The 72,089-nt window shown below is 37.9% G+C and overlaps 1 protein-coding gene across 1 annotated transcript; it reads right to left on the reverse strand.

Annotated features, from left to right (window-relative positions):
• Window positions 1–31,775: 31,775 nt before the first annotated feature.
• Window positions 31,776–33,713, reverse strand: LOC133777404 (uncharacterized). Its single transcript, XM_062216971.1, has one exon. It carries the CDS (start codon window positions 33,505–33,507, stop codon window positions 32,017–32,019), a length of 1,491 nt encoding a protein of 496 aa, XP_062072955.1. The 5' UTR covers window positions 33,508–33,713; the 3' UTR covers window positions 31,776–32,016.
• Window positions 33,714–72,089: the final 38,376 nt, after the last annotated feature.

A 72,089-nucleotide genomic window follows, 5' to 3' on the forward strand; every position in this document is an offset into this window, starting at 1 on the left:
TAGATTAAAGAGTTTGATTAATAATCTGGTTTATTAGAGCTTCGTATTATAGATCCATGGTCCCCAACTCACCTCTGTCCTACAATGTCAAGGGTAAGGATGTCATAAGGAAGATTTGTAGAGAGAAGGAATTAATTTTCTGGGGCCAGAAAATAATTATGGGCAATTGATTAATTGTGAATTAATTGATTATTTAACTATATAGTTTTTATTTTGAAAAACTATATATTAAAATAAATATTAATAATATTTTGGTTAATATAAAGAGAGATTAATAATTATCTTACTATAAGATATTTAATTATTTCATTTAAAGTTGATATTTTAAGATAAAGTTAATTTTGAATTAATTGATATTTATTTTGGGATAAATATATTATCGTAAATATTAATTAAACAAACAATGAGAAATAGGGAAATCCCTAATGTGGCTCACGACACACTATAGTGAATGTGTGGTGCCACCCAGAAATAGAAAATATCCCTAGGATTTGAATTTGAATTTCAAACTTATTTTTTTATTTAATTATTCTTTTATCAATATGATTTAAAATTAAATTAGTTTATTATCTTTATAAATCTGGAAGAAGCAATACTTTAGTTAAAAAAAAAGTTCTTAAATTATTTTGATTGTCACACTTTCTCTAAAAAGAAAAGAAACGATAGAATTTCCTAAACCTGAAATTCTAGAAATTTCTATAGCCTCTCTCTTCTCAAACCTCTATAGATCTCATGTGCTTAGTACATCTAGAGAATTCTAAATCAACCTTTGAATCCTACGTGCCCACACACATCCTTGTGTGTTTAAGGATTGATCTGGAAGATCAAGGTGTGAGATTTTAGAATAAGGATAGGAAGATCGTTGATTTATACAAAAAGATTCAAGGACACTTGATAGGCTTCAAGATGTAATCTCTTATCTATTTGTATGTGATTTAATATAAATATATATGTATGATCCTAGCTAGTATTAATAATTTTTTAAAAGATACCATTCTGCTGCGTATTCTAATTTTCACATTTAATAGAAACATTTTTTACCCTTGCCTTTGCTCTTGCCAATTTATTTTCCCTTGTTATGAGGATTGGCCACCACATTAGCATTTGAAGTCTCTCCATTAGACTCATCCTCGTTCTTATCTGTAGAACGAGAATCCTCCTCAATCCACAAGTGTTTGAGAATCTCCTCCAATGAAATCTTCTCATTCTTGTGGAGGATTTTCTTTCTATAGCCCCTCCAATATGGATGCAAATTGGCTATTATGGCACCAACAAGGAATTGTTCTGATAAAAAAATATTGAGGATAGATAGCTTATTCACAATTATTTGCAACTGCTATATTTGGGGAAGAAGGGGCTTCATGTCATTAAACTTAAATTTCATGTATTGAGTAATAAGTAATTTCTTTGTACCTTATTCTTTCACTTTGTAATTTTTCTCTAAAGCTTCCCATATCTCATCGGCGGTCTTAGTGTTGGTGTAGAGATCATATAACCGTTCCGATAGCGCGTTGAGAATGTGACCCCTACAAATCAATTAGTCTTCTTCGTGTTTCTTCCTTTGTTTGATGACTTCTTGAGTGTCATATTCTTTAGCAGGTTCTATAGCCTTTAAGTCTTTATCTAAGACATATAACACATTGAGAATGGTTAGCAAGAACCTAATCTTACCTTGCCAATGAAAAAAGTTAGTCCCATCGAATCTATCCAATCTCACAATGTCTTGACTCATTTATTTCAAAGTCGAAATGAAGAAGAATCTTCCATGATGATGTATCTCAGAAAATAGATAATTAGAATGTTGGGGGAGAGTGAGATTGTTGGGGTTTTATGCCCTAATTAAAACTCAATTTCTTTGTAATCACATTTATTATCAATAAAAGAATAGGAATCATTTATTGACTTGGTCAATCACTTTGCTCACATATTTTATTTTCATGATTATTTGTTTAATATAAAATTCTATTAAATCCCGAGCATATAGTTCATCATATTTATAGTGACATAATCATAGTGGAATATAAATATGATTATATGTTCAAAATAAGTTAGTCCTAAGATTAGTCAGTGCACAGGATTTACACTGACTTGCCAATATACGATATGATCTACTTACACATTGTGGTTCTATGTTCTTTCCAAAACATTAGCAAAGTAGATAAGATCGGATGTATTTGTTACATCGGACAGGACCGATATTGACAGTTGATAAGAGAAGTAAACATACCGTTGTTATCTATTCCAGTCATATCATATAGTTGACCATAGGTCAATTCAATCTCAATTCTGAGTGGTTAGTATTCTAACTGATTGTATCATTTCAGTTTTTTGACTTGTTCGTTACCAGCTTACCCTACGGACTAACCCATACTTACATCTTGGGAACTCGATAGTATAATTGAGTGGGAGTGTTAATCATAGATATGAACATCTATAGCTTCTGATGAAAAAGTGAAATGATGGTTTCCTTTTAGTTTGGTTCAAGGTATTAAATGATAGAGATCTCATTTCAGCAATTAATATTAGTTTACTGAAATATCATTTACAAGGAACTAAGTGTTTTAAGGATAAAATACAATGAGGGGTAAAACAGTATTTTAGTACTATCTCATTGTAAACTGTCTATAGAGGATTGAGTGACAATTATGGTTGTAACAATGGATAATTAATAGCGTATCTATATTTGTTATAGAGTGTTCTATGAATTCAAGAGTGCAATTCCGAGTCTATAGTGGAGTCACAAGGAATTAATAAGTTAGTATATTTATTTGTTAGATTTATGATAACTTACTGGAGCTTGATTTCATAGGCCCATGGTCCCCATTGTACCTTGGATAAAATCATCTAGATAGTCTAAATTAATTGATTTAATTATCAATTAGAATTATCAATGTTGACTGAGTCAATTTTTGATAGTTTCATAGAGTTATGTAATTTAGAGAAGAAAAGAGAAATTAGGGAAAATTTATTAATTAAGATAAATTGATATCTAAATTAATAAATAAGTTTAAATGAAGGTTCAAATTATAAATAATTAATTTGATAAATGATTTAAATAATTATTTAATTAATTAAATCAATAGAAAATAATACAGGCCTTGATTTTAAGTCCAATGGGCTTATAAACAAATGGGAAATTTCACGGGCCTAAAGCCCATGATAATTCCGACCTCGGGCTTCAAGTTGGCTATTATTTTATTTATTTTTTAATTAAATTAAATGGTCTAATTGAGTCTATAAAAGAAGTGCTTAGAGAGAAGTCAAAACACAAGTTCATAAGTTCAGAAGTCAGATTTTCTGATAGGTTTTAGATTCTCTCTAAACACAAGTCATTTTCTAAGCCCCTTTAACACTACAACAAAAACCCATTTCCATAACACAAAAATTTAACACTTTTAAAAAAGTATTATAATAGGTAAATAAGTGTATAGGTATAGGCGGGGTGTAACGTCCTACGTTTTTGGGTACCTTTAAACGACTCGGGTCGGGATTTTTCCCCCGGGTTAAGAATATTATTTTAAATAATATTATATTTTGTTTGTAAGTATTCCATGAGTTATTGCAAGCCAAAATCTGAATTTTGTGATTTTAAAAGTCAAGATAAGACTTTCGGTCCTCGACCAACACAAAAACCCTGATCGGGTAAAAATCTCGGAAAATAAAATGAAAAATCATGGCAATTATATTTTGGGCATAAATTACATTCATAAAAGTTAAAGTTTGGTCAAAAATAATAAACCTAAAAGAAAATGGAAATTTTAAGGCATTTTGTGTTAAATGCCTAATTTTGCCGAAATGGGGAATTTTATTCCATGAATGGACCTTAGGTTAAATTTTATTATGTGATTAATTAAATTAAATATGAGAGACATTTAATTTAATTAATTAATGTTAAGTTTGGTGATTAAAACTTAATAAGAGTGAAAAAGGTGTCAAAAGCCAATTTGGACTTTTCTTCTTATGAAACCTTTATTAACCTTTATAAAAAAAAAATTAATGATCACATATATGGCAAAGGGTGGCCGGCCATGAGATATTTTAGAGTGGTTTGAACCCAATTTTATAAAGTTTAACTCCCATTTAATTAAGAAGTCAAGTGGGCAAGTGGGTAGAAAAGCACTCAAGTGTTTTGTGATATTTTGAAGAGTTGTGTGAGCCATTCTAACCCCCAAATCCGACCACTCTCCCTCCCTCATTCACTCTCATCTGATTTTTGAAGACTCTCTCATATGTTCTCTCAATATTCAACCTCAAGAACACCAAGGAAAACTTGGAGGCTAAGTCTTGGTCTAGGAAGTATTTTCCCTAAGGTAAAGCTTCACTAATCTAGGCTTTTGTAAAGTTTTAAGCATAAGTTTCAAATAGCTAATTAACTATGTTGTTGGGGGAAGTTGGTTAGGGTTTTTGAAAGGTTTTGGAGGAGCCAAAGCTAATAGGAAGGTCAAACCTTAAGCAAGAACACCAAAGAGGTAAAAAGTTTACTTTTGATGATTTTGTTGTAGGGTTTTTAGTTTTAAGCATTATTTTGTATATTTAATGCTTAAAGTTTCTTGTTGGTGATGTAATAAGGTTATGGTAGTTGTTTAATAATTTTTATGATGCATGTGTATTGATTTTTGAAAATGGGAACCAAAACCCCCAAGGGTTTTGTAGGATACCCTAAAACAAAACATGTTTTAAGCTGTGACTTCCAAGGGGTCAAGCAGCCACTGTATATTGGTTTTGTAAAATTAAATTGTACTGTGATGTTGTTGAGATTGAGTACATAAAATTGAGCTTTTGAAACACTAAAAAATGTTTAGAAATGAGTAAGTTATGCTATTTCAAAGTTTAGGTAAAAAACTGTTTTTTCGTATTCTTATTTTCGGAACCAAGTTTGGACAGCCACTGTATAGGGCAAATGAACCCAGTTTTTTTCTAAAATTTTGTGGACATATTGTTGGCATAACCTATTATTCCACTGTAAAATTTGGTAAGAAAATATTGAACGGTTTAAAGTTATGAACTGTCAAAGTTTGGAAAAAATAAGGACTTGAAAATAATGTCATTTTTACCTCATTGTTGGAAAATGATTTCACCAATCAAAAATGCTCATTTTGACCTAAGATTTTACAAAGACCTAAATGGCATAACAAAAATGGAATGTTGAAATTTTGGTAACAATTGGGTAAGTAAATTTCAAGTTATGAACTAACGAAGTATGTAGTTAAAAATGTGAAAAATAGGCTTTTCACACTTAGTGTAAAAATGAGATTTTGGAACATAAGGTAAAAAGTAAAATTTTGCTTATTTCAAGATATAAATTGGTAAGTCTTGAAATCATATTTTCACTAAAATTACCCCTTTGAGTTTAAATGAATTATTTTTATTAAAGAGTTTTTATTCTTTCTAAAAACAAGAGATTTAATTTATTAATAGTTAATAAATTAAAAGAGGGGTTTAAAACCCTATATTTTGAGAAAATAATTAAATGAATTATTTTTCTAGTAAGTAAAAATTGATTAATTGCTTTTGGAAAATTAATTAGTCAAGATGAGAAATTTATAACGGTTTTCCTAATTAAGACAAATTAGGCAATTTTCTTAAATCGGTTTTTAGATATTAAAACCTTAAGAAAACTAAAAGGAAAATTTAAAGAGTTTATTTTCTTTAAGAATAATTAAGGAATTTATTTGTATTTTCTGGATATAATACCGGCTAAAATCTTACATATTTTAACCGACTAGTCGAAAGTGCGGGTTAATAGCGATACCTTGAAAGAATAAGATTTTTAGCGGGTTGTGGGGAAATACCATTGTGATACCCGAGCCTAGGTATCGAGACCTTAGGATAGGTCTCCCCGAGACTTAGGGTTTAGTCTCGAATATTTTGTATGACTTTCCTTAATAGGTTTAAAACCAAATAAGGATTATAAATCCTTACAAATGACTTTTATTAAAATGACCAAACTGCCCAAAATAATAATAATGAATTATGAGTGCCATAATTAATCCGAGTATACTGTATGGATAACTACAGTATTGGCTAAGCATAACTGGACTGAACGTTGGAGGGTGAAAACCTGCTGAGCGCTAAGGACTCCAAGTAAGTCAACTTATATTGTATGGCTGCAACATGAAATGATTATTGTCTTGTATGTTAGAATAGGGATACATGCATATATATAGGCTGTCATAGAAAGTTGCTTAGAGACGTTAGTCTAGTGAGTGCTGATTTAGAAAATATGAACGGTAGAAGTCCGTCATATCCTAGACGGTTGATCCCCGTCACACTGCTTGATTTTATTTATGTCCAGTTCATTACCGCGACGAGTGGCCATGAGATGAGGATAAGCTGGTTAAACCTAGGGGCGCCAAGATAAATGGGACCTAGGGGCCCTCATGCTTACTTAATCATTGGACGGTTAGAATCCGAGCAAGTGCTCTGATAAGTTATTCCCGGATAGCAGCCGTGAATATTGACCATTCAGTGAGAGTGCCTAGAGATACTAGGGGTTGCCAAGATTGAGTGAGGCTGAACACCCTAGGGGCAACTGCTCACCAGCACCACTGATTAACATAGAAGTCTCCGTAAAACCGTGTAAATTGGATTACACTCTTGGATAAGTAGCGATGCCCTAGGTAACACGATATTTACCCTTGATGAGAATATTTATTGGCTAGATCTTAGTGTGGAGACTCGGTTCTCTTTTACAGATTAGCAATTATGTTGGAGGGCGCGTTACGCATGAATTGTTGGAAATTGTCGAGCGTTGGTCTCTAATTATGTTGTGATATAATATATCTGCTTGCTCTGGGATTTTCTGAGTGCAGGGATATAATTGTTGATAAGATATAGTTGTGATATAATTTATCTGCTTGTTCTGGGATTTTTCTGTGTGTAGGATTTTTATCTAGTTATGAATTAATTTATCCTTGGTTATCAGGCATGACCATAAGTTTTCCAGGACGCTTTAGCATTCTTGAAATTGATTGTGTAGGGTCCAGATGGGTCCGGAACCCTAATTCTCTATATGCTTTGTTTGAAAGTTGATCTTACTAAGCGTTTTCGCTTACCTAGTTGTTTCATGTTGTAGGTAAGTGCAAGGGCAAGGCAGAGCAGTGAGCGCTGGAGTCTTCCTTGCAAATGTACATGTGGACCGACCTTTTGGGAAGCCGTTTTATTTTTGGAAATGTTGTGTAATTTTCCTAAGCAAGGCTCACTCTACTCTTTATAAAATATGTTTGTAACTAAATGTTAAGTATGGCCATACGACTTTTTAAAAAAGTTTTTTTTTTTATACGGGATTTTGAGACATTTTGTTAAATGAAAACATTTATATTTCCGCATTATCGAGTCTTGAAAACCCGGGTCGTTACACGGGGGACTTAATATTTTGCCGCCTAATTTTTCCCCAGCACCCCCAAAAATTTCACACGGTCCCAATTGAAAAAAAAAAGAAAAAAACCCACACACAGTCCCCGATTCCCCTCTCTCTCTCTTCGTTTACCCTCTCTCTCTCTCTCTCTTCGTTTCTCGACCACATCTGCCCAGGAGGAGAACGATTAAGCTTCGGTTCTTCTCTGCCCATGAAAGGTTCTTTTTTCCTCTCTTCGTGTAAATGTGTATGAATACCTCTGCCCATGAACTTGTTCACTTTCTTTCAGTTTTTCATAAATTTTAGGTAGCATAATATCTATGTTTTTTTTTTAATTCCATTTGCAACTTAGAAGTCATCCTGCTTTCTTTGAATTGTTAGCCCAATATTCACAGAGCGGTTATAGGTAATATGTCCTTGCTATTTTTGACTCAGTGTTCAAACTGTGTTTTATAATGAGTCGGTGATAAGTTCAGTGCATTCATTTACTAGGATTCTAATAGTTTCAATTATACAAGTAATTTTGTGAAAATTCCCTTACAAAGGTCTTGGATGTGGTTGGAGCAGTGCCACTTGGCCCAAGTTGGGTCAGCACCATAAGAGAGAATAAGCTGTTTTCATACCTTGTCTTGCTTCTAACCCCTGTATATTTCTCAAGCATTGTCATGGTCTTGCAATTTTTTGAGTCTAGCTTGCATATACATGTTCGTTATTTTTGTGCATTTGATTTTCTTTTATATATAAGATGCTTATACGCTTAATCATTTCCTTGTATCAGTGAAGGGAAATATATGATATGCCTATGCATTTTAAGGAATATAAGAAACCAAACTATATATATCTAAGCTCATATATAGAGAGTTGGAGTGGTTAAATAAAAATGACTTTTCATTTTATTTAAGCTCAGTTATTGAGAGTTATATTATATTGTTAGAGTCAAAGGTCATACATTCAATAAGTAATTTATTTTTTCATATATATTGTCAATCATTTTGCATCATTATCTCTTTCTTTCTTTGGTTTGAAACCATTTTAGTCATACAAAACTTTCCTATGACTGAATCTCCAATTGGTTTGAAATACAATTATGAGACTGAATTGTAAACACCCACAAATGTTTCAGCATGTAACATTATTTATATGGAGCAGAATTTCAATATTCAAGGAATAAAATGAAGAGCAACAAGAGAAAAACCTTTATCCCAAATAGCAAATAACAGATGCTTTTAAACTTAAAGCATGTTTTTCAATACAATGAGCAACTATATTACTTGATCTAGGCGTGAGTGACAGACCCAAGCAAGAGCTTTCTTCCAAATCTTTTTTAATATCCTGAACTAAATTACCCAGGCCATCATTTATCTTTTTTGAACCATTTAGCAATCTCACAGCCACCAAACAGTCCGAAACGATGGAAATATTACTGATCATATATCTTTTAGTAGCTTTTATTCCTTCCCAAATAGCATGTAACTCAGCAGCAAGAGGTGATAAAGGTCTATTCATGAAAGAACAAAAAGAACATCTTACCTCTCCCTGCCAGTCTCTAATGGTTCCACCTGAGCTACAACAGCTCTTAGATGATCAACCGCAACATCCACAATTACCACTGTGTGGCCCACCCTCGGTGGCTTCCATTTGATGTTGTCGAGTACCGGTTCCTTTTTTTTCCTGTTATCTTCCAAGTTGTTGTGAATCTTGTGGTTGCTTAATAGCTTTTGGGTCCACTCCATCACCTCTGAGCTTTTTGGAGAGAGTAAAGTTGCCATGTTATTGTTACAAACAACTCAAAATTCATGTATTGAGAGCTTTTTATAAAGATTTGAGAGAAACATGATGATGTCTGGGTTAGCCGCTTCCTTTAGAGTACCAAACAACCCACTTTCTTTCCAAGCCTCCTACGTAGCCTTGCATTCCCTTAACACATGAGTGATATTCTCATCCATTCCATGCTTTCTGTACCTCCAACAATTTGGGATAGAGTTCCATAAGGTTGGTATAGGCTTTCCTGTAACCATCTCACACTCTGCCCCCACACACATATTCTTTTACTTCACCTCCACACTTGTGTGCGAGTTTGTGTTTGTGTGTGCCTTAACTAAGTTTCTGGAATAGACTTGCATAGAGAGACCCCTCAGTCTCATGGTTTGGCTTGTTGTTTCTATTCTTAGTTTTTCTTCTGTGCTTGCTTTTCTGCTGGTGTTTTGTTCTCTGTTCATGTACCGGCCACTTTACTTTGTCTTTATAGTTGTTGATTCTCTTTGGTTCCCTCTGGTTTGAGTAAATGGTGATTGTAAGAGTCAACTAGTGAATAAAAAAGGCTAAAACTTTATATAATGAAGAAAACCTCTAGTGTTTGGGTGACTTTTCCATAAAAGGCCACAACAAAGTTGTCAGGGTTGGGTAATCAAACTCCCTTGCAAGATGTGTTTAGTCTGTTGTTTTGTTATTTATATTTTTGGTGGTGGCTACGGACACGAACCACACCCTTAGGCTTTGCATGATATTGGTTTTAGTAGCTATGTTCTATTTTTGTTGCTCTTTTTCTCAGTTTCTTATTGATATATGGTTAAAATTGAAGACTTGTACTTACATAATTAATCAAATAGCTTCTTTATTTATTTTCCAAAACAGCCCTGCATTTGCAGCAACTTGCAATCATGGAGCAAAGTTGAACCGTTTTTATGCCCCTTCCAACAAAAAATAATTATCATTTATGTACTATTGTATTTTAATTCATTTATTTGATTAGTAATAGCCAAAACTATTATTATTTTATTCATATATTGCATTAGTATCAGAAAATATTAAAAGTGAGGTAATTAAAATATTATTTTACATATATATGTCTAACAGTTGTAGTTATAAACGATTACAACTTTGTGTAATACATAGGGGTTTAATATATATTTTTATATGTAGTATTGAATGGCATGTACAAATTAAAGTAAATATATATATTGAAATGACACCATATTGGATGAAATAATGACATTGGAGACCATATTTTGTGTATGAAGGGTGGTGATAGTTCTTTAAAAAAAACAGAGCTTTATTTTTCAAATTTTATACTTTATTTATGTTTGTTGAACTAAGTTCTATTCTTATCTTCCAAAGCTTAATATTATATATATATATTAACTTGTTGTTTCTTTCAATGATGGACAAGAACATTAATCTTAGCAAGAGTGATCCTAATCCAATTGCTTTTATTCTTTACTAGAACTTTAATAATTTCATTATGGTTAATATATAGAACCACATGACTCATATATATAAAGACAGACTTAATATATATGGAATCAAGTATATATTATACCAAAATTTGATGTTGTGGTCACTTAAACATCTGAAATGATTTAATATTCTTAACACCATCATGGCTTTTACGGGTGCATGTGTTGGCAATTAAGTCATTTTTGCTAACAATTATTTGTATATATATATATCCATCTTTTTTTAGTGTTTGATCTTTTTGTTGATTTGTTGTTTCTGTTATAATTATATATGAACTTGTGAATTATTGCTTTACCATTTAAGGATTAAAAAAAATGTCTTATGTTTGTGTATTAGTTGCTTACATTTCTCTATTTAGATGATAAAGATAATGTAATTAATATTAAGTTCTTAGCTTCTTGGGAAAATGAATAGATTTATACTACTTTAAAGCTTTGAATGATATATGTAAAGATGATTGAGCAAGAGATTTGCAAAGAAAAAGATTAAGGGCTAAAAAGGATAAAACTTTAGAAGGTAAGCTAAGCATTTTTTTTCTTTCAATTTGCTCTTCCAAAACCCCTCATTCATGAGTGGGTTGGTCTGTGCAGAGACAATATTATATTTTTTGTTTTTTGGTCACTATATTTTGGTTCATTAAATGATATCCACCTCACGTCATGGTGCTCACTAGCTTTAGATTTGTGGCAGCTGGTGATTCTATAAACTTATAACATAGTATGTAGTACTAGTTTGATTTGTGAGTGTAATGCCCCGATTTCTCCGATGTGGTTTAATGGCGGGATTAGTAGGCCGGGAGGGCCATACTTGCTTAATTAAGCCATTAATTGATATTATACATGTATATGTGAATTATATTATAGTATGATGTTAAATGCATGCATGTGGGTCCACATGTTTAGTTACAGGGGTGTGACGGTAATTTGGCCCGTTGAGGGTATAATTGTATAATTGTATGCATGTCGATGATATGTGTTGAGACCACATTATAATGTGGGTTGATTCGAGCTATTCGGCATGAGACGATCTTTGAATATTGATTAGCGGTTTAGTCACAACAGGTTTTAGATCGGGGCTTGGGTTGAGTCTCAGGGTGATTTTTAATGATTAGAGCGTTACCGGGTATTAAAGGGTAACGGGATGTGAATTACTGGTATTTGAGATTATTGAGAATAGCGGGAATTGGAGAGCGTTAATTATGATTAACGAGATAGGAGGAAAGTACCAAATATGCCCTTGTGAGCCTTTAGAAACCCTTAAATGACCTAGGGGTATAATGGTCTTTTTACCCCTAGGATAGATATAAACTGAGTTCAGCAGTAAGTTGATGAGAAAAATAGAACAAGTTCTTGAGCTTCTCGTACCTTCTCCTTCTTCCACTTTCTTTGTGATTTTTGGTGATCTTGTTGAGGATTCAAGCTTGGGAAGTAGACCTTGGGAGCTTGGGAGTGTGTTCCATCATTGAAGAGCATCATAAGCTGAGCTTTGGGTAAGTTTCTAACCATAGATTTCTCTGGTTTGCCCTGTTTTGGTTTGGTTTTGCAGCTGAGATTTCTAGGGTGAATTCTTGGTTTTGTTGGGAGTTTTGGCTAGGGTTCCCATGCTTGTGATGTTTGGGGTATGTTAGGTTAGTTTTTGGGTTCATTTCGCATCAAGAATGGGATTTGGAAGCTTGGGAATCAGGTTAGAATCGAAGGAGTTGAAGAAGGTCGGTTCAGGGCAGTGCTGGTCTGGAGGTAGCACTACAGCGCCCACCCTAGGGCGCTACAGCGCTCCTCAGGAGGGTTTTTGGCATGTTGGTGGTTCTGAGTATAGTGCTGGGGCGCTAGGGGTTGAGCGCTGTAGCGCTACCCTGTTCCTTCTAAGTCCCGTTTTGAGTGTTTTTAAGAGTTTTTGACTTAGGGTTTCAATCCTTAAGGCCCGGGATCGAATCTACTCACCGTGTGGGCATCTTTCGAGGTCCCGAGAGTGGTGCTTAGGTTAAGACCCTATTTATGTGGATTCTCATTAATGGAGGTTATCATTGGTTGTGATTAGGTAACCGCTAAGGAACTAAAAGATCGATCGTTCTCAGGGGTCGTCCTTATTATATTTCTCGCTCGAACCTGAGGTAAGAAAACTGCACCCTGTGTATATATGACATGCATGATCGTTATTGAGGCATGTTGGTTGATAAATGTGGACATGGATTGCATATTAAATGCTAGTGAATGTTGATTACCTGTATATGGCACTGATTAGTCAGGGGCGCTGACCTAAGAGTCAGAAATGGCATAGCGTCATGAACATCGAGCCAAATAAAGATTAGATCTAATCGATATCAGCGTTGAATAACTCATATGGGGTATTACAGCTGGACCGACCCTAAGGTCGATGAACTTATAAGCGCTTGTCTGGTCTAAGAGCAGTTATTAAGAGCCAGGGCATATGGCCCCGGTGACTGTTTGTCACATGGCTAGGGAATGCTGTTCAAGGGTTATGACTCTATGGTCATGAGGAAGGTTATGTTGGTGACTATTCACCATACACCTATCCTATTCAAACTTATGAAAGGTTCTCATATCAGTTAAGCCTGGTGATCCTATCGTCACATGGCTAAAGGGTACTATCCCCATATTAGTGACTTTTGCGACTGTCACCTATTTGTTTGGACTGTTGGTCCTGAATGGTTATTACGATCATTGTTGATATTATATCATGTTTTAATATGCTTTTCTTGCTGGGCCTTGGCTCATGGGTGCTATGTGGTGCAGGTAAAGGGAAAGAAAAGCTCACCCAGCCTTGAGTGGAGAGCTTAGGTGGTGATGTGTACATATGCGGCCGCTTGACCACCACGGCCAAGGCGTTCTCAGAGGAACTAGGGGGTTTGCCCTATTTTTGCCGCTTAGGTCGGCGAGATTGTAAATTTGAAACAGTAATGACCATTTTGTACTGAGAACAACTTGTAAATGTTTTGATTAGCTTTGCAGAGCAGTTTGTAATGAAAATATCCATTCCCTTTTATTAGTTTTCTACCTTAACCTGTTAATTACACCTAGAGCACGTTTTTTACCAAAGGACTCGGGTAGCGGGTCAAATTTCTGGTCCACCGTTCACCGTAACTGTTCTGGGGTAACCAGGGCGTTATAGTGAGATTTTAGCTAATTTGGCTTTTTACATGTTCAAATGATTTCCTTGAAAAAATCTATTTTATAAGTTCTAGTCATTAGTTTTCCTTCTTAATTTCTGATTTCTTTTTTTTACTTATTTTTTGATGTTGGGATCTATTATTGGGCATTATTGTTAGTGTTTATTTACTCTCTTCCTTCTATGATTTGTATGGAAAAATTCATTTCCAATTTGTTTTATGCTCAAATAAATTCAAAATTTATTCTTTTTCATGTCATTAAAAGTTTTACATCACTGATCAATTCTATCAACACTCATAGAGCAAAAATTGTTAGACTTCCTAGGACTAAAATGAAGAGTAAAGATTTAGCTTTTATTGAGAAGTTAGTCCTATTGTAATGTCACTGTTTGAGGGTGATATTTTTGAGCTTGAGTTGTAATTGGTTGTTGTGGTTCAATATATTCTCTTTTCATCAAAAAAAAAAAAAAGTTTTACATCACTGTCTTTTTCTTTATAATTTCATTTTAGCCAAATAAGAAGATTTAACTCAATCTCTATTTCGTTTCTATATCTAATGTTATTCTAATAAATTTTTGCTATATATTTTCCTTGCCTATTTAATTTTATTTATTAATTTTATTTAATGCTGAGTTTTTTTTTCTCTTTAGTTGAAACTTTTCTAGTTGGCTACCATCAAAAGAAGAGGCAAGATACTTGGTGTGCAAGTAATTTTTTACGGGAGACTCTTATTTTTGTTTGCAAGAGGTATTTCTTTTACCTTGGTTTTATATTATTGAAATATTAGAGGAGTTTGAATATCTTAAATATTCATCCATAGTGAAGTAGGTTCTGAGATTATTATTGTGTGCTGTGGTGATAACGGAAGGTTGAGAACTTGTGTGTCTTAGTGAAGTAGGATCTGAGAAATTTGTGTGTTGTGGCGAGATAAGGAAGAAAACATGTGTGTTGTTTGTCTATATGCTTATTAAGGTAGCTTTCATTTCCAATCGATTTTATATATGTAGGTTACTTAATGTCGAAGAACAGTCAATAATTGAAAATACATGTTCTTGTTTGTTTATTTTTCTGTGTTCACTGTAATAGTAGTTTCCAACTTTAAAGATAGATTAAGTCCTTGTCAAAGAGAAACCAAACCAATCCCTCAATATGAATTAACGTAGTAGAGTATTGTAGTAATAGTAGTTCAATAGCATGGATGAAATCTAACTACAATCTACTTCTAAATTTCGTAGTAAATGAAAAGGCAGTTGGGTGACATTTATAATAATGGAGATGGATAAAAGTTGGATCCATCTTAACAAGTTAGTAAACAAAATCATATATTTTATTTTGGGTATAAGTTTAAGTTTCAGTGCTTGATTATTGAAGTATGCTCTAAAATTGTAGAGCAGCGGTGGAATATGAGCAAAAAGCTAGGGAGTTTGTTAAGACAGCCATGACAAATCTCGAATTTCCAGCCAAGATTCTTTGTCCATGCAACAAATGTCACAATCTAAGACATCAACTTTCAGACGAAGTTGTCGAACACTTAGTTTTGTGGGGCATGGACCAATCTTACAAAACATGGTTTCATCATGGGGAATATCTAGTTCAAAGCAGCATGACAAACACAAGTTTTGAATATGATTTATTTCGGGCAGCGGGAGTATTTTCAAGTAACACCAATGATTTTGGTGATGATAACAATGATGCTGATTTTCATAGTCTATTAGCAGATGCTGAATCTCCATTGTATGAAGGTTGTTCAAAGTATACAAAAATTTCGTCTATCGTTGGGCTGTATAATCTAAAAACAAAGCATGGAATCTCAAATGTTGGCTTTAGTGAGATGTTGGAGATGATCAAAGAAATGTTGCCGAAAGATAATCTCCTACTGACATCAATGTATGTAGTTAAAATGTTTCTAAAGATGTTTGATCTGAGCTAAAAGCATATCCATGCTTGTGTCAACGATTGTTGTTTGTATACAAAAGAGAATGCTAATGCCCAAGTATGTCCCACTAGTTAATATCCAAGATGGAAGCAAAATGAACAGACAAAAGAGATTCTATAAGGGCAGCCTGCAAAATTGTTGAGATATTTTCCTATTATACCAAGGTTTCAAAGGATGTTTAGAAAAGAAGAGACGGCTTTAAGCTTAAAATGGCATTCAACCAATAAAAGAACAGATGGGAAAATGCGGCACCTGGTAGATTCAGAGGCTTGGGATGCAGTTTATGAGAGATGGCCAGATTTTCAACTTGAACCTAACAACCTTTGATTAGGACTTGCTACTGATGGGATCAATCCTTACAAAAATATGAGTTCTACGTATAGTTGTTGGCCTATAATGCTCGTTTTATTTAATCTGCCACCTGCGTTGTGCATGAAGGATGAATTTACCTTTCTATCTATGTTGATTCCTGGACCTAAACAACCCGGGAATGACATAGATGTTTACTTAGAGCCCTTAATAGATGAGTTACTAGAATTATGGAATGGTGTTTATATATATGATATTTCTACAAAGAAGTTTTTTAATTTAAGGGCCATGTTGCTATGGACCATAAATGATTTTCCAGCTTATGGAAACTTAGCTAGATGTGCGACTAAAGGGAAGTATGATTGTCCTGTTTGTGGCGAGAACTCAAATGTTTTTTGGTTGAAGCATAACAAAAAGATGTCCTTTTGCAATCATATTCGATTTCTACAACAAGAACACCGTTATAGAAAGAAGAAATATACAACAGCTAGGGCAAGGGAAAGAGCACCACAATGTCCAATTATATTGACAGGTGTTGAAGTAGCTGAGCAGTTAAGCAAAGTGACTAATGACTTTGGAAAGGGAAAAAAGAGGAGTCGTGATATAGACACAGAACAAATCTGGAAGAAGCAGTCTATTTTTTTTAGGCCGCCTTATTGGGAAATATTAGTTGTTCGTCATAACCTTGATGTTATGCATGTTGAAAAGAATGTTTGTGAAAGCATACTTAACACATTGCTCGATTGGAAAGGAAAATCTAAAGATCACTACAACTCGAGATTAGATTTGATATAGATGGGCATTATGCCTTATCTTCATCCATATGAAGAAAATGGTGTTACTCATCTTTCTGCTACAGCTTACACTCTATCAAAATCTGATAAGAAGTTGCTTTGTGAGAGGCTATTTGACTTGAAATTGCCTTATGGATATAGCTCTAACATTAGAAACTGTGTAGATGTGAAGAAACAGAAGCTGACAGGACTTAAGTCTCATGATTGTCACGTGATTATGCAACAACTATTGGCTATTGCTATAAAGGGTTTAATTGAAGAAGGTTGTAGAGAGACAATTCTTCGGCTCTCTAAGTTTTTCCATGGATTGTGTCAGTGTGTGGTTGATAAGGAGGAAATTATGAAATTGGAAGTAGAAGCCTTTGAAAATCTTTATAAACTAGAAGAATATTTCCCTCCTTCTTTCTTTGATCCAATGATTCACTTGGTTGTTCATTTAGCACGAGAAGTTAGACTTTGTGGTCCAGTGCAATTTCGATGGATGTATCATTTTGAGAGATATAAGAAAGTATTGAAAGGATTTGTAGCAAATTATGCACGGCCAGAAGTATGTATTGCAAATCGCTATCTTACTGTTGAATGTGTACGCTTTTGTGAAACCTTTTTAAAGAAAAATCATAATCAAGATAGTACATTACTAGAAGAAAATCCACTATCAGCAGCAGAGTGCTTTGAGCTTGACCGATTGATCTTGGCAGTAGCGCATTGGTATGTGTTGTTTAACTCAGATATTGTAGAACCATTTCTCAATGTCCATATGGATGAGCTGAAAGAAAGACACTGAAATCTGAATAACAATCAAACTTTGTTGTGGAATCGACATTCTGAAGGGTTCCCATTATGGTTTTATGAAAAGGTTGTATTCTATTGCCAAGATAAAAGTTTAAATTTTGTTTTAGTGTACAAATTTCTTACAAAAATATTTTTATTTTCAGATTTCTAACTTGAACAAAGTAGATGACATGTTAGCTCAATTGGCTGAAGGTCCAAGTCGCGGTGTCACTTCCTATAAAGGGTACATGATTAATGGAATTCGATTCCATAAAAAAAAGAGCTGAAAAAACAACTCAAAATAGCGGTGTATACTTGGAAGCACATGATAGTGGGCAATTGAATGATAAAGAAGAGTATTTTTGTGTTATCAAGGATATAATTATGCTTGATTATCGTACTTTTAAGGTGCCATTGTTTTGGTGCGATTGGGCGAATATTCAAATGGGTGTTAAGAAGTCGGAGTTCTATACACTTGTAAATTTTAATATAGGACAAGCTCAATCCATTAGGGATCCATTTGTATTAGCTTCACAAGTGAAAAAAGCTTTTTATGCAAGGGAGAATGAGTCAAGTAATTGGTATATAGCTTTAAAGGATTCAAATAGAGGGTGTTTTGGACTTGAATCCAATGAAGAAAATTGAGTTTTATGTTGTTTCTTATGTACTTTGAATGAAACAAATCTGCTTACACTTTTTGTATGTAATTTTGGTGTATTATTACTCTTTTTTTTAATGAAACAAATCTGGTTTTATTACTCTCTATGGTGTACGTTATGATTTTATTTTACTTTGAATGAAACAATTCTGGTTTTATGGTTTTGGTGTATGTTTATTACTCTTTGGTGATCTGTATTTCTGATTTATATTCTTATGTTATCTTTCTTTTTATATTGCAGCAATTTCAACTTGAAAATGAGTACATTATGAAGATCTCCAAAAAAAACACCTTCGTCTAGGTGCTTTATGCAATTTTGTGGCCAAAAAGTGAAAAGCATCATTGAAGACTCAAGCTGATTGGGACGATATGTTACTTGGAAGCCCTGTTTTAAAGAAAAAGAGTTCTCTTCGTAGGTTTTCTACATCTGTTAGAGTTGTAATTGACTCACCACTAACTCTTAGTACTAGAGCAGCAACTCGTCGTATGGTCTATAATACAGAGTCAGATCCAAATGATGATGTGGAAGACATGGAGATGTCACTTGGAAGTTCAAAAACTAGAAGATCTCTTCATTATGAAGTAGATAAGGTAGTTGATAGTGTTTGTGAAAAAGGGGTAAGGGAGGAACATGAAGAGATAGCTGATGAGGAAAGGGTTGGTGCAGAATTTGAAGAAGGGGTCGTTGCAAAATGTGAAGAAGTGGCTGTTGCAGAATGTGAAGAAGTGGCTGAGGTAGAACTTGAACAACCTCTTAGAAAATCTATTAGATTACAAAAAACAACTGATGAGGCAAATCAAACTGAGATTGAAGAAATACCTCAAGATGTAGATGCGAATGTAATGAACTTAGCCAAGAAGACAAGGGGAAAAACTCTATTGGCAAATCTTACCAAGAGGAACAATGACTTGAGGATAATAAATTGGAATGAAAAAGGGCAACCAGTTGGTACTAACTCAGTGCAATTTTCTTCTTTTGTGGGCGCTCTTGTGCGAGAGGTTGTTCCTTACACTATTTCAGATTGGAGGAAAGTTTCACCACTCATGAGAGATGTTCTTTGGGCATCTGTTCAGGTAGAATTACAAGTTTTATGACTGTATTTTTTTTATATATATTCAGCTCTACACTTAAACATATAATATACTAGTCTATATTCTATTGTAGGCACAATATGACTTACATGATGATTGGCAAAAAAAGATGTGCTTTGAAATGATGGCAGAACTATGGAGATCTGGGAAATCTAGACTTGTAAAGGATATTATCAATGCAAAAAATGAGAGTGAACGGCTAGCCTTAAAGCCGAATTGCATAAAAAGTGATGTAGAATGGAGAGCATTTGTTGCCCAAAAAATTAGTAAAGAACATTTGGTAAGAAATATGATGTAAGAAGTGATGTTGCTGTCTTTTTTATCTCTGTTGGTGTTAAATTAAATATTGTTATGCCTCTTTTACTTATTTATTAAATAGGATATAAGGGCCAAATACCAAGAGAGAAGAAAGAAAGTTGTTCCACACACCTTAAGTCGAAGAGGATATGCTCGAAAAATCGATGATATGGTAATAATTAAGTTTTATACTGTTTGTATTTTTGCTTCCATTATTGTAGTCTCTATTTTATAATCTCTATTGTTGTATTTTGTAGAAAAAAGAAAATGAGGATGTTAAAATATCTAGAATCGATGCTTTTCGGAGAGCCCATACCAAGAAGAATGGTGAACCTGTCAACCCAACGGCATTTGATATTTTTGTGAGTATTAGTCATTTAATTTTTGTGATTTTATATTTATTTTCTATAATGCATACATTAGTTATAGTAATTTATATGCAGGGTTCATTGAATGAGATTCTCCTTGAAGACCCAAAATCTGGAACTGCACACAACGGTGATGAGGATGCCTTGACAAAATTGTTTGGTAACCCAAAATCTGGTCGTTTAATCGAACACGGAAGAGGCATAACAAGGTCGAAGCTAACTGTTGTTAATATGTGTAATAGCAAGATCTCCAAGTTAGAAGAAGAGCAACAGAATATGAAGCTCAAAATGACTGAAATGATGAATCTACTTAAAGAACACTTGGTGGTAATTCTATCTTACACTTATAAACCTTAGTTTTCTTTTCTTCCAATGAAACTTATCTTGGTTTTATATTTAGGTTGGTGGTAAAGTGACACCAAGCGAAGGACAGTCTTGCAATGTACCGCAGTCAAACAATATTCATTCCCCTAAGGTAAATTATCAAAGTTGTTGTTGTTTTAATGATTCATTTTAGAAGAACAAATACAAAAACTAATATATTGTCTTTAAAATCAATTTGATAGAGTATTGCACTAGAAAAAAGACATAACTTTACAGAAGCGAAGAATGCTTGCTACTTGCTTGACTGAGCAGATGTAATTGTTGCTGAAGGTCGTTGGGATTCTAGTGATCCAAAGCTAACTGTACATGGAAAGCCTCTTGGACCAGACTTTATGCGAGTATGGGTTTATGCTGATATTGTACCAGAATCTTACTTATTTTGTCCTAATAATGCGATGCTTACAATATAAGAAGCAGTTGGTTCCACAGTTGCATGGCTTTCTAAAAAAGTTATTCCAAGAGGTACATTTTCATACTCAAAAAAGAACCAATGTCTTATAATTTAGTGTTTGGTTTCTTTGTTTGCTTTGGTGTAGTTGTGAATTCATTATTTTGTATGTGGTGTCCTCTCTTGGACATAATTTCCATAGAATTTTTCTTGAAGTAATTTGTGATGCTTGATAATAACAATAAAATATTTCTTTGTTTATTTTGCAGATGTGACAAGTGAAATAGAAAATGATACTTAATTTTGAAGGCTTTGTGTTGGGCAGCTGTAGAATATTTTGTGCTGAAAGTAGTAACTTTTCAATATGTTGAATATTTAAGACTACTTGAATACTTAAAGAACATTTTGCTGTTGATGACAGTGTTGAATGTTTTAAACTAATTTGTGGATTGTTAATACAATGTTGAATGTTTTTACTTTTTGTTATTTGAAAATCAAGTTCATTTGATGATGCCAGTATATATTAGAAAGCTAATTTTAATTATATAAAAAAAATTAAAATGTAATAGAATAAATTAGTGTTATATAAATGAATATATAATGAGAATTTAAACTTATCTAAATATTAAAATAATACAAAAAATGTGTTATAATATCTATTACAATAACACTTTTTATAAGTAAAGAATTTTCTTATGCATGCTTCATTATATAACACAAAAAATGTGTTATACTAAAGTGTAGTATAACACAAATTTATAAGTATTGAAATGTGTTATATAATAGACAATAAATAATATAATTAAACACTTATCTATTTATTAAAATAACACAGCAAGTGTGTTATCGTTGATAGTATAATAACACATATGTATAACAATGATAAAGTGTTATGTAAAGTACCCTGACCTACGATAACATAGTCGGTCTTAACACGTAGAAAAGTGTTATGGTATGTTTTGATAACACATTTTTGGTGTTATTAAAAGCATTTTTTCTTGTAGTGTTTGTTATTTTCTCTTCTTCTCTCTGCATCTATCTCATGTGTTGAGAATTTCCCACTCTAGTCTAGGTGATTCTAAGGATACTTTGGAAGACTGTGAAGAAAATAGAAGATCGGTTCAATTTCTTGATAATACTCTGCGACAAAAAAGATACAAGGGTTAGAGAAACTAAATGAAGGACTCATTCATTCCGCTACGTATACTGTAAGTATTCTTATCGTTCTTTCTCTTTGAATTCAATTTTAGAAACATGTTCTAGGTTATCTCATATTAATTTGTTTAATATTAGATCTACATGAAAATAAATAAAGATCCTATATAAAGTTTTCCCAACAACTGGCCTCAGAGCCAAGTTAATCTTTATTTTCATGCATGAACATGTTTAAAATTGGATTATTTGATGTGTTTGAATAATTGGATGGTTTTTCATGTTTTTATGAAGCATGTTGATTTCATGTGAATATTAGCAATTTTTAGGTTATTTTGTAGTGTATTCTATGCTATTAATTTTTATATATGCTTTATTTTGTGTAAAACATGTTAAAAATTAATTAGAAAATGGTTTGGGTTTGAAAAATTTCTCAAAAAAAAAATTTTGGAAAAATTTTCTTCTGGCTGCCACACGCGCACGTCCCTCGGCGGATGCCTGGGCACGTCCCTCGGCGGACGCCTCGGGCGTCACTCGATCGCGCGCGCCCACCTCGTGCGCACCCCACACGCCTGCGCGCGCGTGCACTCCCAGCTGCAGCCACCGTGAACAGTATCTGTCACGGGTACTCTTCATCCCAATTTTTTTTTAAAATTTTTTTTAAATTAAAGAAATTAAAATTATGAAAATAAATTATTTACAATCAAAAATAAAAAATATCAGATTTGTTTTTGTATTTAAAATTTATTTTTTAAATAATATATTTTTGTTAGTTGAGATTTAAATAATTAGATATTTTCTACAAAGATTGAAATTCAAATTTAAAATAGACTAAAAACTTAATTTTAAATATTTTAATATATTAAAATATTAGAATTAAGATATCAGATATTTAAGATATTTTCTTTTAAATTCTTGATATTTTTATTAAATCTATTTATTCTATAGTTTTTAATATTTAAATTATTTAAAATTTGAAATTGGTTAGTTAGATATTTTCATGGATATTTGAATTTGTTTAACTGTTTTAAGATATTTTAGGGTTATTATAACTATTAATTTGTTATTTTATTTTTATAAAAAATGATTAAAATATTTTCTTATAGTTGTAACAACACAAGATATTTTTGAAAAACAGTTATGATATTGATTTTAAAATTTAAAATTGGTTAAATTTTGAAAAATATCATTTTTTTCAGCCAATTAATAAAAAAAAATTAAATGGGATTTGAATTAACTTTGGTTAATTGTTAATAAATCCTATTTAAATTAAATTAATATTTTTCAAATTAACCTAAACCAAGTTGATTATTGATAAATTTCATTTAAATTGATTTATTTTTTGTTAAAATTTAATTAATTTGAATTTTTTCATAAATTCTAGATAATTAATTGTGGTATTTTTGCATAAATTCATAGAATTACTCATATAGTAACATGATTAGGTCCATCCAATTATAACATGTCTGTCTGCATATAGTGGCCCATATGTGTTGTTAGATATATGGTTTTTTCCAAATAAAATATTCATAAAATGATAGGTTTTATTTGGGCCCATTAGAAAATGTAAAGTTTAAGTTCCTCTCTTGTGGATGATTCCACTTGTGAAGGTTTATTTGCTTTGTATGACTATAGTGGGTCTAATCAATTAATAACAATTAATAAAACGAAGGTTTAAATTCCTATCATTTGGACCTTGTGTGAAAGATTGGGGGCCTCTGTAGTGAGAACGACATACTGGACCCAGCCCTCCTCCATACAAGCACAATTGTTAAGGCCCATTTAGTTGAGTTAGACTTAATTGTATAGGTTCATTATATTAGTTAAACCTAAATATTGATTAGCAACAAATTAATTCTAAATTAATTGAATTTGTTTCAATGTGACACTTTAGAATTAATAGGAAATTAGAATGAATAGGAAATTATAGGACTTTGGTTTTAGAAATTCCAATCTTACAATTTTTTGGAGAACCAGTCATTAATTTTCGAAAAATATAAAAATACTATTTTTTTAAATTTTATAATGGGCTTATTTTAATAATTATATTCGATCTCCACCGTTGGTTTAACAAAGTCAATAACATAATGGTGCCTCCTCGAGGCGCTTTGATTCGTCCCCGTACGGAAGATGTTCATTAGTTATTTTAACAAGGTTATATTTCAAAAGATAGATAATTATAGGTCAAATTCTACTAGACTCACCCCTACGGTGACTACTAGGACTAAATCTATGATTATTGAAACCGTGGGTCTAGCTCATAAAATAAGAGATTTTGTTTTCTTATTTTGATCGAATAGTAGGTTGTTAATAGTTGTGTCCGTTATTAAATGAGTTTACAACTCTATTTAACTAGTGGTATTTTTGACTCTCGCCAACCGAGACAAGGATATCATAGATTAGTTAAAAACCTAAAGAAATAGAGATATGATATTTTGGTATTTTTTTCTCATATCTTACATATTTTTGGTATATGTTGTGCTCTTTCTTGAAATTTGTGTGAATAGAAGTTTTATTGAGCAAATGTGATTGATTTCTATTTTATTGATAATTGGAAGTTTTAAGTTAAGTAGTGTATGTGTCTACTCCCATCCTTTCTCAACTTTTGATGGAGAAACTCACTGGAGAAAACTTCATTAATTGGAAGTAGAATATCAACATAGAGTTAATTGGTGACAACTCCGAGTTCGTCATGATTGAGGAATCCCCAAAACGAGCATCGTGTCCGCACGTTCGTGATGCCACCATCAATGCTCGTGATGGCACCGTCTCCACACATACATGATGACACCGTGAATGCTCGAATGGCACTGTGTCCGCACGTTCGTGATAAACTCAACTATGGTCTGACGCAACTCATGAACGAGCTTTAGATTTTTGAGCCTATCATGGGTGGACCTAGTAAAGGAGGAGAAAATAGACTACTATAGCTGCTGTTGATCCAGCTAAGGCTAAAGCAAACCAAGCTTCATCTTCGAAAGCTAGAAACAAGAGGAAAGGTGGACAAAAAAACAACCCCAAGCTTGCAAGGCTGGAAAGACGAATGCACAACCAAATGCACAGACGCCTAAGGAGATAAATAAGAAAAACAAGAAAGGTAAAGATAAGTGCTTTCACTGCAAACAGAAGGGGCATTGGAAACGAGATTGTCCCAAGTTTCTAGCAGTGAAAAACAAAGGTAATGATTATAGTTCATTTATCTTAGAAACTTGTGTTTTAGAGAATGATAAATCTGTTTGGATTATTGATTCTGGATCTACCAACTATGTTTGCAACTCTTTACAGCTTCTTGAATCGTGGGAGGAAGTGAACGAAGGCGGCTTAAAGCTTAGAGTTGGGAACAGAGCGTTCGTTAAGGTCCAAGCTAGAGGAACACCTCGTCTGAAGTTCAGAAATAAATACTTAATTTTAAAAGATGTATTTTTTATTCCGGATTTTAGTAGAAATTTAATTTCAATTTCCATGTTGCAATTATAAGAGTTTGTTATGACTTTCACAAGTTCTAATATATCTACTTCCTTCAATGGATCACAATTGGTATTGCATTTTTGGAAAACGAGCTTTATATTCTGCGACCTAACGAACCCCTTGCTCTTAACAATGATTTATTCAAATTAGCTAAACCTAGGACCAATATATGTCAAAAGACCGATAACGATAATATGACGTATTTATGGCACTTGAGACTAGGTCACTTTGGCTATGATAGGATTTGAAGACTTACAAAGGATGGGCCTTTGAGAGAACTCACCTTAGGTGAATTACCTGTCTGTGAATCTTGTCTAGAAGGCAAACTGACCAAGCGTCCATTCTCTGCAAAGGGTGATAGGGCCAATGAACCACTTAGACTTGGACTTGGACTTGTTCATTCAGATGTTTGTGGACCTTTGAATGTACAAGCCAGGGGTGGTTTTGAGTATTTTGTCACTTTCATTGACGATTACTCTAGATACTCATGTCTTTACCTAATGCATAGGAAATCAGAAACATTTTCAAAGTTTCAGGAATTCCTAGCAATGGCTCAGAACCAATTAGGTAAAACATTAAAGATCTTGCGATCTGATAGGAGTGGAGAATATTTGGATATGCAGTTCCAAGATCATTTAACTGAACTTGGGATTTTATCACAACTTACTGCCCCAGGTACTCCGCAACAAAATGGTGTAGCGGAACGCTAGAACAAAACTTTATTGGAAATGGTTATATGCATGCATAGTTACTCAACTCTACCAACTTCATTCTGGGGACAACCAATTGAAACTGCGAATGACATTCTCAATGTCGCGTTGTCTAAATCAATCCCCAAAACACCATTAGAACGCTGGAATGGCCGTAAACCTAGTTTATGCCATTATAGATTCTGGGGGTGTCCCGCTCACGTCTTGAGGAAAAAGGAGGGAAAGCTAGAACCGCAAACTGAATTTTGCATGTTTGTTGGCTATCCTAAAGGTAATGGGGGTGGACTTTTCTAATCATTTAGAAAAGAAAGGGTTTACTTCTACGAATGCTACTTTTCTGGAAAATGACTATGTCCAAAACTTCAAACCTCGCAGCAAAGTAGTTTTAGAGGAGATGGTTAAAGAATTGACTCCAACCAATGTTCCATCATCATCAACGCATGTTGAAGATGAAATTTCCACTCTTCATGTCCAACCAAAGCAAGTCAATTTAAATGAAGAAAGTACCACTGTTCCTGAGCAAAAAGTCATGGAGCCTCGTCGTAGTGGGAGGGTTTCTAGGAACCCAGTTCACTATGGTTTGGATGGTGAAACCAATATGCTCGAAGCCATGAAACAGGAAATGATGTACTCAAATTTCGTTTGGGATCTTGTGGAAGCACCTAGTGACTTTAAGGCCATTGGGTGCAAGTAAATCTTCGAGAAGGAACGAGGTGTTGATGGAAATATCGAGACTTATAAAGCTCGATTAGTGGCAAAGGGTTATACCCAAAGAGAAGGCGTGGACTATGAGGAAACTTTTAGTCTAGTAGCCATGCTCAAGTCCATTCGCATCCTCCTATCCATAGCAGTTGCTCTCGACTATGAGATCTGGAAAATGGACGTCAAGACAACTTTTCTTAATGGAAAGTTTGACGAAGTCATTTATATGGATCAGCCATAAGGATTTAAAGTAGCTGGACAAGAAGGAAAAGTTTGCAAGCTGAATAGGTCCATTTATGGACTTAAATAAGCTTCTCGTTCCTGGAATCTTAGGTTTGATGAAATAATCAAAACCTATGGCTTTGAACAAAATATTGATGAGCCCTGTGTTTACCAACTGAAGGCAGATCAAATAGTGGTATTCTTGGTTCTTTATGTAGATGATATCTTACTCATTGGAAATAATGTTAAGAAATTATCAAATGTGAAGAATTGGCTTAGCACTCAATTCCAGATGAAGGATTTGGATGAAGCAAGTTATGTTCTAGGTATCCAGATCATCAGGGATAGAAAGAGCACAATTTTAGCTCTATCTCAAGCAGTTTATATAGATAAAGTGCTTGAACGTTTATCAATGACAACTTCCAAGAAAGGGCGTCTACCATCCTGCCATGGAATTCATCTTTCAAAGAAGCAGTCTCCCCAGACTCCTGAAGAGGAAGATGCAATGAGAAACGTTCCTTACGTATCTGCAGTTGGAAGTCTAATGTATGCCATGTTGTGTACTAGACCAGATATCTGCTATCCAGTGGGAGTAGTGAGCAGGTATCACTCAAACCCAGGACCGGAACATTGGATAGCAGTTAAGAATATCCTGAAGTATTTAAGGCGGACTAGGGTTTATATGTTAGTCTACAAGGGTGGTGTTCTGAACCCTGTAGGATACACCAATTCAGATTTTCATACTGATGTCGATGACAGGAAGTCTACTTTTGGATTGGTGTTTACTCTTGGGGGTGGAGCTGTGATTTGGAGAAGCATAAAGTAGTCTGCGATCTCAGATTCCACCATGGAGGCTGAGTACATAACCGCATCAGAAGCAGCTAAGAAAATAGTCTAGCTAAAAAAGTTTTATTCGAATATAGGTGTTATTTCAGAAATGGATAAACTTCTTGTGTTGTTTTTTGACAATACAGGAGCAATAGACAACTCGAAAGAACCTCGAAGTCACAAGAGAAGTAAGCATATAGAAAGGAAGTATCACATTATTCGAGAATATGTGGCCAGGGGAGATGTGAAGGTTATGAAGATTCAATCTGAAGACAATCGTGCGGATCCGTTTACAAAGACACTACCAGAAGCTACATTTGATAAGCATATCAAGGAAATGAGATTAGTATAATTAAGGCATTAGTTTCAATTAGTGCAAGTGGGAGTTTGTTGGGGTTTTATGCCCTAATTAAAACTCAATTTCTTTGTAATCTCATTTATTATTAATAAAAGAATAGAAATCATTTTTTGACTTGGTCAATCACTTTCCTCACATATTTTATTTTCATAATTATCTGTTTAATATAAACTTCTATTAAATTTCGAGCATATAGCTAATCATATTTATAGTGACGTAATCACATTGGAATATAAAAATATGATTATATGTTCAAAATAAGTTAGTCCTAAGATTAGTCAGTGCACAGGATTTACATTGACTTGCCAATCTACGATATGATCTACTTACACATTGTGATGTTATGTTCTTTCCAAAACATTAGCAAAGTAGCTAAGATCGGATGTATTTGTTACATCGGATAGGACCAATATTGACAGTTGATAAGATAAGTAAACATACTGTTATTATCTATTTCAGTCATATCATATAGTTGACCAGAGGTCAATTCAATCTCAATTCTGAGTGGTTAGTATTCTAACTGATTGTATTATTTGAGTTCTTTGACTTGTTCGTTACCAGCTCACCCTACAGACTAGCCCATACTTACATCTTGGGAACTCGGTAGTATAATTGAGTGAGAGTGTTAATCATAGATATGAACATCTATAGCTTCTAATGAAGAAGTGAAACGATGGTTTCCTTTTAGTTTGGTTCAAGGTGCTAAATGATAGAGATCTCATTTCAGTAATTAATATTAGTTTACTGAAATATCATGTACAAGGAACTAAGTGTTTTAAGGATAAAATATAATGAGGGGTAAAACGGTATTTTAGTCCTATCTCATTGTAGACCGTCTATAGAGGATTGAGTGACAATTATGGTTGTAACAATGGATAATTAATAGCATATCTATATTTGTTATAGAATGTTCTATGAATTCAAGAGTGCAATTCTGAGTCTATAGTGGAGTCACGAGGAATTAATAAGTTAGTAAATTTATTTGTTAGATTTATGATAACTTATTGGGGCTTGATTTCATAGGCCCGTGTTCCCCATTGTACCTTGGATAAAATCATCTAGATAGTCTCAATTAATTGATTTAATTATCAATTAGAATTATCAAAGTTGACCAGGTCAATTTTGGATAGTTTCACAGAGTTATGTAATTTAGAGAAGAAAAGAGAACTTAGGGCAGATTTATTAATTAAGAAAAATTGGCATCTAAATTAATAAATAAGTTTAAATGAAGGTTAAAATTATAAATAATTAATTTGATAAAGGATTTAAATAATTATTTAATTAATTAAATCAATAGAAAATAATACAGGCCTTGATTTTAAGTCCAATGGGATTATAATCAAATGAGAAATTTCACGGGCCTAAAGCCCATAATAATTTCAACATAGGGCTTCAAATTGGCTATTATTTTATTGATTTTTTAATTAAATTAAATGGTCTAATTGAGTCTATAAAAGGAGTGCTTAGAGAGAAGTCAAAACACAAGTTCATAAGTTCAGAAGTTAGATTTTCTGATAGGTTTTAGATTCTCTCTAAACACAAGTCATTTTCTAAGCTTCTTTGTTATTTTCTCTTCTTCTCTCTGCATCTATCTCATGTGTTGAGAATTGCCCACTCTAGCCTAGGTGATTCTAAGGATACTTTGGAGAGTGTGAAGAAAATAGAAGATCAGTTTAGTTTCTTGATAATACTCTACGACAAAAAGGATACAAGGGTTAGAGAAACTAAAGGAATGATTCATTCATTCCATTGCGTATACTGTAAGTATTCTTGTCGTTGTTTCTCTTTGAATTCAATTTTAAAAACATGTTCTAGGTTATCTCATATTAATTTGTTTAATATTAGATCTACATGAAAATAAATAAAGATCATGTGTAAAGTTTCCCAACACAGATTACACCACCAAAAAATTATGAATCTACACAAAAATATTCTTGACAGAGACAAACAAAGGATTGAGTTAGATGATGTAAACCCTAGATATACTTTTTTCTTAATTATTTCTTTTGGTTGCTTTTCTTTGGTAATAAAATTTGATCAGCAAAGATAGGATATAATTTTTTATATATTATCACATAGTGATAATTTTTTCTTAATTAGTTTTAATCACGAAAAGCCTTAGACCCGTTCAGAGAGGCTCAGTCAGTAAAGACTCTAAAATATGCTTCTCCGAATTATCCAGGACGGTTTGTGCCTGCGTGGATAGTTTGGATTTGTTGTGTACCTATAATTTGATCTATTACTCAGTTTATTGTTTCGTTAATAGAGATTTCAATAAGTGTCTTCTTATATGTTCTCGTAAGTGGGCAGACTTAATTTTAGTATGCGCATTTATGAGAACCATAGGGAGGGTTGCATAAATTTTTACATAAACAAAACAATTTTAAGAGTGTAGATTAAATTATATGTATACTACATATCTAGATGGGATATATTTTTTACCCTTTTAGAATTGGAGTCTCAAGCCCCTCCTCAACGTTCATCAGAACATATAGAAAATTTGGAGAATAAGCTAAAGAATTTGACTAACCAATTCAATTTCTTGTCTCAATTTCTTCCACCTTTATTTTTTCCACCAAACATTCAGATGTCGCATATGCCTCATAACGATAATACTTATGGAGCTTCGTCTTCTCAACCTCTAGCTTTAGCCTATCCTTCCATGTACGGGGCAACACCGTCTCAACCTTTGGCATCTCCGTACATGTACGGAGCAACACCATCACCTTATCCGTGGTCGATTCCACCGTTGTCGCAACCGCTGTATCCCTACGTGTATGGAGCAAGATCGTCCATATTACCTCCCCAATATCCCTGGCTGATGCCGCCGCCGTAGTCGTCGCAACCACAACACGAGATAATACAGAAGACGAGGCAACTGATTTAGGAGACTAGATTTATATTATTGTTAGTTATTGTTATATTATATTAACAATATGGATATTTGTTATCTTAATGAACTAATTTGAATATTTAATATAATATTTTTATTTTGAATATATATGTTTTCAATAATTTAAATTTTAATTGATTATTTTTTAATTATTAAAATAATTTATTATATTTTTAATAAATAAAATTGTATTAGGGGCTGTTGCTCCTAATAATCAAGTATCAAAAGCCGCGATACATTAACCAAAAGTTATACCAAATGTGAAAAATTAAGGGGACATCTGTATATTCTCTCTAACACATTGATGACTTTAAAATGGCAAACACCATTTTTTTCTACTGCTGTGAAAAGACCGGTTCAGATGTGTCATCAAGGTGAATGTGGATAGTGCTGTTATTCGGGGCAATGCCTAGAAATGAAAATGGCGTTGTGTTGGTTTCTCAATCAATTTCGATAGAGGTAATCACAGCCCATTAGTTGCAGTGGATTGCTTTTCGCTCCAAGAGATTCTAATAAGGTAGACGGCTCATAAATTGGAAGAATATGCTTTTAAACGAAAGCATTTGCTAGATGGACTGGGGTCATTCTCTCTGCTGCATTTCCTGCATATTGTGCAGTTTTGCCATGTTCTTAATCTGCTTGTTTTTGAACTGGTGTCTGTTTTTTTTTTTTTTTCTGTTGTGGTTTGTTTGTTCCAGTTTTCCCATTAAAAAAAACATAAAAATTGTGAATCATTCTTATAATTAGTGATAATTAATATATTACATACAAATAGAAACGACAATCTCACATGGAGAAGCACTTATGGCGAGTCAAACGAATCAATTAATAATCTATAAACATGTAGAGAAAATAATTTAAAATAATAAAAAAAAAAAACTGACCCCAAACATAAAGTTATTCCTTTCCCTTTTTCGTTGTTTAAATAAAAAATAATTTGAAAATGGTTGTATGACCTGTACCTATTAATTGTAGGAACAAAATGTATTATTTTTAATGCAAAGAAACAACCTTTCATAAGCTGAGGCCATTTTTCTAGCGGTGAACATGGAAGACGCGTATTCACGGCACGCCTTCCCTCGTTGGGCCAATCTGAGTGAACCTTCTGCAACGACCCTTTCCATTGCTTCCAACAGAGATTCCGTATTCGGAGCAAACATGTACCCAAACTCATCATCAACTACAATACTCCCTTTTATACTCGGAAACCTTGAAGCCATTACTGGTTTACCACTCATCATAGACTCCATCAGCGTAAGATCAAGCCCCTGCGGCCTAAGGGTCGGGTTCACAAATATGTCTATAGCGTTATAGAAAGCCCCAAGTTCAGAAGGATTCATGGACCCCAAAACTATGACATTACTTCCCATGTCCTTGTATCTACTCTGCCATGGTCCTGAACCAGCCACAATCAGGTACACATTTGGGTGTTTTGTCATGAGGCTGGAGAAAGCTTCGTATAGTAGAGGGTGACCTTTGTCCTTAACCAATCTTCCGGCTATGCCGAAAACTATGCTAGCATTTTTTGGAACACCGATTTTGGATCTTAATTCATGGCCTAATTTCAAATCAACAGCAAAATCGTCTTCATCGACACCGTTAAGAATAACGTGGACCCTTTCAATTGGGATTTGGTACATGTCTCTTAGCATTTCGCCACAGCTGTCGCTTATAGCAACATGGTGAGCGTAGTTCTTAAAGAATCTTATTTCGTTTAGTACCTTTGGGATGATCCCTTGCACGCTTCGGTTGAAAGCTGGAGACATTGGCTCGTTGGGGTGCCGTGTCAAATCTTGGACGATATCCGATTGCAAGCTCTCGAGCGCTATGCCGTGCCATGACACCGCTAGATTGTCAAGATTTCTGGCTAACCAATGGGGAAGAGCTACACTCTCCGAGTGGACAACGTCGAACGGTTGGCGCTGGTTTTCTTCCAGGAACTGTTCCCACGCTTTATTGTATCGCCATCGGCCAAGATTACCCTCGTGGAAATGGATATAAGGAGATGAACCAGGACTACTATTAATTCGGTTCTCTATCCCAACCGGACCCGTCTTTGAATCGTGCCCGCCATCTTGTGGGGAGGTGAAGACGTGGACTTGGTGGCCGCGACGAGATAGAGCTGTGTGTAGCGTGTAAGCGTGGCGCTCCATGCCGCCGGGGGCTGTGCCCGTTGGCCATTTACGGGAGAAGACGGCGATTTTAAGAGCTATAGGAGGGGTGTTTTGTTTGTTAAAGGGGAGGCGATTCCAAGCGAACCGCGCGTTGAGGAGGCTGCCGGACCAGGGCTTGGCGTGGTGAGAGGCGGCGAAGGTGGTGCAGATGGAGGTGGTGGTGGAAGTGTGGAGGAGAAAGAGAGCTGGGATAGTGAAGAGAACAACGAAGAATAGAGTGGTGCAGAGATTGAAATGGGAAGAGGAAGAGATGGGCTTTTTTGGTTTGGTGTTGAAAGCCATATTGGGAAAGTGTGTACGTATTGGGGAGAGCAGAGAATGTAGAAAAATGTGTTGTTCTTTGTTATATTTGGTTTCACATATTGCTGAAAAGTATTGAAAAGCGAAGTGGGAAGGAGGTGAGGCACGCACTGAAGAAAGTGCGTTAGACTGGAATTTTGTTCTCAGTGCGTTTTTCACGCCCCATAGCTTCGAGGGAAAGATATACAATTCATGTGGCATAATATTTTATAATATAAATTTATATTTTTCTAATATGTAAAGTAAGTAGAGTGGTTTTGCACGTGAAGCATAGCAGGTTAAATGAACTGTTTTGAATAAAAATATATAAAATATTCATTGATGATTTTATGCTTTTATTATTATTCTTAAGATATTATATTTTGCTATTATTATTATAAATTTTAAACGAATTTTGTTCGTGATTAACAAACGAAGAATTCTATCAATAAACTCCTATTTAACTTTCTTAGTTAATTTTTACTCTAAAAAACACATGGCCAAGTTTTTTTTTTTCTAATTTGTTTTAAGGCAATGTTAGTTGTTGTTACGACATTTTTTGTAAATTTTGGAAAAAATTCTAAATAGTTTTTACGGTATTAAAAATAAAGTTCATGATATTCTCATTTTTCATTCTTGATATTCTAATTTATCTCGTGTATTCGAAAAAATATAAATGCATTTTTAGGACTGTAAAAACTATTTCAAATTATTCGAAAATTTGTAAGAAGGATGTCATAACTACAACAAGCACCCCATAAGAAAAAAAAATTGGAAAAAAAATACCAACATATACTTTTAGGGATAGATGTTGACTAAGATATTGAAATGGAAAGTTCACCTTAGCACTCCTCTTAAGAAATTCATTACCAACTTGTCAATTCTGTACATTTTTTTCCTAGATTAATATGAAAGGATATTAATAGTGTCCAACACCACATTATATAATATATTAATATAGGTGCAATTTTATATTAGAATTTATATATTTTAACAACCTAAGATAGTGTTGGGATATAGCAATGTTCTTTTTTCTACCCTTCACATTACAAATTAAGCCCTAATTTGATATCACAATTCCACTTAAAATTCAAGGAATATTAAAAGACGAGTTCCAGTTAGGCAATTGAATCGGCGCCAAGTGCCAGTAGTAGCAGAGCAGGAATAAAGTAAACTCGTTACTATTTTAAAATTTAAAGTCCATGGATACGCATGCTCAAATTGACTTAATGTGTAGATTAAACATATGAAGCTTGAATGATTTGTGGGGACAATCATGAAAGATATTATTTTAATGTTGATCAATATATGCTATTTTTTTTTCTTTCTAAATGTTTATTAAAATACAATGTTAAAAGATATATATATATATATATATATATTTATGCTTATTGCTAAATTAAAGTATCTCTTATTATAACTTTGCGTAGAGTATCCCTATTTTCAGTTTCAGCACCAAATATAAGACTTTGAGTGTGATATGGAGATAATCATATGGGAGGCATCAGGTCAATTATATTAGGCACTTGAATTATGATAGTTTAGGTTTAGAATAAATAACATTTTTATCTCTCCCAATTATAATTATTAGATGATCATACTTCCTGAATAATTTGTAAGGATAAGAACTCCCATCGAATTATATACACTACTCAAATATGAGATTTTTGTTAGATTTTGTCCTAAGTGGCTAACAGATTGATGATGTGACATTTTTCTGTTGATGAGGTGGTGTCATGTGTAAAATAATTAACAATTTTGCTTTTTGAATTTTGACCACTACCAAATTGTGCAATTTTTATTAAAAATATATATATTTTAAGAAAATATATTTTTTTAAAAAGAAAATCTAATTTTTTTTCTTAAAAATAATAGTTATATCCTTAAAAATTAAAAAAAAAATCATTTTGACATAACACAATACTAAATATTTTAAATTAATTAGATAAATTTTCAAACATTTGAAAATTAAAAATCTAATTAATAACTGTTGACTATGTTTTTAGCCAACGACGTGAGAACGTCAAATACAACAAGCCTTCAAGATAATGTAAACGACATAGACGGTTTAAACAAAAAAAGTAAATAACACACAAGATTTTTATAGTGGTTCAGCCCCGATCAGTCGGTAATAGCCTAATCCACTTAGAGTTGTGATTATATATCTATACTCAAGATCAGATGGACTGAGTCGACTGAGTTTCTTCAGTACAGATTGCAAAAATACAAGAATCCTTTCAAATACCAGCACTTTCTCTCTCTAGAATACTCAGACCCAAATTTTCTCTCTCTAGAAAGAAGAAGCAGAACCCCTCTCTAATCACATAAGCCCTCTATTTATAGGCTTAGGGTCATACATCTGATATCCCCTAGAATCGGGATATTTTATTATATTTATTACATTTAAATTACAAAAAACATTTAAAATGTAACAAAACCCCCCATTTGTGGGAAGAATGAGAGATTCCCGCGTATCTTATTGAAGTTGTTTCTGGGGATCTTGACTTAGTCCTCCTCTAGCTAGTTGATCCACCTCACCTCCACTCTGGTTGATCATGCACATGCTGGTCGGACATACACTTGCTGGTAGGACATGCAAGTGCTGGACATGCACTTCTCTCCTCTAACATGACACTCTCCTCTAGCATGCCATTTCTTTATTTGGACAACCATGCACTGGTTGGACATATGCGTAAAGACCAAATTCTTGGTCTCTCCTCGGACCACATCCTTGGGGTCTCCTAGGACCACTCTCTTGGGGTCTCCTAGGACCACTCTCTTGGTTCTCCTCGGACCAAAGTCCCTTAGGCTCTCCTCAGACCACATCCTTGGGATCTCCTAGGATGCACTCTCCTTAGCTCTCCTAGGACCACCCCCTTGGGGTCTCCTCAGACCACACCCTTGGGATCTCCTAGGATGCACTCTCCTTAGCTCTCCTAGGACCACCCCCTTGGGGTCTCCTCAGACCACACCCTTGGGGTCTCCTAGGATGCACTTAGCTTGGTTATGACATCTTTCAAGTAGTCCAAACTCTTCACCAGTCTACCGGGTCACTTTATCACAACTCCGAGGAGTCAATGTATTTATTGAGTATTGATCTGTCTTTTATTGACCATGCACTGCTACTTGTCACATTTATTGCCACGTCATTGATCTCCAATTTTTGGGGATAACAATAACAAATTAATTTTTTTCCTTTTTCTTTTCATTGCAATATAAAATAAATATATCTTAAAATAAAAATTAAAAATAATTCCTAAAACAAAGTTTTTCTTCATTCGTCCGCCTCCTTCTTTCAAATGAAAAGTTTTTTTTTCATTTGTTTAAGTTTGTTTACCCAAAAACGGACTACCTGATGATGTGGCAGTATTGGTCTACACATGGGATGTACATGGCACTTTTAAGTGAGTATAATCTACTTGACCCTCGACCAGAAGATCATTGGCTTATCAGGCATCATAATTGTGGGTGACCAGCCTGGTCGCATATATTCATTTATTTCCTTTAGATATGTGATCTTGTAATTACGTATTGATTGTAATTTCTATTATTATTTAGATACGTCTGTATTAAATGTAATTAAGGCCCATTGGCCAATGTTGAACTCCTTGAGCTTATAAATAAGAATGAAAGGGCTCAAGAGAGGGGACTTTTGGCTTTTTGAACTTTTGAGCTTCGGAATTCTAAGAGAGAAAAAGAGTGTCGTTATCCACCACAATTGTATTCGTCTGAGATCTGGTGAAACCTGTGAACCCTAGTTCATTGATTGCTGTTATTGGAATTCTACATTAATAAGAACACTAAGTGGACGTAGGTCATTACCATTTGATTGGGGTCGAACCACTATAAATATTTTGTGTTATTTATCTTTTCGTCTTGATTTTCATCTTATTTTCTATCGTTTTATCTGACTCCGTGTCGTTGAGCATTTCGAGGGTCAACATTTTGGTGCTTTCATTAAGAGCAAAACTCAAGACTTCCAATAAGATCAAATGGCGAAAACATCCTGAAAATACGGAACAAACTTCTAGTGCCGCACCAACCCAGCCTCTTCCACCAATGGCTGAGGATGAGCCACAAGTGGAGTTTGAAGAGGAGGAAATGGATTCTAAGACCTTGAGGAGAACACTGATTGTGTTGTAGGAGGAGTTGGTCAATCTGCGGGCTAATAAGGAGAATGTGGCTGAAACAATGGTGTTGTAGCAGAGAGAATTTGACCGGCAACGTCAGGAGTTGAATGAGCGGCAGGCCGACATGGACCGCTGACAGAGAGACACCACTATCGCCCTGGAGGCAACCATTCAGTTGGCCTAGGGACAACCTGTGCCAACCTCTAAACCGAATCAGCCACCAAGTGCACCACCACAACAAGATCCACATCTAAATCATCCACAACATCACCACAATCCACCTCAACCGGCAAGCCCTCAGAGGACAGAGCAACCTCCTGCTGCTCAACAGGATATTCGATTTCAAGATCCTGAGCAGAAGCCACCTTCTCGTGCTGGTTGAGATAATCCCCAGCATCAAAGGCAGAATAGGGTCGGGTAACCTCCCCAAAGCAAATTTAAGATGTCGGTCTTGCCCAACTTCGACGGATTTGGAGACCTAGTATCTCATGTGAATAAATTCGAGATACAAATGGACATCCAGAAGGTGTCAGATGATGCTCGCTGCAGAATCTTTCTGGGCACCTTATCTGATACTGCTCAGGTGGGTTTTTCAAATTCCCTCCTCCTAGCATAGTGTCATGGGAAATGTTCGTGAAAGAATTCTACGGGCAGTTTTACGCTGGTCGAGTACATCCGACCAAAGCCAACCAATTCATCGAGATACGCGAAAAGGAAGGAGAATCTTTGAAGGAATATGTCCAGCGTTTTATGCGAGCCGCAGCTGGAGCTAAGACAATTGGTGATGATGGGAAAATGATGGCACTTACTGCTAGAGTACGACGCCACTCACCTCTCTAGAACAGTTTAAGGAAGAATGGGGTGAAGAGTACCCAAGAATTTCTGGACCGAGCAGACAGTACATCAAGCTCAAAGAGGCGATTGCTAATGAAGGGAAGGCGCCTGCAGATGACAAGGGACCGATAGAAGATCCCGCCAAAGCCGCCAATGGGTCGGATAAACCTAATGGAAACGGCAAAAACAACGGGAAAAATGGTGGAAAAAGGGCGAACCACGAGCCGTCAACGTCTAAGAATAAACGCCCTAAAAGTAACAGGTACGAGCCAAGGTTCACCAACTACACGGCCCTAGTCGAAAGCAGAGCAGAAGTGTACTAGGTGACCAACACCACTATCCCTTACAAGTGACCAACGCCGATATGGAAAGATATCTCCAAGAGAGATACAACAAAGTTTTGTCATTTTCACAATGACTATGGTCATGACACCAATGAGTGTAACTAGCTTAAAGATGAAATTGGGTTCCTTATCAAACAAGGACACTTGAGAAGATATTTACGCGACACTGGAGGTTCTGTAACGACCCAAATCTGCTAATAAGGCTTAAGGGCCTTGATTAGTGTGTCGGGAGGGCATAAATGGGATTAGAGTGAATACCATTGACTTAAATGTGTGAATATGTGATTGATGATGATTATATGATAATTAATGATATTATGTGATAATATGAAATATTTATGTGATGTATGTGAGAACCACATTATTATGTGCCCAGGTTCATAGAGCGTAACTCGAGACGATCCTAAGGTCAGGTAGCGGGAAAAGTCACAACGGGACTTAAGATATGACTTTGGACAAGTCAGGGGTAGTTTAGGTATCGGGTAGCTATTTGGACTATCGGTTTATGAGAATAAATATATGGAGATATATTTGAGGTTAGGATGTCTAGGTGGGAATACTGGGGGATTTTACCATTTTGGTCTCGGGGACGGTTCCGACACACCGAGCCTTGTGCTGAATGTCTATTGCGAGTTATTTGATAAGAGTTCATGCTTGATGAATTAACTATTTGGTATCATTGATTGTATTGTAAATGATGTTTTCTTGCTGGGCCTTGGCTCATGGGTGCTACGTGGTGCAGGTAAAGGCAAGGGTAGGCTCGAACAACCCTGATTGGAGAGCTCTGCAGGGTGAATGTACATGGCAGGCCGCTTAGCCGCCAGGGTTGAGGAGATACAGGGACAAGAGGACCAGAACCTTGTATTTTGCCTTAGTATGGCTAATGTTTACTTTTAACTGTTGAGTTTTGCAAAGCAGCTTTTAAACCCTGATCTTTTGGGGATCCCTTCTGTAAACTGTTTATAATTTATAAAATGTATCTTTTGAGGCCAAAATGTCTTTTAACCATAGAACACTGAAGCTAATGACACGTTTTTAAATTAATGACTTGATTAGCAAGTCTTGCACTTTATAAGTACACAGTGTAGCGGTCTTGGCTATCCAGGGCGTTACAACTTGGTATCAGAGCTTCCTAGGTTTAAGGGTTCCTGCAGACAGGCTGGACATGTACATTCGCTGCTAGAGACAAGCTCAGGTCAGGGTTTGGTAATGTGTATATGTGCTTATGTGCCTGAAGTGAGCTATGAATGTTGTTATTTATTGGATTATTAGGAAGCATGAGATACTGATAGGGCCTGACCCTTGACTGCTGTGTGAAAATATTGAGGCATGTTTATTAACATTGCTGGGTATGTAAATGAGTATATGGATGATTAATTGTATGTAGTGCATGAATGAATGCTTGATTTACAGTCATTGTGTAGTGAGACTGGGGGCGTGCTTATTAGCAGCCAGTGCATGAGAATGGATGGTTATATGATGATTGTTTGAGAGTGGTTGTGTTTTACTGGTGGATCTTGGAAAAACTTTTACCCTGTCATCATGGTCTAACTGCCGAGTCGTTATTTGCAGATTGACTTGGATAGCTATGTGTCCAAGAAAGTCAACACGAGCCGACACTAGGTCTGGGGACGGGAATGATGACCAGGGCCAGAACCCTCCGCCAGTCCCTGAGAACTGGCAGCAGTTAATGGCAGAAATGCAGGCTCGATTACAGAGTGAGGACGAGCAGATCCGTATTCTGCGACAACAAGCTCCATCAGGGAGTGTTGCCCCTATTGTACCACCTGTAGTGGTACCGGTTGTGCAACCTGGGGAGGTTGTTAACAAGTGGGAACCGTTATATGAGCGGTTCATGAAGCAGCAACCCCCAATCTTTGAGGGTGGACCGGATTTGTTGAAAGCCGAGTAGTGGCTAACTATGATTACTACAATTTTGGATTTTATTAGGATTGAGGGGCATGATAGGGTGGCCTGCGCCACTTATATGTTGAGGGAGGATGCCCGTATCTGGTGGGAAGTGGCATCGCAGACCAGGGATGTTACCACTTTGACTTGGGAAGGTTTCAAAGACTTGTTTGGCCAGAAGTATTACAACGTTGCTGTCAGAGCAGCAAAGGTCAATGAGTTTGTGAGTTTGGTGCAGGGCAATATGACTGTTACTGAGTATGCCTTCAAATTTGATAGGCTTGTGAAGTTTGCACCAGATCTTGTGCCTATTGATGCTGCTAGGCAAGATCGTTTTATCAGGGGGCTTAATGCCATGATAGCCCGGGATGTTAGGATCACAACAATACCTGGAGGAACAACTTATGCCCAGGTCGTAGAGAAGGCTCTTACCACTGAGGAAGTGGAGAACAAGATATGGAAGGAGAGCGCAGTGAGGCGTGAGGGCTGCAGAGTGGTGCCCCCTTATTCGGGGACAGGTAGGGGCGGAGGCCCCAGTGACTTCAAGAGGAAGACCCCTGACACTTCGACCACTCCTGGTCCTGATAGGAGGGGTTGGGGTGGTCAGGGTGGCCGTCAGGGTAGCGGTGAGGCATGGCGGACCTATCCAGAGTGCCCGAGGTGTAGAAGACGCCATCTGGGTGAGTGTCGGGCCAAGGCTTGCTTTATATGCGGGGCAGTAGGGCATCTCAAGAAAGACTGCCCAGTAGTGAAGAAAGGTGAAGCGGGAAAAGTGGATAGCTTGACTCTAGCTCGAGTATTCACCTTGACTCAGGCGGAGGCTGAGGCTAGTCCCTCAGTAGTGGCAGGTCAGCTTTCTAGTGCTGGCTTTCCTTTTACAGTGTTGATTGATTCTGGTGCTACACATTCTTTTATTTCCAGTAGAGTGATTGATAGATTGTGTAGACCTAGTGAGTATCGGACCGTAGGGTTTGGGACTTTGTTGCCTACAGGGGAACTGGTAGTTTCTAGGAGATGGATTAGAGCACTTCCAGTAATGGTTGATAGTAGGGATCTCTTGGTGGATTTGATTGAGTTAGATTTGGAGGATTTTGATATGATCTTAGGGATGGATTGGTTGGCTAGATATGGGGCTATGATTGATTGCAGGAAAAAGATGGTTACTTTTGAGCCTGAGGGCGAGGACCCTTTTGTCTTTGTGGGTGCGGTGTCTGGACCCCGCGTACCCATGATTTCAACATTGAGAGCCAGAGACTTGTTGCAGGGGGGATGCATAGGTTTTATGGCTAGTGTAGTGGATACTGCTAGAGTTATGCTGGCAGGGCCGGGAGAGACTAGATTGGTGTGTGAGTTTTTAGATGTATTCCCTGAGGATCTGCCAGGGTTGCTGCCGCGCAGGAAGATTCAGTTTGAGATTGAGTTGGCACCGGGGATAGAACCAGTATCAAGGACACCATACAGAATGGCACTAGCAGAACTAAAAGAGTTGAAGATACAGTTGCAAGAACTTTTGGATTTGGGGTTTATCAGGCCTAGCTACTCTCCATGGGGCACTCCAGTGTTGTTTGTTAAGAAGAAGGACGGGACTTTGAGGATGTGCATCGACTATAGAGAATTGAACAAGTTAAATATTAAGAATAAGTACCCTTTACCAAGGATTGATGACTTGTTCGATCAGTTGCAAGGTAAGACGGTGTTCTCAAAGATTGATCTTCGATCTGGTTATCACAAGCTGAGGATCAAAGATGAGGATATACCGAAGACGGCTTTCCAGACACGATATGGGCATTATGAGTTTTTTGTCATGTCTTTTGGTCTGACCAATGCCCCAGCAGCTTTCATGGATCTGATGAACAGGGTGTTCAAGGACTTCTTGGATCAGTTCGTCATTGTCTTCATCGACGACATTCTGGTATACTCCAGTTCAGAGGCGGAGCATGAGCAGCATCTTCGACAGGTTTTGTAGAGGTTGAGAGAGCATTAGTTATACGCCAAGTTTAATAAGTGCGAGTTTTGGCTACCAGAGGTGACCTTCCTTGGACATATAGTTGGGGTAGAAGGGATTAAGGTGGATCCGTCCAAGGTAGAAGCAGTTAGGGATTGACCGAGGCCGAGGAATGCCTTGGAGGTGTGGAGTTTCCTTGGGTTGGCTGGTTATTACAGGCGGTTCGTAGAAGGGTTCTCCAAGATTTCTTCATCGATGACAGAATTGACAAGAAAGAATCAGAAGTTTGTCTGGTCGGAGAAGTGTGAGAACAGCTTTCAGGAGTTGAAGTGACGGCTTATTTCTGCACCTGTGTTGAGTCTTCCTTCGGAGGAAAGGAAGTTCGTGGTTTACTGTGATGCATCGAGGATGGGTTTAGGCTGCGTGCTGATGCAGAATGAGAAAGTTATAGCCTATACATCTCGACAGTTGAAGGATTATGAGCAGAGGTATCCGACTCACGATTTGGAGTTAGCAGTAGTGGTATTCGCACTAAAGGTGTGGCGTCATTATTTGTATGGAGAGAAGTGCGAGATATACACTGACCACAAGAGTCTGAAGTATTTCTTTACTCAGAAGGATCTGAATATGAGGCAGAGAAGTTGGTTGGAGTTAGTTAAGGATTATGACTGTGATATCCTTTACCACCCTGGGAAAGCCAACGTGGTGGCAGATGCGTTGAGCAGGAGGGGCCCAGGACAGTTGTATAGTTCCACCTAGATCTCGAGAGAATTGGCTAATGAGATGGTCAGGGCAAGGATAGAACTGGTGGTAGGCCAGTTAGCCAATATCACTTTGCAGTCGACCCTGTTAGAGCAGGTTAAGGAGGGTCAGTTGACAGATGTGCAGTTGCAGGAAACTAGGCAGCAGGTTAAGGAGGGTCAGTTAGAGTGGGTTAAGGAGGGTCAGTTGACAGATGTGCAGTTGCAGGAAACTAGGCACCAGGTTTTAGCGGGAACAGCTAAGGATTATTCAGTTTCAGAGATAGGTTTGCTCCAATATCAGGGACGGATATGTGTTCCGGCAGATGAGGGGATTAGACGAGAAATATTGGATGAGTCTCACACTACACCATACTCACTTCATCCGGGTACCACGAAGATGTATCAGGATCTACGGACATTATATTGGTGACCCGGGATGAAGAAGGATGTAGTTGAGTATGTGCCTAGATGTTTGACATGTCAGTAGGTTAAAGCTGAGCATCAGCGGCCAGCAGGATTGCTTCAGCCTTTGGGTATCTCAGAGTGGAAATGGGAGGATATTACGATGGATTTCGTGGGAGGATTACCCAGGACAGTTGGACTTCATGACTCGGTGTGGGTGATAGTGGACAGATACACCAAGTCAGCTCATTTTCTACCAGTGAGGTCGACTTATATAGTGGAACAGTATGCAGAGCTATATGTGAGAGAGATAGTTCGTCTCCATGGGGTTCCAAAGTCTATTGTATCTGATCGAGACCCTATCTTTACCTCCAAGTTTTGGGGAGCTCTGTAGAGAGCCATAGGGACTCAGCTGAAGTTTAGCACAACTTTTCATCCTTAGACTGATGGACAGTCTGAGAGGATGATTCAGGTATTGGAAGACATGCTTAGGGCATGTGTGATTGACTTCGAGGGTTCATGGAGTAAGTACCTCCCATTGATCGAGTTTTCATATAACAACAGTTATCAGTCCACGATTGGAGTGGCTCCTTATGAGATGTTATATGGAAGAAAGTGTAGATCGCCCATTCACTGGGATGAGATGGGTGAGAGAAAGTATTTGGGGCCAGATATGGTTCGGAAGACTACTGAGGCTATCGAGAAGATTCGAGCTAGAATGCTTGCCTCGCAAAGTAGGCAGAAAAGCTATGCTGATCCTAAGCGTAAGAACGTGGAGTTCCAGGTTGGGGACCACGTGTTTTTGCGAGTTTCACCATTGAGGGGTGTGAGGAGGTTTGGAGTGAAGGGCAAGCTGAGCCCTCGATTTGTTGGTCCTTTTGAGATCCTAGAGAGGATTGGGCAGATGGCTTATAGGCTGGCCTTGCCACCGTCGCTATCAAGAGTTCATAATGTGTTTCATGTCTCTATGTTGCGAAAGTATGTTTCTGATGCGACGCATGTGCTGAAGTACGAGGACTTAGAATTGCAGACAGATTTGTCCTATGAGGAGCGACCAGTTCAGATTTTGGATCGAAAGGACAAAGTCTTGCAGAATAAGACGATTCCGTTAGTGAAAGTAAAGTGGAGGAATAGTAAGATCGAGGAAGCGACCTGGGAGTTAGAGTCGGCGATGCAGGATCAGTATCCCGAGCTATTCAGGTAAATTTTGGGGATGAAATTCTCATTAGGAGGGGATAGTTGTAATGACCCAAATCTGCTAATAAGGCTTAAGGGCCTTGATTAGTGTGTCGGGAGGGCATAAATGGGATTAGAGTGAATACCATTGACTTAAATGTGTGAATATGTGATTGATGATGATTATATGATAATTAATGATATTATGTGATAATATGAAATATTTATGTGATGTATGTGAGAACCACATTATTATGTGGCCAGGTTCATAGAGCGCAACTCGAGACGATCCTAGGGTAAGGTAGCGGGAAAAGTCACAACGGGACTTAAGAAATGACTTTGGACAAGTCAGGGGTATTTTAGGTATCGGGTAGTGTTATCCCAAAAATTTGAAAAGAATGACGTGGCAGTGAAATTGACACGTGGCATTAGTTAGTAGGATGATCTGGCCTACTAATGGCCCAATACATCAGTTAAGGAATGGGACATATAGTCAAGCCAAATGCGCCCGATCGAAGAGAGTATTTAGACTGGGGGTTGCTTGGCTCAGACCTCAGTTTAAATACCCATATAATTAAATTGGTGCCAAGTCCAAGATATTGAAGGGGAGGTATGAATTTTGGTTCAAGATATAAGAGCAGTAGGTCCGATCGGACCTAAGCTTAGGGGACCTCTTGTTAAGCTTGGCTCGAATGAGTTCAAAGAGAATGACCAAGGCTCAAGTTTTACTCAAGGGGAAAGCCACATAGTGGCCGATCGGGTATGATGTGGAAGAGTTGCACTTGGGCTTGAATGAGGTGAGGAGGAAAAGTATACCTCGGACCATTTTGGTCTGAGGAGAAGGAAGTGGTATCCGATCGGACATGATGCGTATGAGGTACCTTGGACCATTTTGGTCCAAGGAGAGGACTATGTTCGATCGAGCATACTCATAGGAGGTACCTTGGACCATTTTGGTACAAGGAGAAGTAGATGGTGGCTCGGACCACCTTGGTCCGAGGAGAAAAGTCCAATGCCCGATCGAGTATTGGTTGGACTAAGGAGGCTCGGACCGTTTTGGTCCGAGGAGAGGAGTCGTGCCCGATCGGGGGTACCCATAGGAGAGCTACCTTGGGTCATTTGGATCCAAGCTGATGATATATAAAAGAAGGCTCGAACCATGTTGGTCCGAGAAGAAAAGGGATGTGTCCGATCGGACATGGTGCTTGTGGAGTACCTTGGACCATTTTGGTCCAAGGAGATGTAAGTGGTGGCTCGGACCACCTTGGACCGAAGAGAAAGGATCAAGGTCCGATCGGACCTTGGTTGAACGAAGGAGGCTCGGACCATTTAGGTCCGAGGAGAGGGGCATTGTGCCCGATCGCACAAGACGCCTGAAGGAGTGCTTTGGACCATTTTGGTCCGAGGAGATGCTAGGAAGAAGATGGCTCGGACCACCTTGGTCCGAGGATAAAAGTGCAAGGTCCGATCGGACCTTGATTGAAGGAGTCAAATAGGGTGGTTTGAACCACCTTAAGCTAAAGAAGACAACCATTGTGTCCGATCGGACACAATGAGGGAGTATACCTTGAATGTGCCCGAGGTAAGAAGCAAAGTAAGTACCCTCGGACGACCTTAGTCCGAGGAGAGCCAAATGTACCTGACCTTTGGTCCGAGGAGAGCCATGCACATACCACCTTTGACCTACGTAAAGCTTGAAGAGTAATCAACATGCATGAGAAACTACGTCAATCTACCCGAAACTACTTCAGTGAGAATTGGTCCAAGCGTCCGGGAATCACTCAATCCTCACTTGAATTTAGGGATCAGTTATATTTTGAATGTTTATTTTGTAATATAAATATTAGGTAAATAATGGAATATCCCTATCTAAAGGGGATATCAGTTGAGAATCCCAGGTCTCTAAATATAGACTTGAGAGGATCGTAAAAGGACTTTTGGAAAATTGAGAGTGAATCTGTTTTCTAGAGAGAGAAAGTGTGTTGTTCTTGAGAGAAACCCTTTTTGTATTCTGGAATATTTGCACTGAAGAAACTCAGTTGACTCTGGTTCATTTGATCTTGAGTGTGGATACAGTAATAAAATCTCTAAGTGGATTAGGCTATTACCGATCATCGGGGCTGAACCACTATAAAAATCTCGTGTTATTTACTTTCATTCATAAAAACTGTCTGTTGTCGTTTATAATTCTCTTGAAGGTTTGTCATAGTTGACGTTCTTACGTCGTTGGCTAAATTCACAGTCAACAGGTAGCTATTTGGACTATCGGGTTATGAGAATAAATATATGGAGATATATTTGAGGTTAGGATGTCTAGGTGGGAATACTGGGGGATTTTACCGTTTTGGTCTCGGGGACGGTTCCAACACCCCGAGCCTTGGGATTAACTTAATGAGTGGGACAAAAGCTAGGAAGCCTTTAGGAAAAAGATAAACCGACCTTATTTTCTTCCTTCAGTTTAGTCTTCTCTCTCAAGGAACATTCAAGAGATACTCAAGGGGAAAAACAGGGGAAAATTCTTGAGAAGTTGAAGCTGTAGATTGCTGGGAACTCAGAGGAATTTAGGGGTAAACTTGAGGCTTAGCTCAGTGAATAATCCAGGACTAAATCAGGGCTAAGGTAAGCACTTAATTTCCTTTTCTGTGATTTGAACTTCTGGGTTTTCTTGTTGGGTTATTGAGGAGGATGTGGCTTTATATTTGAAGGCAGAATTGAGGAGGAAACTTGGTGATTTTGCTAGGTTTTGGCTTGGTGAAGTGGTTCAACAGAAGAGGTAAGTTTCAATCCATGATTTAAAGGTTTTAATTTGGATTTGAATGGCTGGTTTAGGTGTTGTAGCTTTTGAGTTTTAGAAATTTGAAAGAGGAGATTAGTGTATGTTAGGCTGAGTTTTCTGTGGAATTATGTGGTTTAAGTCATGCCAAAGGAGTTGGGATTAATTGGTTATGAGTTGGGGAGCTTTGGGATGGTTTAAGGTGAGGTCTTGAGCTTTAAAGTGATGGGTTTTCTGGGCACGAAGGGAGGGCCGCAGCTCTGTTCTAGAGCGCTGCGGCCCTAGGATGAAGATGAGCCAAGGGGCTCGACCAAAGGTGAGCGCCGCGGCGCCCAAGGCAAGGGCCGCGGCGCGTGTCCTCTTTCAGGGGTAGTCTTTGGATCTGTTTGAGGCTAGGGCCGCGGCTAAGCTTCAAGGGCCGCAGCCCTTGGTTGTGCACATGAACTTTTGAGGGTTTTAGGCATTGGAATGTGGTCTAGTATGCTCGGGATTGATTTCACCACCGTGCTTGGTGAAATTCGGATTCCCGGGAGTTAGTTTTGTAACCGAAAACCTATATTCGAGTATTAATGAAACCCTATACTTTGGTTGTGACTAGGTGATAAAGGCTTAGGCTCAGGATCAGATCGTGCTCAAGGGGCATTGCTCATAATCAATAACCGTACAGACTAAAGGTAAGAATACTGCACCTGGTTGAATGTATGTGACGGGACTATGGGCTCCCTATTGTAATTGCTTGAAATGATGATATTATGCCATGCAATCTATTTAGTGAACCAGCGGCCTAAGGGTGCCATGGGTTACACTAGTGCACAGGGCGCGGCTCGGCCACTAGTAGCCGAGGACAGCTTATTATGCACTGAGCTCGGTTTAAGCGGGCCGGAGTCAGTGGGTTAAACAGAGGGTGCGGCCTAAGTCGTCGGCCCTGGATATTATGTGATATGAGTGATATAAATGATTGTTTGCATCCTGAATCTGAGTATATGTGCTGAATGTCTATTGCGAGTTATTTGATAAGAGTTCATGCCTGATGAATTAACTGTCTGGTATCATTGATTGTATTGTAAATGATGTTTTCTTGCTGGGCCTTGGCTCACGGGTGCTACGTGGTGCAGGTAAAGGCAAGGGTATGCTCGAACAACCCTGATTGGAGAGCTCTGCAGGGTGAATGTACATGGCAGGCCGCTCAGCCACCAGGGTTGAGGAGATACAGGGACAAGAGGACCAGAACCTTGTATTTTGCCTTAGTATGGCTAATGTTTACTTTTAACTGTTGAGTTTTGCAAACCAGCTTTTAAACACTGATCTTTTGGGGATCCCTTCTGTAAATCGTTTATTATTTATAAAATTTATCTTTTGAGGACAAAATGTCTTTTAACCCTAGAACACTGAAGCTAATGACACGTTTTTAAATTAATGACTTGATTAGCAAGTCTTGCACTTTATAAGTACACAGTGTAGCGGTCTTGGCTATCCAGGGCGTTACAGGTTCTCAGCGAGAGGCTCAAGGAGGCAACGAGCAATCACCTGTATGCCAATGCTCGCCCCCTTTACAGCCAGCTCCCGTGGCGGGTACATTGCTGACCATCTGTTCGGCCCACACCTAGCAAGTGATAGTGAGAAGGCAAGGGAGTGATACGCTCGAACCCTACGCCATGACCAGGACATTGAAATGCTGAATGTAGAGGAGTGAACTCCCAAAAAAGCTCGAACAGATGAAGAACTAATAACTTTCTCTGAGCTTGACGCTCAGCATGTCTGGTTTCCCCATTCGGACCCTCTAGTCGTGGACGTCCAGATCACCAATATGATGGTTAAGCGGGTGTTAGTGGACGCAAGGATCTCAGTAAACATTATGTACAAGTCTTTGCTGGAAAGGATGAAGTTGTCAATGAAGGACTTGGAGCCATGCAACCAAACCATTTATGATTTTTCTGGCGAAGGGCTCACGCCAATGGGATCGATCAGGCTTCCAGTCACAGCAGGAACTGCACTTGCAAACAGGACATTACCCACTAATTTTATAGTAGTTGATTGTCCTTCTGCATATAATGTTGTGATTGGAAGGCCTATTCTAGTCGACCTGCGAGCCGTAACCTTGGTCTGGAACCTAGCCACGAAGTTCCAACTGATGCAGGGGGTATGATGCGTGTTGGGAAACCAGGGAGAAGCGCGGGAATGCTATGATTCCTCGATTACCGAGGCAAAAATGGGTGGATTGAGAGAAGGGGACGAAAAAGGATTGTTATTGGCCAACGAAATACAAGCCCAATCAGGTGAGTAGGTCACCAAATAGGGTGTTGCCCAAAGTGAGGATAGAGATTTAGATCCTTGCTTTGGGGATTTTGAGGAAGATGTAGGACCAGTCGAGGACCTCGAGGAGGTCCAACTTGAAGAGATAGATCCGACCAGGGTTGTGAAAGTCAGTAAAAACTTAGAGACAACAACAAAACAAAAACTGGTGGAATTTTTTAAGAAGAACCAGGAGGTGTTTGCCTGGTCGCATAAAGATATGGTTGGGATTGATCCGATAGCTATCAGCCATGTCTTGAACATAGATAAAAGTTTTCCACCAGTACAACAGAAAAGGAGGCTGCTCGACAAAGATAGACCAAAAGTGTTAAAAGAAGAAGTCGAGAAGCTAAAGGAGAATGGATTCATCAGGGTAGCGTTTTATCCATCATGGGTCTCTAATCCCGTGCTAGTTCCCAAGCCAAATGGCAAATGGAGAACATGCGTGGATTTCACAGACCTCAATAAAGCCTGCTCAAAGGATTGTTTCCCACTCCCAAGGATCGACTAGCTGGTCGATGCCACTTCGGGGCACGAGATCCTATCATTCATGGATGCATAATCTGGATACAATCAGACTAGTATGCACCCACTTGATGAGGATCACACTAGCTTTTGAACTGATACAGGGCTTTACTGTTACAAATTAATGCCCTTCGGTTTGAAAAACACTGGTGCGACTTACCAGCGACTAGGCAATCACATGTTTCAAGAACTGATAGGTGTTAACATGGAGGTATATGTTGATAACATGCCGGTTAAGTCAAAGAAGGCAGAAGAACACATCAAGGACCTGCAATAGTGCTTCAACATCTTAAACAAATATCAGATGAAGCCGAATCCCCTTAAGTGTTCCTTCGGAGTTGGATCAGGGAAATTTTTGGGATTCATAGTGAACTCACGAGGCATCGAAGCTAATCCCAAAAAGATCAAGGCCCTAATCTAGATGAAGTTGCCAACAAAAATAAAAGATGTTCAAAGTTTAACTGGGAGGATTGCTTCTTTAAGTAGATTTATCTCCAAATCAACGGATAAGTGCGTTCCATTTTTCAATCTACTTAGGGGCAATAAGAAATTTGAGTGGATGAAAGAGTGCGAGCAGGCTTTCCAGGCTCTGAAGTCTCATATGTCGCAACCACCGATTTTGTCCAAGTCGATCGAGAAGGAAACTTTGTTCATCTATTTGGCAGTCATAGAATATGCTGCTAGTGCTGTCCTAATCAGAGAGGAGGAGCATGTGCAAAAAGATGTGTACTATATAAGCAAGAGGCTAGTAGGAGCAGAGTTGCGGTGTTTACCCATTGATAAATTAGCATAATTGCTTAACTTTGGCCTCCAGAAAGCTTCGACCATACTTCCAAGCTCACCTCATCGTAGTACTCACCGACTAGCCACTACAGCAAGTCCTGCAGAAACTACAAGCCGCCGGTAGATTGTTGAAATGGGCAGTTGAACTTGGACAGTTTGATATTTCTTACTCGACAAGGTTTAGCTAATTTTGTCGCAAAGTTTACAAGGCTCCAGAATACCGAGCCGATTGAAGAACCTGAACTCCATAGCCAAATTCCTTCCTGGAAGTTGTTTGTAGATGGCTCTTCCAACGAGCATAACGCTGGAGCAGGGTTGATCTTAGTCACGCCTGAAGGACATCGATTTCACTGCGCAATCAAATTCGACTTCACAACGTCCAATAACGAAGCCGAATGCGAAGCTCTGCTCGCAGGATTAAGATTAGCCAAGGACATGGATATAAAGTCACTTGAAATCTACAACGACTCTGAGTTAGTGGTTAATCAAATCGTTGGAGAATATCAAGCCCGGGGTTTGAAGATGGTTTCTTATTTGAACAAAGCAAATGACTTATTGGCACAATTCAAAAAATATACTCTCTAGCAAGTACCTCGCGACTAGAACTCAAACGCTGATGCTTTGGCCAAGTTAGCAAGTGCGAAGGATGCTGACACCTTAAATATAGTGCCTGTTTAATGTTTGTCCGCACCGAGCATCCAAGCAGATTAGTCCTCCCTGGTAATTCAAGCAACAGATACATGGATGACACCTTTCATTGAGTACTTAGAGCATGGAGTATTGCCAACGGATAGAAACAAAGCAAGAGCCCTCCAGAGGCAATCGACTCGGTTCATCCTGGTCGACAGAGTTTTATACAGAAAGGGGTACTCAATGCCACTCCTGAGGTGTGTTTCATGGGAAAAGGCCAAAGAATTAATGCGAGAAGTCCATGAAGGTTTCTGCGGAGATCATGCCAGGGGGCAGAGTTTATCGAAAAAAATCCTAAGGCAAGGATACTTTTGGCCAACGATGAATGAAGACTCTGTGGATTTTGTTCGAAAGTGCGACAAGTGCCAAAGATTCTCCAAGATACCGCGAGCAGCCCCTAATGAGCTAAAACAGATGCAAATCCTGTGGCCATTCGCAGTATGGGGTATATATTTGATTGGGTCTTCGCCCATAGTATGGGGGGTGAGTTTTCGAAGCGTGGGGAAATGTGTTAGTCATAAAAATGCTTTTTGGGAAACTGCAATGACATGATTGGTTACCTTTTTCGAAAAGGCACTGACAGGTTTGACAGGTTACACGGAGGGTCATTCGGTTAAGGTTACTTTATGCTGGTAGCAGTAAAATAAACTTGGGGGGAAAATGTTTACCCAAAAACAGACAACCTGATGACGTGGCAGGATTGGTCTACACATGGGATGCACATGGCAGTTTTAAGTGAGTATAATCTGCTCGACTCTTGACCAGAAGATCATTGGCTTATCAGGCATCATAATTGTGGACGACCAGCCTGGTCGCATATATTCATTTATTTCCTTCAGATATGTGATCTTGTAATTACGTATTGATTGTAATTTCCATTATTATTTAGATACGTCTGCATTAAATGTAATTAAGGCCCATTGGCCCATGTTGAACTCCTTAAGCTTATAAATAAGAATGAAAGGGCTCAAGAGAGAGGACTTTTGGCTTTTTGAACTTTTGAGCTTCGGAATTCTAAGAGAGAAAAAGAGTGTCGTTATCCACCACAATTGTATTCGTCTGAGATCTGGTGAAACTCGTGAACCCTAGTTCATTGATCACTGTTCTTGAAATTCTACATTAATAAGAACACTAAGTGGACGTAGGTCATTACCATTTGATTGGGGCCGAACCACTATAACTCTTTTGTGTTATTTATCTTTTTGTCTTGATTTTCATCTTATTTTCTTTCGTTTTATCTGACTTGTGTCGTTGACCATTTCGAGGGTTAACAAAGTTCTTCGTCCTTCATCCTTCTCTTTAATTAAATTTTTTTTCTTTGTTTTATTATTTATTTTCAATTTTCATTCTAAAATATATTTATTTTATATTGTAAAAGAAAATAAAAGGAAAAAGTAAAGAAAATTGTTACTAATTAGATTTTTATTTTTTTAGGATTTAATTAATAATTTTAAGAAAAAAAATTAGAATTCTTTTTAAATAAAAAGGGCACAATTTGGTAGTGGTAAAAGTTTGGTGGTAAAATTGCTAATTATTCTACACATGACACTCCACATCAACAGACAAAATTTCACATCATCAATCTGTTAGCCACTTAGGACGGAATCTAATAGAAGTCTCATATTTGAGTAATGTGTATAGTTCAGGGGTCAAAAGTATTATTTATTCTTTAATTTTTTAAGGATTTAATTAATATTTATAAGAAAAAAATTATAATTCATTTTTAATAAAAAGTGCACAATTTGGTAGTAGTCAAAGTTCGTGGGGTAAAATTGTTAATTATTCTACACATGACATATCCACATCAATAGATAAAATGCCACTTCATCAATCTGTTAACCACCAAAGACAAAATCTATCATAAATCTCATATTTCAGTAACGAGTATAGTTGATGGAGAATTTTTAACATCGCGAATTATTCAGGGGGCACGATCATATAGTGGTCATAGTTTGGGGGTCAAAAATACTATTTATTCTTACATTTATCTTAAAATAACTTTTTTTTTTGTAAGACATTAGTTCATTAAAAATCATTGACATTCAAAGATTTTTTTAATTAATAATAATAATTCTGGTAATAAAAAAAACTTATGCAGTCAAAATTTATAAATGTAAATATGAGTAATTTAGTTAAATTATAAATTAGAATATAATTTTACTCTTTTCAATTTATGTTAAATATATTACAGATAGGTTGGCACCAATCCAAATTTCAATTATTTTATTATCAAAAAAACATAGCATAAATATTCTATATATATATATATATTTGGATACATACTATTTTACCCTTTATTTTGCTTAAATACCCATACCCAGTAGATTGAAACTTGCAGGGGCACTATATAATTATTTCTTTTGAAAATAAGTGTTATTTAATGGAAATTCTCCTATAGGGTCTTTACTTTAAGCCATACTAGTGAAATTTTTTATAGGGGCTTCACTTTAAACCTTACCGGTGATGCTCTCAGTGTTCTCGACTCGTGAATAGTTTTCGGCGTGATTTTTTTTTATGACCGTACATATTGTAACTATTGTCCTATATATATTTATAGGATTTTTTTGTGATGCGGGTGTACGAAACGCCTGCACCCGTGCGACTCTTTTTCCTAGATTGTGATTGGTTGAAAGTATGAAGTGGATATTTGCGAAGGTGTGGATGCATGTATTCTACATTTTTTCTCATAACTCTTTCCAAGAAAAAGCAAGCGTGTCATACCAGTTTTCTATTTTTTAAAATTTTAACTAGGTCATCTCATTTGATAGCTAGAAGTATTTTGTTATATATATATATATATTTTTTTTTTTTCTACACATCTAAACTCATTCACATAGTCATCAGATCAAGAAATCAAGATTTCTTTTTTCTTTTTTCACATCGACGTCTTCCTGTGACACAGGTCAATCATACTCTATTCTATCTATCTGCTATTACCCATGATTGTTCGGAGGCTATGCTAGAGGCGGGTCACCGTCTCCGTTTACCGCTGCCATTCTCCTTCTGTATTTCGAGGTGGTCTGTCCACTGTGGTGAAGGGTTTGTGACTGTGATGGAGTAGACGATTCTCAAGCTTGCCTACAGTTTTGTTAAAAGCAAAAAGTGCTTACTTGGAATATCTAAGTCAAACAAACAATATTCCACCATACAATTATTTTTCAGTAACTTCCCATGATGGAATCAATGAAGAAATAACTTTACTTTAGCATTCAAAATCATCTACTGATACATTAAATATATATATTGTAATGCCCTGGATAGCCAAGACCGCTACACTGTGTACTTATAAAGGTGCAAGACTTGCTAATCAAGTCATCAATTTGAAAATGTGTCATTAAACATGTAAGAGCTAGGATTAAAAGGGTTTTGGTCTTAAAAGACTCATTTTATATAATTAAACTGTTATATACACGGGATCCCAAAAGAAACAAAGATGAAAGTTGATTTACAGACTTCCACAAGTATATAAACAAAGGTAAGCCATACTAAGGAAAAATAGACAATCTCTGGGTCTCGCGTCCCTGCCTAAACCTCAACCGTGGCGGCCGAGCAGCTGGTCATGTACATTCTGCCCGCTGAGCTCTCCAATCAAGGCTGATCCAACTTGCCCTTGCCTTTACCTGCACCACGTAGCACCCGTGAGCCAAGGCCCAACAAGAAAACATGTGCAACACAAACAGTAGAAACAGATAACAAACTCACTAAGCATGAACTCTCATCAAATAATCCACAATAGTCAATCAGCATATATTTAGAGTCATGGATGCAATCAAACACTTATAACATTTATATCACATAATAATCAGGGCCGACAACTTAGGCCGCACCCTCTGTTTATCCCACTGACTCCAGCCCGCTTAAACCGAGCTCAGTGCATATTAAGCTGTCCTCGGCTACCAGTGGCCGAGCCACACCCTGTGCGCTAGTGTAACCCTTGGCACCCTTAGGCCATAGGTTCACTAAATAGCTTGCATGGCATAATACCATCTTTTCAAGCGTTCACATTAGGGAACCCTTAGTCCCGCCACATATATTCAACCAGGTGCAGTTTTCTTACCTTTAGTCTTTACGGTTATTGTTTATGAGCAACACTCCTCAAGTACGATCCTTTCCCGAGCCTAAGCTTTTATCACCTAGTCACAACCAATGTATAGGGTTCCATTAATACTCAAATATAGGTTTCCAGTTACAAAACTAACTTCCGGGAATCCGAATTCCACCAAGCACGGTGGTGAAATCAATCTCGAGCATACTAGACCACATTCCCATGCCTAAAATCCCCAAAAGCTCAAGTGCACAACTAAGGCCTGCGACCCTTGAAGCTTAGCCGTGACCCTAGCCTCAAAGCAGAACCAAGGGCCACCCTAAGCAAAGACACGCGGCGCGGCCCTTGCAATGGGCGCCGCAGCGCTCACCCCTGGCCGAGGTTCCTTGGTTCATCTACATCCTAGGGCTGCAGCGCTCTAGAACAGAGCTGCAACCCTTCCCTTCGAACCCAAAATTCCAACCATTTCTAGGCTTATAACCTTAGCCAATACCACCCTTAAGCTCCCTACTTCAACATCCAACAATCCCAACACTTTTAGCATGACTTAAACAACATGATTCCACAGAAAACCCAGCCACACACACACTAGAGTTCTCTTTTCAATTTCTGAAACTTAAGAAATATAAACACTCAAACCAGTCATTAAATTAAAACTTCTAAACCATGAATTGAGACTTACCTCTTCTGCTGGACCACTTCACCAAGCCAAAACCAAGCTAATTCCCAAGCTTTCCTCCTTAATTCTGTCTTTAAACATCAAAACCATATTTACCTCAAACCCAACCAAAACCCAGAATTTCCAACCATAGAAAAGGAAATTAAATGCTTACCTTAGCCCTGATTTAGTTCTTGATTAATTCTTGAGCTAAGCCTCCAAATCCCCACCTCAATCCTCATAAATTCCTAGCTTGATTCACTAAATTCTCTGTGGTTTTCTCTTTGTGTTTCCTTGAATGAGAGAGAGTAGATGGAAGGGCTGAGAAAGAGTTGGTCTAATATTTCTGTCTACTGTTTCCTATTCCTTTAGTCTAACCTTATCCTGTTAAGTAAATCCCGAGGCTCAGGGTGTCGGAAACGTCCCCGAGGGCAAAATGGTAAGATTCCCCAACATTCCCGCCTAGACTTCCTAGCCTCAAATATATCTCCATATATTTATTTTCATAACTCGATAGTCTAAATAACTTCCCAATACCTGAAATACCCTTGACCTATCTAAAGTCAGCTGTTAAGCCCTATTGTGACTTTTCCCCGCTAACTAGCCCTAGGATCGCCTCGAGTCGTACTCTGCGAACCTACCCACATAATAATGTGGTTCTCACAATTACCATATACACATATCACATTAAAGCCAATATAATCACACAAGCATTATTAACCATATAATTATGCATTTAAATCAATAAATTCATGCAAACCACATTTAACCCAGTAATGCCCTCCCGGCACACTAATCAATTTGGGGTCGTTACATATATATATACATATACACCTTTTCTCTTGTCTCACGCCCTCATTATTTTTTTTATTGTCTTTTTCTTTTCTTTTCCCTCGAGCTTGCTTGTAGATCTCAATGGTGCTCAAACTCTTAGAAAGTACTGAGCATGAGGTATAACTGCATGGCTTGTGGTTTTGGGTTGGGTTTGTATGAGTATATATACATTATTATATATGTGTATGTAATTATATATATATTGATCGAGATCTAGAGAACCTTTTGAAGTAAGTTTCATTCATATATAATTTGGGCATGCTTGAGTTTTATTAATTGTATAGAGACGAGAAATACTTAATTCGTGCCAAAAAATGATAATTATTAGAATAAAAAGGTCTGAAAAAAGGAATGTGTATTTGCATTGTGACTAACTTAAAAATAATTCACGAGAGTGAGTGATGGGCTCCTCTGTTTTTCACTAATAAGAGTCAAAATCTTTTTTTTGTTGGTAGGCATATATATATATATATATCTTGGTATGTTGGTTTGGATTCTAGAGTGTACATATATGTAATAAATTTTGTTGCTATTGTTATAGATTTTTTTTAACCATGTATACGTGTAGTGAAATAATAATTAAACTGATGAAATATTGGATTCTGATTTTTTTATGATATTTATTACAAAATAGAATATTTTTTTGGGGACCAAAGACGATGGTACCCCATATAAAAAATAAGACACTTTGGATCTAGATATATATATATATATATCACTGGTTTGGCCTATATATATGGATATAGCTTGATTGTATTTAAAGATAAAATATAATGTTATTATAGGAATGTATATTGATTTACATATATATAGATTGATTATATATTTATACATGTGTTGTAAATACACAAAACAAAACTCACACAATCTCAACGATCAAATCAAAATTATAAACGAAATGAATAGATTATGTATATATGAATATAAATATAATAAAGGAGGGAGACATTTTCTAAGTTTTGAATGTGAGAGGAGATGAGATGGGGGATATGAGGCCGCTTGGCGATGCTCTATAAGTGGCACAGAGAACATGAGCAACGTGGAGGTAGTGTCAATTCTGCGTGGCACCAACAGTAGTAGCTTGACAGATTTTGTTTGTTATTTATATTTTAAGTTATGTAACTAATAGTATATATATATGATATATATATATGTTGATTATTTACAGAAACGTGAGTCTCCCTCTTCTTCGACGTGAATTTCGTAGCACCATCGAGAGACTCAGTTTTCTCCTCCATCAATGACCAAGCCACCAACGGCACAACTCTACAGTCACCACGACTCCGACTTCTGTTCGACGAGAGCCACCACCCACCATCCCTTGGTCTTTCCACTTTGATGAGCACCATTGTGCATCCATCCACACGGTTTGATGGAGAACTTCTCATCACTCGGTATCGGCTTGAGTTCGTGGTGGGCCCGGGAGCTTTGGAGAGACTGAACCAGAGCGTCGGGCAACAAAGCATCACCTTACCTCTGCAATTGGGTCGAAGATTTATCCGACGTCTTTGCTGTGTTGAAGTGCTTTTCGTCCCATCTTAAGACTTTTTGCTAAATACACCTGAGAACAAAGAATTATATATTAATATAATTGGAAATAGATTAAAACAAAAAATATAGTACATGCATCTCCAGTGTACAAAATAACACTTAATGCTTTGAATTAATCACAACCCAAAGATAACAGCCGCACATATGCGACCCTTTCGTACACCCACACCAAAGCCATATCCTATATATAAATATAGGACAATTCTCCTATAGGGGCTTCACTTTAAGTCCTACCGGTGGAGCTCTTCAGTATTCTTGACCCGTGAATAGTTTTCGATGCGATTTTTTTTTATGACTGTGTATATTGTAGTTTTTTAGAGCATCCTGCAAATTTACAGAAAAATCTGAATAGTTTACAGGATCGAAAATTAGGTTCAAACATGTTGCTTTCCACGCACATAAAAAAAAATTAATCATGTGTACAACAACATGTTTGAACCTAGTTTTCGGTACTGTAAACTATTCAGAATTTTCTAAAAGTTATGTTGATGCTCTAAATAGCTACAATATACATGGTTATAAAAAAATTGAGCTAAAAACTGTTCAAAGGTCGAGAATACTGAAGAGTCCCACCGATAGGGCTTAAAGTGAAGCCCTTATATAAAAATTCTCCTATATATATAAATATCTAAGCATGTGTAAGAAAAGATACACATAGTAAACATTGCATTACTAGTAATATTTTATACAAAATGAACTATAGTCTGATAATGATCTATTTTCACGCACGAGAAGCATTATCCAAAACTTAAAATAATAATAACACAAAATATATATCATAAACTTAATACACCCACTAATAATAATTACAATTTCCCACGTCGAGTTTTCATGTTTTGAAAGTGTTGCATAATAACTTCATTATCAATATTATCAAAAATGTCTCTCTCTCGATATAAACAACCAAGTTGTCATTCATTCACTGATCTCCCATACGATTTCGCAAATCAGTCTTTACATGTGCATTACAAAAAATGCTATCTCCACACAGACCGTAACAATAGGCAAAATTAATACCAATGTTAATAATCAATAAAGTAAAGAATATACGGTATCTTTTTTCATTTCAACCATCTTTTTTGCAAGCTCACAAATCCCCTTTAACTTTGAAAACTATGTAGTCAAGTGCATATCAATCATATAAGTTTCAAGTTGACTATCAAGTTCCAAAAGGTCTACTGGAGAAAAATCTTTTGGATAATACCCAGCAAGTTGAAACAATTTTTGGTTATCGAAAGTAGTAAATGAATCATCAGGACACAAACATGCCGCATAGAGAAGTAATTCAGTATTTACCTCATCAAAACAACCATTTAATAACGTAACAATACAAATCAACATGATAATGATGAAAATTTGAAGTCTCTTGAGCTTTGCGGCGTGATCTACCACGAGGTATAAAGATGGCATCCATGTTTGGAACATCAATGTTGTGTGTTGACGCGATTTTTTGCCAACAGTAGATTAAGAAATCAGATAGGTAGATTAGTGCTAAATTAGAAAACGTAATAAAATAATAAAAACCTTCTCGAACACCCACAACTTTTATGTAGTTCAGTGGTTAAATTCCACCTATCCACGAGACAATGTTATTGCTTTTCTCTCTCAATTTTCGCAGAGTTTTAGTAATAAAAAAATGATAATCTCTTTCCCTGTCCATTTTTCCTGATATTTATAGGGGAATAACCTGAACATGTTTAGGTAACCGCGTGAATTAATAAGGTATACATTTAATACAGATTATTCCCATTTATGTTGGGATATGATTAATAGATTAGAATATACTTCTGCTATCTCGAATAATAAATGATGGATATTCAATACAACCTGGGCATTAATGAGCATATAAGGAGTCTCTGAATCTCTTGGGATCCTTCAATATGCATTATGTCCAGGTTTCCATGAGCTAAATATCTCACCCGAGCTCGTGTTCAAAGGCTATCTGAACCCTAGCTCGCTGTAAGCTCAAAACGCCCAAAGTTGAATCTAGCCATTATAAGTCTCAAACTCAATTGTTATCCCGAGAGGAGGTCTAATAATAACATGTATATCATGTACGAACTGGATTGATCCTCGAGCTACTCACATCATTTTCAACCAGATATCCTATTTGGCTATTTTTCCTCATATTCATCTGCCAGCTGTACCCGAGCTGAGTAATTGAACTTGTGCTAATTTTAGGGTACAACATTTGCCCCCAAGCTCCTGCTTGTGCTTGATTTTGTCACTTTCAGACATGCACAATAGGGGCTTTTAGGCTTCCGTCATGTAAAATCGTGCCTGCCCACTACTCGAGTAATGGACACGTGGTTTCCTGTAATTGGTGTCTGTTCAGGTTTCAAGGACTGTGACAAATGTCCTGCCACCTTTTTGCTGCCGTATGGTTCATTTAATATTGTCCTTTGGATCTCGAGCTAACCCAATCAAATGACCTGAATTAATTCTCGTAGTTTACGTATAAATAGGGTGATCAAATTTGAACCCTCACCACCTTTGCATTAAAAAAATTTCCTTTTCAAAAAAGACAAAGTTTCCCTTTTTCTTCTCCAACTTCTCCCAAAAACCCTCCATCGCCTTTCTGATTCTCAGAAGCTTTCAAGGAATTCCTTGTGGACGTATCGACACTTCTCTGAACTGATCATATCAACTGTAAGTATTTCCTCATCTGGTTTGAATTTTTCAACTCTTTGCTTTATAGTGAGTGTTTTTTTTGTGAAAACATCCTTTGCTCAATGTCTTTTAGGTTACGTCTTTGTAAATAGGTGATAGGATTCAATTTAGGCTAAATGAACGATATTAGACTTATTTAGAAACAATGTTTTCATAAAACTGGGCAAACTTTCTGGGTTTTTCAAAGAAAATTCTAATGGTAAATCAATTTGAATACATGTTTAGGGTGTAGAAGCCAAAGGAGTTTTAGGTTTGATCCTAAGTATTTTAAAGGTTACGATTCCTTAGGCGGTGTTTTTGCATTAAACCTCGTTAAAAAGAAAAGTAGTGGGTCTGACGGATCTGTCACACGAATCCCGAAGTATTAGGGAATTTTAAGAAATCGAAGCTCGTGGCTTAGGACCACGCGTGGGACCACACATTGAGGCTAGGACACAACTTAGCTCACGTAACTTTTCAAATCCCTAAAGTAAACCACTTAAAACTTTGGACTTCTGTACCTCCACAACCATAGCTAGAAGTCATCTTAGGTTGCTTACTAATAGGCTGCTTTATCGTCAAGCGATCTGAATTATGGCATCCGCAAAGAAGAACATTGCGAGCTCCTCTGCTCAAAACATAGATAAAGGCAAGTAGGTCACCTCTGACTCTCCCATCCCTCATTTCGGTCCTGTGGTGGAGAGAGAAATCTTGGTCGACCCCAACGCATTCTTCGAGGCCGAACACATAGTCTCCCGAATCACAACTCAGGGGAAAGTTAACAAGATCTTACTGAGTCATAGGATAGAGATGGGAGCTGATGGCCTTATTGCTCGACTTGCGCTGGAGGGAGAGTGGAGCTGCGCCCCTCTCCAAGATGATTATGAGCACTTGAAGGTCAGTGCCTTTCTCCCATTGTACCAGTATTTCATAGACTTTCTGAACTACGTCAAACTGGCTCGATTCGTGCTCCCCCCAAACTCAAATAGGCTTTTGGCGGGGTTAAAGTATTTGTTTCTGAGGCACGAGTGGGAGGTCCCCGCTCCAGTAGACATCATGTACTTCTTTTTCCTCAAGGCTAGTCCAATCAGAAGGGGCAGGGTGACAATTTCTACTACCTCACTCGTTTTCCCATCTTGGCCTCCGTCATCGACCCCCCAGCCACCCAAATGACTATAAAGACTTGTTCTTTATGTCAAATTGGTTCAAGGCCTGCGACCATCAATACTTCAATAGTCCTCGTAAGTCTTGTATCTTTTTGAATTCAGCACGTGAACTTTTTATCACTTATGCACACACAATTTTTTTTTGTTTAAGGATTCTGACTGAGTTCGTTCTTTGTGCAACTATATTCGCGAGGACAGAGTGGTATGTGACCCTTGGGGGTCAATACAAGACCTTGTCGAGTCTTCCTCCAAGGGAGAAAGACTATCGACAAATTGTGAATGACGCCACCATGGTGGCCTACAAACTAATCATCAAGGGCTAGACGCTAGCTCTGAGGACCTGAGCTCCTCTTCCTATCATCCCCGAGCTCCCCCCTCCTCAAGAGGCCTTGTTAGCAAATGAGGACATCAAGGAGGAAGAAGACGTGGCACTGCTGGTGCATAAAAGGCGAGCTCCTGAAGATAATCAGAAGCCCCGATCTTGAGTAAGTTGCGTCCGAGGCAGCAATCGACCCTTATAGCCAAGGTAACCCGTACCTCTATAAAGAGTTAGATCGGGCTGCTGCCAGTTATAGGCTAGTTCGATTCAACCCTAACTTGATCGTTAGCCATCACCACACTGACCTAGACCTAAACACAACTCTCCTCTAGTGCATGTACCATTTGGTTGTACGCTATGACCACAGCTACCCCAAAGGTACAATCATAGTTGACAACATTCTTTATTTTAGGTCCACTATTTTTTAGGAGTACGAGAAAACCGTAGGTCTTGACCTTCCCTGTGTCAGGGTGCATATGCCCCTGGATTTAGGCAGTACATAGACGAGTCTAGCCCCGAGGAAGGACACCCCTTAGGACCCAGCAGGTCATAATCTTAGATTCTCCCCTACCTCTGTTAATCCAAGAGTTAGAGGTTGTGCCTAGCCCGATCAATAACCCTGAGTTGATTGTAGTAGATTCCTCCCCTAGCCCGGAGGGTAGGGTTTTTGCTCTTTCTCTTATGTTTATAATACCTTGAATAATTACTTCTTTAGAATGAATCCTCTATTCGCCCTTTTTCTGGTGAAGAGATGGAGCTGCGAGAAGCCCCGAATTTGAGGGGTGCTTTTAAGGCTGGCAAAACCAGAGCTAGTCCCGTGGTGAAGAGGCCTAGGGTGATGAAGAAAACAACTCTGAAGACTCGAGGTTCCATTGAGCCTCCGAATAAAGACAAGGGTGCCAGTTCCACCCGAGAGCAGCCACAAAAGAAACTTCCTCCAGCTCCGGTAACAATGGTCACAGTTCAGCAAGCTCTTTCTCCCCCTCCTCGACACATACGTCCCTCAAATCCTCAAGTGATCCAAGGCGAGGCTCCTACTCTCTATATCCTGGTCAAGCCACTCAACATGGAAAATATCCCTGAGGATTTTCAAGGTATTGTGTACGAGATGGCAAGCCACATGGTCAACCACGCCTACAAAGCCCACGCCAGAGACTTAAGGGCTATAGAAGAGCGCAATCCTGAAGACGTCCTCGAATCTTCCATGGGGATGAACCTCACTGTGAGTCCTTCTCACTTTCCTAACCTTTTCTTTTTCTTTAGTTTTTTTTTATATAAACTATTCTTGGCTTGCTTCATTCTTCTGCAGTCTTTCCTAGCCCAATTTTGAGGAATAACTAAAGTTAAATCCAAGGACGAGGAGCTCCGAGCTGCCCTAGACACCGCTCAAGAGAGCGAACAGGCTGCCAAAGACGCCTTGGCTTCTTCTCAAGAGGGCGAGCGGTCTGCGAAAGCTGCCCTATCTGCCTCCCAGGACCAAGCCATGTAGGTGAGCCATCGCGTGGATCAGCTTCAGGTCGAAGAATGAAGAACTCAAGAAGAAGCTGATCGAGGTCGAGGCTAAGGCCAAGGAGGAAGCTGCAGAGTCATCGACTCAAATGGAGGAGATGCTTTACCGTTGTTGGGTCTTCAACCAGGACAGGAACTTCTCTTTCATGCAACACGAGCTGTGGGACTCATATCTTGCTCGGTTCAAGATTCGGTTCTGACAAGAGCCATCAGAGATTGGCGAGTCTTCTGGAGCTGCTGAGGGGGATGGCGAGGAGGTGACTTCTTTGGAGAGAGCTAACGGAGCTCAGTGACTTTTATTTTCACCCTTATTATTATTATTTTTAAAGCTTTTATAACAGTCCCTTGGGACCAAAACAAATATCTCCGGGCTTAGGTTAAGGTTTTTCTTCCTCAAGATGATAAATTTTTTTAAATACACATCTAATTTATGATCTATTTGTGTCTCTCTTAGTCCATTATTTTCTCATCTTTATGAATCCTTAGATTCTTGTACATTTGGAATCTTATGGGTTCACTTTTAGATCGAGATAGATTTTATCGATATCTTAGTTGTATCCAAGATTTTTCTCGCTTATTTGCGCCATACTTGTTAAGAATCGGGCCTCGGACTTGGTTATGTCCAGGGTTTTTTTTTATACAAGCTTAATGGTATTGTACATGTTAGGAATCAGGCCTCGGATCTAGTTATATCAAGGGTTTTGGTGATTTCTCAAACTTAGTCCGCGTTAGGTCTATTGAAGATTCGAGCTTTAAAAAGTCGTTGAATAATCAATTTCTCCAAACTCTAAGTTTTTAATCCTTAGCCGAATAAGTTGAACTCTCTTAGGAGTTCTCCTCGGTAATGTACCCCCCAAGCAACTAGAGCGGACAAGTGTTCTTGGTTGCTTTTACAAAATGAGCTCGTGATAACAAAACAATAAAACTGGTTATTTAAAAATCCAACTGTTATTAAACAAAATGGATTTTATAAATAAGCTTTACATAAATGGTAACTCTGAAAACATTAAAGACAACAAAACTATTGATAATACTTTTTCAAGTGTAGGGCATTCCAAGTCCATGGGACTATTTCCCCAGTTAGTCGGGCTAGCTTGAAAGTTCCTTTGCATAGGACCTCTACAATCTGATATGGTCCATCCCAATTTGGCCCCAACACCCCGTCTTTGGGATCTTTATTTGCCAAAAGACCCTTCAGAGAACCAGATCGCCTAATCCGAGTCTACGTCCCTTAATCTTTGAATTTAAATAACGAGTGATCTTCTATTGATAATGAGCGAACTATAATTGTGATGCCTCTCATTTTTCTTCAATTAGATCGAGGGACACATTAAGTAGCTCGTGGTTATGATCTTGATCAAATTTCTTTTGTCTGTGAGTTGTCACCATCGCCTCAATTGGGAGCATAGCCTCGCTTCCAAAGGTCAGGGAAAAAGGGGTATGTCCCGTGGAGGTTCTATGTGAGGTCCGGTAGGCCCAGAGTACTTGTGGGAGCTGTTCAAGACATAATTCGTTGGCCTCATCAAGTCTTTTCTTCAAGCTTGCTTACAAGGTTTTGTTTACGGCTTCGACGTACCCATTGGCCTGGGGGTACGTTATCGATGATAAACTCTTGGTTATGCCATATCTTTCACAAAAGTCAGTGAAGAGATCACTATTAAACTGAGTTCCGTTGTTTGATACGATCTTTTTAGGGAGTCCAAATCGACATATGATATTCTTCACAACAAAATCCAGGACTCTTTTTGAGGTGATGGTTGCCAAATGTTCAGCCTCTACCCACTTCGTGAAATAATCGATGGCAACTACTGCATAACGAACTCCTCCTTTTCCTCTTGGCAAGGAACCAATTAAGTCAATTCCCCATGCTGCAAATGGCAAAGGGGATGAGATCATGGTTAGCTCGACTGGAGCAGCTCGGGCATCTACAGGGAAATGCTGTCACTTGTCACACTTTTGCACATATGAGATCGAGTCCTTTGTTAAAGTGGGCCAAAAACAGCCCTATCTCAGTACCTTTAGAGCTAGGTTTTGCCCCCCAGCATGATCTCCGTAGAAGCCTTTGTGTATTTCTTGTAAAATAGTTTATGCTTCCTCGGGCAGAATACATCGCAGGAGGGGCAATGAATGCCCTCGTCGATATATGATTCCCTCCACAATAACATACCGCAAAGCTTGATATAGCAGCTTTCTTGCGTCCTTCCTATCATTAGGTAGCCTTCCAATCATGAGGTACTTTACTACAGGAGTCATCCAGGTCAGTTTTACATCAATCATTCCGACCTCCACCATTTTTGTTGTTATACTAAGGCTTTCCAAGAACTCCACTGGAACTACATTCAATGTATCTGCCTCTTTGGTGGTAGCAAGTCGAGCCAGAGCATCAACATTGGAATTCTGCTCGTGGGGTACCTTCTCAATAGAACTAAACTCGAACTCAGACAAGTCACCCTTTACCTTAGCTAGGTAGGCTGCCATTTTGATGCCTCGAGCTTGGTATTCTCCCAATATCTGATTGACTACGAGATGAGAATCACTATAACATTGGATGGCTTTTGCCTTCAGCTCTTTCGCCACCCTTATCCCTGCCAATAAGGCCTCAGACTCTGCTTCGTTGTTGGATGCTTCAAACCCGAACCTGAGAGTTGTATGGAACCGATGTCCTTCAGGTGAGATTAAGATTATCCCATCTCCCGATCCATTTTTGTTAGATGATCCATCAATGAAGATTTTCCATAATTCTTTCATCGGCTCCCGTATCAGCTTGTCCTAAAAACCTGTGCACTCGGCTACAAAATCAGCAAGGGCTCGGCTCTTGATTGCAATTCATGGCATGTATAATATTTCAAATTGGCAGAGTTCCATGGCCCATTTTAATAGTCGCCCCGACGTTTCAGGTTTTTGCAAAACCTGCCTTAAACGTTGGTCGGTTAAGACGTGAATAGAATGGGGCTGGAAGTACGGCCTGAGCTTCCTTGAAGCCAAAATGAGGCAGAACGCAAGCTTTTCTAGCAACGGGTACAGTGATTCATCTCCGAGAAGCCTCTTACTTATATAATATACGAGGTTTTGCGCTCAATTTTCTTCTCGAACTAATTTGACATTGATTGCATTTTTAGTCACGACCAGGTAAAGAAATAGACACTCTCCAGACGTTGGCTTTGATAGTACGAGGGGTTCAGCTAGATGAATTTTTAGGTCGCGAAATTCCTGTTTGCATTCTTCAGTCCATTAAAATTTCTTGTTTCCCCTGAGGAAGTTGTAGAATGGTAGACACTTGTTAGTGGATTTTGAAATGAAGCAGTTTAGAGCCACAACCTTTTTAGTTAGGCTTTGTACTTCCTTACATGACATGGGCGAATGCATTTCTAACAACAATCTGATTTCTCCAGATTCGCCTCTATCTCCCTTGTGTTGAATATGAACCCCAGAAAATTTTCTGACATAACTCCGAAAGTGCACTTCTGGGGATTCAGCTTCATGTCATATTTCTTTAATATGCCAAAACATTCTTCCTGGTTGGATACATGGTTATTGGAAGTCTTTGACTTGATGAGCATATCATCGACATACACCTCCATGTTTCCCCTGATCTGGTTGGCAAACATTTTTTTGACCAACTGTTGGTATGTAGCTCTGACATTTTTCAGCCTGAATGGCATAACTTTGTAGCAATATACATTATGCTCAGTCATGAAACTGGTATGCTCTTGGTCTGCAGGGTTCATCACGATCTGGTTATATCCAGAATATGCGTCCATGAAATACATGAGCTCGTGACCGGCCGTGGCATCTACCAACTGATCAATTCTTGGTAGTGGGAGACAATCCTTGGGAAATGCCTTGTTGAGGTTGGAGAATCGATACAAGTTCTCCACTTCCCGTTTGGCTTCAAGACCAACATGGGGTTAGCAACCCAGATCGGGAATTTTGATTCCCTGATAAATTCATATTTAAATAGGTGAGCTACTTCTTCTTCGTACGCTTCAGATTGTACTGTCCCCAAAAGCCTCCGTTTTTGGGACTTTATAGGCACATTCTTGTCCAAGTTTAAGGTATGCATTATTATACTCGGACTAATTCCCACCATATCCTTGTGCAACCAGGTGAAAACATCCAGGCTCTTCCTTAGAAACTCGACCAACTCCTTCTTCCTTTCGACTTCAAGATTTTTTTCCAATTTTGATAACTCTAGATGGTTCTTCTGGGTAGATGTTTATTTCCTCAAGCTCTTCTATTAATTTAAGCTCAGACCTGTCTTCGCCTACCCGTGGATCAATGTCATCTCGTTGGGCGACCTCTTCGTTTCCTTCTCGAGGTTCTTTCGTCCTACGGGTAACTTCCATTTCCTGGGATGCCTCATTTCCTTCACCTATAATCATCACCTTCTGCCCAAGTTGTGATTTTCCCTTCATAGCAATGATGTAGCATTCTCTGGCAGTGAGGTGGTCCCCTCTTAATGTGCATATTCCCAAGATTGTGGGGAACTTCATTGCCAGGTGTCAGATCGAAGTGATGGCTTCTAAAGCCATCAGTGCAGGTCATCCCAAAATCGTGTTATATGTGTCCGGACAATCGATTACCATGAACTCAAGTATTTTAGAGACAGTTCGTGACTCTTCTCCCAATGTAACCACCAATCCGATCATCCCTATGGCCGCTGTTCCTTCACCCGAAAACCCGTATATAGTCATTGAGGTCGCCTTCAAATCTGTTACGGACAATCCCAACTTTTCTAGAGTGGACCTAAAAAGAACATTTACGAAACTTCCGTTATCCACCAGTATCCTCCGTACCCCTTGGGTTAGCAAGCTGCACGGTTACCACCAGTGGCTCATTGTGCAGGAATTGAACGTGGCTAGCATCCTCTTTCGTGAAAACGATTGGTTGTTTTTCCAACAGCTGTATTTCGATAACCGTAGCTCTGGGAAAAACTCCACATCGTTATGAGTTTTCAACTCATTAATATACCTCTTTTAGGCCCCGTTGCTCATGCCCGCCAAATGAGGTCCTCTGGAAATAGTAGTTATATCTCCTCCTACTATCAGGGGAGGGTCGACCTGATTCATCTGAGCTCCAGGTTGACCTGTCAGGGCTTCCTAAATTGGCTGAGGATTCTGCCCGGCAAGTTGATTGGGAACTACCCAATTTTGGGCGTACTGGGCTAGTGGAACAGCCTGAATGAGACTCTCAATCTCATCCTTCAACTGTTGACAATCATCAGTGTTATGACCGATGTCATTGTGGGATCGACAAAACTTTGAAGGGTCCCTCTTCGCCGTCTGATGCCTTAAAGGTTCTTGATTCTTCCACATGAGGCGATTAGAGTTTTCCAGGAAGATAAGTATGTTCCCGGGTGTCTGTTAGGTCGGTGTAGGTGGAATAAACGGACTTGAATTTCTCCACAGTCTTGTTCTTCTTCGTCCCGCTCTAGTCACCACCACCATTCCCCTTTCTCTTGTTATTTCCCGCTTGGTTATTCTGGGTAACAGGATGAGCCATACCTGCAACATTTGCCATCGCTCCAACGGGTTGGATAGGGGCCTGGTTGGTTCCTGCAACAACAGATCATGCCTCCTCTAGGTTTATCCACTCATGGGCCCGGGCCAAGAATTCATCTACGCTTTTAACTCATTTTTTTTTTAAGTTCTTGCCACCGGTCGCCTCCCACCAGGATTCCTGTTCTCATCGCCATGAGCTTGGAGCTATCATCAACATCCCTAGCTCGTGCTGCAACATTGGAAAATCTGCTCAAGTATGTGTTCAGTGACTCACTAGGTTGCTATTTTACGTTGGCCAATGAGTCAGCCTCTACACGAGCTTCCTGTGAAGCTCGGAACGCTCTCTTAAACTTAGAAGAAAATTTCTTCCATAAGCTTATCAAATGCTTGTATTGCTTAAACCAATCTTTGGTAGGTCCGACCAGAGCCGCGGGGAACATGATACGTCTTAGGTCGAGGCCGACATTGTGGGCCATCATCATTGTGTTGAACATCCCGAGGTGATCGGATGGATCTGTATTTCCATCAAATGTCATCATGTTCAGCATCCTAAAGCCAATAGAATATGTAGCTACGACAATGTCTGGAGAAAAAGGTTCGATCTCTTCATTTGAGTTGCAATCATCCACCCCCTTTCTAGATAAGAGCCTCTTCATCTGTTCCTTCATCAAGGCCAATCCCTCAAGGGTTAGGTCCCTGGTCTCTAGGTTAGTTGGGGGCTATTCAACAACTCCCATCCTATGTACGCATTTGGTGGGTTATTGTCCCTCCAAGTCTGAGCTTGGTTAGGTGGGACATTCCTTTTGTCGCATATGATAGACGGACCTCCCTCATGTTGAGTATAACTAACATCCTTGTTCTGAGCTACATACCTTCTTTGTGAGTTCAAATGATCGCGCAGGTCAGGTTGTGATTATATCACGGACTTTGCGCTGAGCTCAGATGATTCCTCAGGTCAGTTTCATACCTGCCTCCACGCTGGCTCCCCGTCCAGTAACTTCCATTTGCAAAACTTACGGCCCGCGGTTGAGATTGAGGACCTAGATTCTTAGCACGTGCCCGTGGGGTGTAAGTATCTATCTACGTGGGAGGATTTCTCCTACTGTTCCCCCGAGCTGAAGCATCTCGTTGTGGGCAAGGTTGTGAAGGATGTCTAATTAGTGATGGCGGATGCCTTATTGGCGAGGCTATCCTCGTTCCATTAGAACTAACTAAATTAGCCCACCTTGGCTTTACTCCAATGTCTTGAGTTCTCTGTCCCTAGGAATCTGATCGTGGCACAGGAGGATTTTTTGGAGCATTTTGCCTCCAAGAACTTGTCCCAGACCACCCTGGTGGGTTGTTGTGGGCACTCCTAGGAATCTGGGAAGAAGGCACGGAGCTGGGGGTCGCAGTCCTGATCGACCGATTGGCATGTTGGTGATGACCCCTGTGACGACTAGTGGGCTGAGCACTCTGGTGGGTTCGATCTAAAGGCACAGAGCTTGGAGTGGCGGTTCTGACAGAATGACTAGGTTTAGACCGGTAAGTCCTGTGGGACATATAAGACCTACTTTGCCTCTTTCCTACATTAATATCGGTAGCAAGAGGGGGTAACCGAGCCAAGAAATCCTTGATTTTCCTGTTTGCCTTAGCGAGATGGCTTCCTCAATGGGAATTTTCCATCTCGACGGCAGTCAAATACCCCAGATTAGGAATTGTTATAAAAAATATAAATTTTGCCTCAATGGAAATAATAATAAATTACAACTCTATGCAATATATTACAAATAATAATGATTGATTTAAAAGAGTTACAACTCTATAAC

The sequence above is a fragment of the Humulus lupulus genome, chromosome 5 (genome assembly GCF_963169125.1).
Source record: "Humulus lupulus chromosome 5, drHumLupu1.1, whole genome shotgun sequence".
NCBI classification, from domain to species: Eukaryota; Viridiplantae; Streptophyta; class Magnoliopsida; order Rosales; family Cannabaceae; genus Humulus; species Humulus lupulus.

Bases quoted from the DNA above. Each gene is read 5' to 3' on its own strand.
- LOC133777404 (XM_062216971.1), bottom strand. From the start codon at position 33,507: ATGGCTTTCAACACCAAACCAAAAAAGCCCATCTCTTCCTCTTCCCAT.